General features: G+C 41.7%; 1 protein-coding gene across 9 annotated transcripts; it reads right to left on the bottom strand.

Moving 5' to 3' along the window:
• Positions 1-13,521: 13,521 nt before the first annotated feature.
• RGMB (repulsive guidance molecule BMP co-receptor b) lies at positions 13,522-40,360 on the bottom strand. Of its 9 annotated transcripts, XM_073344579.1 has the most exons (6): positions 40,245-40,360; positions 39,799-40,079; positions 38,785-38,876; positions 34,542-34,753; positions 28,923-29,431; positions 13,522-16,833 (listed from the first exon to the last, which is right to left on the bottom strand). In XM_073344579.1, the coding sequence occupies exons 3-6, from the start codon at positions 38,787-38,789 to the stop codon at positions 16,165-16,167; spliced, it is 1,395 nt and encodes a 464-aa protein (XP_073200680.1). In that variant the 5' UTR covers positions 38,790-38,876; positions 39,799-40,079; positions 40,245-40,360; the 3' UTR covers positions 13,522-16,164. The 9 variants fall into 9 exon arrangements, 6 of the variants coding, with proteins under 6 accessions (XP_073200680.1, XP_073200682.1, XP_073200679.1 ...); XM_073344581.1 differs by lacking the exon at positions 39,799-40,079; XM_073344578.1 differs by lacking the exon at positions 40,245-40,360 and having other exon boundaries at positions 39,799-40,237.
• Positions 40,361-72,089: the final 31,729 nt, after the last annotated feature.

Here is a 72,089-nt window from a genome sequence, read left to right as displayed (position 1 = left end):
GCCATTATTTGAACACAATGGAAATAGACACAAGGCTTTAAAGTAACAGTGCCCTTTTCCAGTGCTTAATTTGTAATGAGAGAGGTGCTGGGGCTCAAACAATTTTTTTACTTTCATAACTGATGCAGTAAATTCAGCTCTGGCACAAATTAGCCCTGCCCTTTTCCAACCATACTGGTGTATTATTTTCTGTTCTTTAATTGATTTTTAGCTGCTGTTTCAAGTGTAGTGTTTACAGTGTGTCCCTGTTTTTCTGAATACAGCATTAAGACATTAATATTTAAACTGATGGTAAAATTGTAATTTGAGAAGCACAGGTTTTTTTAAACTGTGTACCATAACTAGAAATGGAACAAAATTAGGACTATACACACACACACCCCGTCTTGTCATGGGCCAACAGTCAAACAATGCTGGCCTCGAGGACATCAGACCATCAATGGGCTGATACTGGACTCCTCCCTTTTGCTGGGCAGATTACAACAGTGGCAAGAAATGCCTTCTTCAATCTTCCATTGACCAGAAGACTGCATCCTTTGCTCTCAGACAAGGACCAACCCCCAGGGATCAATGCTTTCATCACTTTCAGGTTAGATTATTACAGTTTACTGTGTGGGACTGAACATAATTGCCATATAGAAGCTACATCTCAAGCAACACTTAGTAGCCTATTTCCTAAGCAACAACAGTGAATTTGAGTACTTCACACTATTGATTTTTGATCTCCCCTGATCCCCATTTGTTTCGGGAGCAAATTCCATAGGTGCCATTAGACTTGAGGATCAATAGCGGTTTACATTTCAAACCCAATTTTTCATGGAATTACATAATATGATCTGCCATTTTGGTTTGAGTCTGATTAAAACATGTTATGTGTTTTAGTTTGGATTGCATAACTTATATCCTTCCCAAAATAGCTTGAATCTGATAAGCAATTGAAGTATAGGATGTTGTTTTAAAATGATTAGTTCTAAATATTTTCTGTGATCCATTCTTTAAGTGAATTTTAAAAATTGCAATGTCATAGGCACCTAGAACTTCAGTGGAGTTTGGTGACCCTTTTGCATTAAAAAGCAACTTTAAAATGGTAACACCAAAGTACTTGCCTTCAAATGCAACTTGGGTGGCCAAATGCCTAATTTCCCCTGGTTCATGAGTGACTAGCAGAGCTAAGCTTATATGCTGCTTATTGCCCACAAACCTGCAGCCCAGACTTATATCTCTGTGACGGGGTAGAGCTTAGAACACGGCCCTCTGGTTGGCCTCTCCCATTGGAGAGCAGGTTGGCAGCTCCCCACCTAGTCTGATGGCTTTGTGTATCACATTCTAAGGTACCTATCTCTCTCCGTGCATTGTATAGGGAGTCCAGGTGCCCAACTCTGCTTTGTTATCAGTGTTGGTCCTGTGATTTTTCTAGGTGCCTAAAAGTTGGATGCTGTGATGCTCAGTATTGCAATGCCTAAGAACCTTCATGGATCTAGGTCCCAGTCCCCCTATTCAGCAGTTCCTTTTCAAACCATTTTACTGCTGCAAATGGGCCTAGATTTTGCCATTGATATTCAAGTGCACATCAGCTAACTTGTAAAATCAGTTACTGCACTTTTGGGTTAATTTTACAAGAACTGCATATTGGTAAGAAGAATTGAGTTTGAAATTGTTATATTGCCTAATCTTAATTAAATCAGATTGCAACCTTTTGGGTTCACAACCTCCTCTCTGAGCAGTGAGAAGCTACCACCAGGGGGAGGGATAGCTCAGTGGTTTGAGCATTGGCCTGCTAAACCCAGGGTTGTGAGCTCAATCCTTGAGGGGGCCATTTATGGGATCTGGGGCAAAAATTGGGGATTGGTCCTGCTTTGAGCAGGGGGTTGGACTAGATGACCTCCTGAGGTTCCTTCCAGCCCTGATATTGTATGATTCTCTGAACCTTTACATTATTGACAATGGAAGGATCATAAGGGCTCTTGTAATATTGTATCTGACCAAGTCCACCCTATATGAAGTCAAAGGAGGAGTATCATATAGTGAGTGAATCATAATTACTTCATCAGCTTCACTCTGGATCTGATTGAATCACAGGCTAAACAGGCTGTTCATTGAAGTGTTTTTTTTCCCTTCAACTGCCCATTCCAGTGTTAGGGGATTGTGAACCAGATCCCTAGTTGGTTTAAACCAGTCTTGCTTTATTTCTGGCTCTGTGTTTATATTTTTCTATTTAATTAACATTTTCTAATATTCAGTTTATTTATTTTGTTACCTTATTTCCCCCCAATGCCTCCAGTCTGTCTCTCCCCCTTTCCTGCCCCCCCCCCACCCCAGAAAAGCAAAGCAAAGCATTGTGGTAAGGAACACAATATGAGCACACAGAGATGCCAAGAAATTCAGGGCTAACTAGCTATTGTATTGCAGCACGCATTGAGACACAATACCAAAGCAAAACAAAGTGAGTTATAGACAAATTAGCAGCCATCTGCCTGAATTTCCTTGCCTTTGGTTTCTATTAGACCTATATGATGTGTGTTTGGCAGTATTCTACAGGCAAGCCCTGGACTAATAATGTCAATACATCTAGCTTTTAAAGTTGGATTTTGGGACCCAAAGCAAAACTCTACATGAAAATTCAGAGAAAGAAATATTCATTAATGCTGTGGAGTAATGCTAAGGCTTCAATCCTGCAAACACATGCTGAACACTACTACTGTCAGGAGGGCCATTTCAATCAATGGTGCCACTCACTGTAGCAAATTTAAGCATACTATTTTCAGGTGTCGGGCCAAGTACTGTACTTAGCAGGAACTTAAGAAAGCAGAAAGACACCTTCCAAAGAATACTTGTGCCATGTGTAATCATCATTATACTATCTGCTCTTTTTTTATGCTGTGCATTGTAGTCAGCAGATTAAACTAGAGTATTTCTCAAGGGTGTGTGTGTGTGTGTGATGTTTATTAATCCTTTGAAAATAACAAATCTGTTTTCTGCTTTAGTCACTGAAGATACCTTTGTTCCTGATGAACTCCCACATGCTCTTCCAAGGGATGGTGGCAAATAAGCTCTAATAAATGTATCCTGCCTGTGGCATAAATCTGACTTGATTAGGTTATTACCATGTCAGGCCTGATAATGTAATTTCTTTTAGGGTTGTGCAGAACTCACAACCATAAATACAAATGTTTAAATTGGGGTCATAAGTATCCAAAGGTTGTGACCTCATCAATGGAACCACCTGAGCCCAGCATTTCCCACCTCTTTCAACCCCTGTAGGAAATCGATTCAGACTGCTCCTCAGCAAACCACCCTACTGTAATTTTATCAGCATCGCTGTCATCTAGAGAGATCTGACAATTGGCATCAGTGGCACCAATCCATCCTCATCCTCTAGAGATGGCAACTTGGCATGAAATCCTGCTGGCAGGTGGGCTTAAAGCCCAGATTGCAGGGTTCCTCTGTGCCAACCAAATTAGCCTCAGCTGGGGCAGAAAATAAGTTATGCTATCATGCCTCTCTAGGGAGGCTTTCTGCCTGGCTAATTTAAACTGCTTTTAGTAGGACAAGCCTAAAGATAAAATTGAGTTTCTAAAAGTTTGGATCAATAATAGTGTATATTAATGAAAAGACCACTGTATGAATGGAACAGGCCATACGTTGAGAATGTCCAAGACAAAAATTTGTCCAGCTGCCAATCTTTTGCTTTAGAATCCCATCACTAGCAGGCTTGGTGCTTCCATCTTCCTCCCTTTGTTTGGCAAGATGATTATTTACATAACATGAATAATGGGTAGGCATTTTAGCTGTGTAGAAAGATATTGTCTGTGTTCTGATTTGCTTACTATCTATGTAGACCATATGCAGATGCGAGGAAGTGACAAAAAGCTGCCTCAATGAACAGTGAAGCGTGGCACATTTCTGGTGGGTTCATATTTGTTGTTGTTGGCTTAAATTATGTTTTAAATTGTGAGAAGGGGTAGAGGGAAGGAGATTGTGACCGCTTTCCTGAGTTGAGGGGTAGATAGCCACGCCAATTTCCAGAAGTTCCCTGAAATGATTGCTCAGGGTAAGGAAGGTACTAAGTTAGCATTTTGAATCTCTGAATGAAAATGTCATTCATGGTGTTTTGACAAGAAGCACTGTGATTGAGATGGAGGACAGGGAAAATATCCTATTTAGATTTAATAACTCAGAGCCAAGGTTTGATTTTGCCTGAACCTTCTCCTGGGGATACTTCAGTCAGCAAGGCTGCTTAGGTACCCCCCATACCATGGCTGCTGAAACTGTTTCTCTTTCACTCACACTCACCCTGTGTTTCAGCTCTCTTTTATGTGGGTGCTAAGCTGACAGCCCTCTTCAATGGCCTGCATCAGGCCCTCCTGAGGGGTTTGACAGGTATCAGCTCAGAGCACACACACAGTACCCGAGTACCGGGCCCTGCTGGTGAGATACTTTTTCTTCCATCTACTTTGAGAATCCCTCCTCAGAGCCCCTGGAGCTTCAGCCTGAGCTTGGGCTCTGAGCTGCTCCTTAGCTGTGGGGTAGTAGCAGGACTTAGGCAGCTTGTGAATGCCAACCACCAGAAATTTAGTTACCTAGCTGACTTAGGAGCAACCGAGTGGCAGTTTTTCAAATGTCAGTGGTGCCTAAATGATAGGAGTCAGGCACTTAAAGGGAGAGAGAGGGACCTAAAGACCTTTGAGGGTTTGAACCCCAGGTCCTTTTGAAAATTTTACCCTGAATCTAAAAATCAAGCAGCCACTCTATCCACTTTACATACTGATCCTTAACATTGAATTACTGAGAACTTGGCTGGAGGCTAAATGGCTCAAAATAAAACCTAAATTATTATCCAGGTAGGTTTCAGTGGTATATGTCTGTTTTGCCAAGTAGACAAGACAGACATTGGGTTGGAGTGGAAAAAGGCAAGCAGTGGTGAAGAGACTCACCCAAGGTCACAGCAGGTCAGGAGCAGTACTGAGAACACAATCCAAGTCTCCTGAGTCCTCATCTAGCTCTCTGTCATTTGGACCATAACATGAATGTTGTTATACTATGTTATGAATTCTCTTCTTGCTTGTTATAATTTTACTCACTGGTTCCCTTGCAAAACAAGTTGCTTGAGTAAGAAAACAAAGAGCTGTCACACAGCATGGGAATTTTTAAGTTATTGAATGAATCCTCTGTTCAGCATTGCCAGCCCAGCGGAGTTCTTCCAGCATTAAGAGGGTCAATAGCAGCACAGTTGAACAAAGGTCCATTCAGTTCTTGTTTTATAATTGTAAAATTAGATATTTTACCATATAACCTAAGTCCAGATGTAGAAAATGTCTTCACTTTTTAAAAGAGCTCTATTCCCTATGTGAAGTAGGAACACCAATAGTGTCAAGCTTGTCTATTTGGATCGAAATTAAATGATAAAGCCACAGTGAAAACCAAATGTTAAGCCACAATCCCACAATGGCAGTTTCATGCTCTTTTAACAGTTTCATCTTATATCTCTGAATATGCAAATTTTGTAGTAGGAATCTGTGACGTGGTTGGACTCACCACTCTGGCATCTCCTGCTGGCTGTCATGGGAATTAGGTCTGCTCACGGGGGCACCCTCCTCTGGTGGTGCCTCGTTGCCATCACTTTCGTTCCAGGACCTGCACCACTCCCAGGACTGCGGCATCCTCTTTAGGGACACTGCTCTCTAGCTGTGCCATAATCTGTGTTCTCCCCTTCGGAGGGGACCTACAATCTCCATCCAGCCACTTCATCAGTGGCAATTACAGTTCTTTGTCCTGGGACTACTTTCCATGTCACACCAGACTCCTTTTCTGCCCTTACCTCAGGGCCTCAGCCTTCAGGCCCTAGCAGCCAGCCACAAGCTCTCTCTAGCTCCCCAGTCCCTGCTTGCAGCACTGCTTTGTCCCAGGAGCTGGCGCTTCTTCCTCCTGCTAAGAGCCTAGTCTTCTCCAGTTAGCTAATGACCTCTGCTCTGCCCTGGAGCCCTTCTTATATGAGCCTGCCAGGTTGCCTTGCAAATCCAATCTAAGTTGGATTGGCTACTCGTCTCAGACCCTTTCTAATTGGCTGCCTCTGGCGCAGCCTCCCTAGGGCTGCTTTTAACCCCTTTTCTGCCAGTGAGGGGCAGCTGCCCCATCACAGAATCTTTTGATGATTTAAAATATTATTTAAATGATTTAAAATAACTCTGTAAAAAGGGGTATCAGTGATGGACACAATACAGCTTTACTGTGTGCTTCCTGAAAGAATTTGACCAGCCCAGCGTGCGTGGGTGTGTAATTACCAGTCACCTAAGGCATGGTGGACAACTTTAGTGTCCTGATATAGATATTTACTGATCTCTTTAAATACACACACATGCAGGCAGACTAAATTTCAAGAAGCGGTAATCCTTGCAGTGTTTTATATGCATAGGAAGTGATGGTCTTCTAGAAGATCCTATGCTTGGTACATGCAACCCACAATTTGATTGTCCAGTGTCTTGTTTTTTTGAGATATGATCTAAGTACTTTTTACAATATCTGTAACTGGACCAACTTCTTTTGGTGAGAGAGAAACTTTTGAGCTTACACAGAGCTCTTCTTTAGGTCAGGGAAACATACTCAGGGCAGATATATACTACAGACCTATGTGGGTATAACTACGTCACTCAGGGTCATGAAAAAACTCCTCACCCCTCCAGTCACAGCAGGGAAAAGAACAGAGAGCGGGGCAGAATGGAAGCTTGTAGAGGGGTATTGTTAGTGAGTTATAGATTGTTGTAATAAGCCATAAATCCAGTATCTCTATTCAGTTCATGATTTTTAGTATCTAGCAAAATTATGAATTTAAGCTCCCAGGCTCATCTTTTGAAGATGTTGTGTAAATTTCCTTTGAGAATGAGGACTGAGAGGTCAGATACAGAGGGATTACTTTGTGAAGACTGTTTACCCAAAGGTGATGTGGTGTTTTTGTCTTCTATCATTTTCCTGTATGAGTTCATTTGAAAACATAGTGATTGTCTCATTTCAACCCCATAGTAGTTGTTGGGGCATTTAGTGCACTGAATGAGGTACACCTCTTATTGTGATAGGCATGTGTAGGACCCATGGATCTTGACAGGTGTGTTGTGGGAAGTATCAATCATCATAGCAATGGAGACATGTCCACAGGTTTTGCATCAGTTGTTCTGGCAGGGACTGGTGCTGCTTTGGGTTTGTGTGTCCTGGTCTGTAGGGAGCCTGCTTCTAATGGTGAGCTTGGACAGGCTGAAGGGTTGTTTGAATTCCAAAAGAGGGGATTCAGGAAATATTTATTTCAGGGTGTGGTCCCCGTTGAGTATTGGTTGTAATTGTTTGATGATATCCCATGTGGGGTCCAGTGTGACAACCAGAGATGCATGATCAGAGAGGGTTTAATTTCCATACTGAAGCAGGTTCTCTTGGGGTATTTGGGTGAACCCAGGCAGACCCATCGTATCTGGACATAGAACTCTTAGTGAAGGAATATTGGGACTCATAGAAACCATCCTTAAACCACTCACCACACAAACGGCCAACTTACTCCAGAACACTACCAGCTTCCTCCAGAAAGTGTGCAACATTAACTATCTGCCTCGGAACACCATCCTTGTCATGGCTACCACACTGCATACAAATGTCTGGAATGGAATTTTAAAATCTGTTTCAGTTTATCAATACCTAGCATAATTCAGTATTGATTTATTACCGGAAGCTAACTTCAGCATCCTTTTGACAAGCATGCAGCACTGACTATTTTTAGCTCTTCATACGAAGTATTGTCTATCAATTTTATCCCTCTTTTGGCGGGGGAGGGAAGATGGGGGTGGAGACAGTTTGGAATTAGGTGAGGGAGCACCTCCCTTGGTGTCACACACATATTTGAGAATATTTATCCTTCAAGGTACAAAACATGTACTGGGATTCCTCTGCAGCAACAGTTTTCAAGGAAGGTATAAAGAGGAATTCTTCCTCTCAGAGTATTTTAATTTGTTCTTTCTTTTTCTTTTTCTTTCCTCACACCACTTTTATTTCCTTCCTGGGGTTGGTCTCTTTCTGAATCTGTTTTCTCTTAGACTGACTCCATGTATTATAACAGATAAACATAAACACCACAAAACCCAGCAAAGTTCATCCTCCCAGGACTATTCCTCTCCCCCCTCCCGTTTTACACATGCTTTTCTCTTCTGCTGCTCATGCACTCTTTATTATTAATTATTATTATTATTATTATTTTTCCCATATACCTCTGCCTCATTCAGTACACAGGCTGGATGCAGAAAAGGACAGAAGTAAAATGGCACAGGCGCTCCTGGCTGTTCCTAACTTGTGAGTGCTTAGCTTGCAATCTAAATAATCTTCTTTTAACACAGATGTAATTCCCTAGACTCCCTAAAAAGCTAAATGTGCAAATGTTATGCCACCCCCATCATTCAGCAGCAGCAGAAACCTGAACATTCACTATTGTAACACAGTCATCTACCCCTTGATTTACACAACTAACTACATCAGCTGTCACCAGGGCCGTCCCTAGGAGGTGTAGGGCCCAGGATGGAAGTGATGAATCCTTCATTTCCAGGACTAATCTGTCACTTCCAGGACTGACAACGCCCGGCTCTGGCCAATCACACCGGTGACCTGCAGGACCCTACTAAACTGCGGGGCCTGGAGCGGTGGCCTCAATTTCTCATACTCAAGGGACGGCTCTGGTTGTCACCAGTAGAAGGTTATTGGGCCCAGGTGCTGAGGGGAGCCCAGGCTGATTCTCTCCTACCTCCCTAGCCAGCTCCCGGATAATTTAGGAGCACTTCTGCCCAGTGTGGTAGCTCCCAGCACTGGGAATAGCCATATTTTGTACCACAGGTGCCAACTCCGTGGGTGCTCTGGGGCTCAAGCCACTGTGTGGCGGCTGGGGAAGAGTGGAGAGCAGTGGGTGGGTGAGACCTCGGGGGAGGGGTTGGAGCAGGGGGCTTTCTCCATGTTTAATTTTCAAAGGCCTGTTGCAAAAAGTGGAGGTTAGCACTTTTGAAAAAAGGTCACATCTTTTATAATGGAAGGTGGGAGACAGCCTAAGTAGGGCTGCATAGGCGCTGACTTCTACGGGCATCGGTGGGAGCTTGACCCCTGTCTGCCCTGGCCCCGCCCTGACTCACCCCTGCCCTGACCTCATTCCAACCCCTTCCCCAAAGTCCCTGCCCCAACTCCACCCCTTCCCTGTCCCTATTCTGACTCCTTCTCCCAATTCCCAGCCCAGGCCTGCCTCTTCCCCACCCTCCCCCTCCCTCCCTGAGTGTACTACAGCTGTTGGCGGCAGCAAGCGCTGGGAGGTAGGTGGAGTAGGCGGAGGGGAGGTGGGGTGGGGAGCTTAGCTGCTGTTGGGTGCAGAGGTGCTCCACCCCTGGAGCACCACAGAGTCAGCGCCTACGAGTATGGAGGAAACTGGTAGGAACCCCTCAAAATGTATACAAAAGCATGGGGCCCCCTCCTCCACAAAGGGAGTTAGGTGCCTAAAGCTGGGTTTCAGGTGCCCAAGCCCCAGGTTTTTGGTACCACAACCCCCGTGTGACTGTTGCTTAACCCTGTGGGTGCCTAAATTCACTTGGCACCTAAAATTTTGCTGTAAAAGGCTCCTAGGTGCTTGTGTCTGTCTCTGAGCATGTGCACTGCTGCCTCACTTCAGGCATCTGTAGGAGTAGCTCATGTCTAAAATGCAGGACAATCCACAAATGGGGAAGCTAGGAGTTCCTCTGCCTAGCTTGCCTGCAGCACTAGATCTGGTAGGTGGGGTCAGAGCCCTCCTCCTGCCTCAGGCCCCATTAAAAAAACCAGGCTCAGGAGGTGATGCCACCACTTTTATAACTTTTAGCCCAGAAACATAGGAGAATCCTCTTCAATTCCCACCTAGGTCTGAGGGGGGGCAAAAGGAGTTGAACAGGGGGCAGGTGTTAAACTTGCCTGCTTAACCACAGGACTCTCCTGTTTCACTTTGGATAAATACTTGAATAGTCATTTAAAAATGAGCATGAGAAAGACTCTACACCCTGGGAAGTAGGGCCTAGTTCCCTTGCAGATGGGGGACTTGAACCTGGGTCTCCCACATCCTGAGTGAGTGTTCTAACCCATGGATTAAAAGCTATGAGGGCAGTAGTACCACCTCTTCTGGCATTTCTCAAAGGAATGGCTTAGATGCCTAAACCACCCGACTCCAGGAGACCGTTCCTCGCTGTGGTTCACAAGCACAGACAGATGCCGTCCCTGCAGCTCAGATTAAGGTGTCTAACTCCATGAGAGGGGTGGGGCTTAGGATGTACTTCTCTTGTCAGCATCTTTTATTGGCTAGTTTAGGTGGCTCCTCACCAAGCAAGCTGTTTTTTTTTTTTTTTTGCAGGGATCCTATTCCTAGGCCTCCTATCTCTCCCCATGCATTGTACAGGGAGCCTAGGCACCTTTATGGAGCCCACTGTTGTTCCACTGATTTTCTTGGTGTCTAATAGTTAGGCATTGCACTGCCTATGTCTCTTTGTGCTTCCAGGCCATAAATTAACATGGTGCTTTACAAACCTAGGGCTAGTCTCCACTAGAAGAGCAACATAAGTGCACTGATGCAGCTATGTTGCATAATCTAAATCTAATGCAAGATGATGTAGGAATTAAGAGTGGAAAGAAGGGAGCAGGGGTGGATACAGTAGCTTGATTTGGAGGGATGGGTATTTGTTTCAAGGGCAGCATGATAGGTGACATTAGACAAACCTAATTGTAAAGTGCTGCAATACTTAGGTTTAATCCTATGTTGCAATTTATGCCTATTTTCTGTCTTACTTCTTCCCTCCATCTCTCACTTCCCATACAACCAACATTACTGTCTCATCTCACTTATTTTTCACCCCTTCCTCCCCCCATCTAGCTCACATTGCTCCCACAGGCCTAGGCTTCAGCCGAGGACTTTCTGTTCTATGTACATGGAGGCATACAGTATCCTCCCATTTTTTTGGTTTCTTCAACGATATCTGGGACAAGGAGGCCCTAATGCACTGTGTGCACATATTCCCAAGCCACTGCCTTTTCTCCTCTATTGAGAAACCTCCAGGATACATCTGAGCATTACCTAGATTAGTTGCAGTATTGTTGTAGCAATCAGTTCCAAGATAGTAGAGAAACAAGGTCAGTGAGGTAATATCTTCAACTTTCATTGGTGAAAGAAGATTTCAGGCTACACAGCACTCTTCAAGAGCTTGTGTCTCTCACCCACAGAAGTTAGTCCAATAAAACAGTGGTTCCCAACCTTTCCAGACGATTGTACCCCGTTCAGGAGTCAGATTTGTCTTGCATACTCAAGTTTCACCTCACTTAAACGACATGCTTACAAAATCAGACATAATATATGTGTCTAGTACACTTACTGAAAAATTGCTTACTGTGTCATTTTGTCTGTATGAAATTTTAATTTGTACTGACTCCACTAGTGCTTTTTATGTAGTCCGTTATAAAACTAGGCAAATGAGTTGATGTAGGCCCTGGAAGACTTATGTACGCCCCGGAGTACACATACCCCTGGTTGAGAACTGCTGCAATAGAAGATATTGCCACCTTGTCTCATTACATAGATGAGATTTTTTAATAGCCAGAGGTCTGGTGAGAGGGAAGGAAGTGCTATTTCTGAGTTGAAACATGAATACCTACCAAAAACATCCCAACGCACGAAAACAAAGAATTACAAAATGCATGTATGAAGACAGATGAGTAGCAGGCTGGATCACAAGATTGGAAACTGGTGAGAAAGGAGAGTATCAAAGAGTTGTGGCAAAATATTTCTGTAAGCCTGGCTGCTGATGGAACACCCACTGTTGCAAATGTCAATGATTAGTCTGGTGCAAGTCTCACTGATTAGTCTAGTAGTTTTTTTTTTAAAAAAAAAGCCACTTTCACTTCTCAGAAAGGTTACAATTCTTTCAGGCCTCAGAAGCTATGAAAAAATAAGCAATATACATCAACAACCTACACTGATTTAAATAACTTGGGCTCTATTAACTAACAAGATCATTGCACTCTTGTACAATGAGATGAACTAAGGTGCTCAAGCTAAAAAGTTTAACCACAAAGGGGCCACAGACAGTGTTTTCAGGGAAGTTACTTTCTCTCTTGCTCCACAAGAACCACAATCTGTTGAGAGTCTACACAGTGCAAGGCTTATTTATCTTACCAGGCTTTTTGGGAAGGGGAGATGGAAGATTCTTATTGCAGAAGCACCCAAAGGCCTCCACTCAAACTATTGCACCAGGTGCTGAATGTACAATTAAGGCACTGGAATAGGACTAAATCTTGGGTTCTCTGCCTGTGTGGCCTATGGCAAGTCACTCTGTGCCTCAGTTTCTCCATTTGTAAAATGGAGATATGCTTCTCTCACAAGGTTATGAGGATAAATCAGGATAGGTTTGGGAGATCTTATGGTGACAAGTATTACAGAAAACCCTATGCTTAACATTTAATTCTATGAATAAATAGCCTCCAAGACACCAAACATTTTGAAAAATCCAAGTAAGTGCAAAGGAAACACACTGCCTATCTTCAGTTTAATTAAGCTTTGTACAAAGTTAAACTGCTGATGTCTTATGTATGACCTTCTACAAATCTAGCAGTGCTGAATCATGCACATTTGCACTTATACTCTAGTGAAACCCCTGTCATCCTGCTGTACGCATTAGTGGCACTGTACATCTAAAGTCTCCTCCATCTACAGCTCTTCTAAATGGGACACCTGCCACTTATTAGACATTACCTTTCAGCCCTAGTGAGTAGTACCAGAAGGAGGCTATCCAAACTTGCATTTATCAGGCCTTCACTTTTTTTTAAAATGCATCAAATACAACCAAGCTTGGTGGGGGTGGGGACTTCATACAAGGCTAACAATATGTTGTATCTAAAATATGTTTCCATGAATGTTTAGTAAATCATATTTTCACAGAATACCATGAACTTTTGTAAAATCCAGAGTTGTACATTTTGTAAATGTCAACATCCACCTGCAGTTTGTGGTGGATTTTCTACATCTTTCAAAGGTTCTTCTGATTTGGGAGACATTGCATAGCTGCAGGATAGGAAACACTTATGGAATTGATAAATCTTTCTCACAACAGAAGCAACAAAAGGAGACCACTGGATTTACAATTAGCCAAATGTTCCCTGCACTGTGTGTGGAGAAGAGTATGTAAGCGAGATGTTAAGTGGATGTTTCCAGATATCAGCTGCCACACACTATCCACTCATTTAAATTGGCCCGTTTTGCCATTACTAATTATAAATTTCACTACACTTGCTAATTTATAACAGGCAAAGACATTTATTTGCCTCTTATAAATTAATTGGGTAAGTGAGCATGGAGGTTGTGTACAGCACAGTCTTGTACAGCAAATGACTAGCAGAAAATACATACAGGGCTCTGGTTTAAGGGTTACCAGATACTATAACTACATGTGCATAAGTTTCTCTGTCAAGCCACCAGGGGTCACTAATACCACATTACAAACATTCCACAGCATGGTATGTAACTTTATTCTTCTATCATAATAATTTAAAGTATTTACACACTGCACAGTCACTCTTTTACACAAACATATACTTACTGGTATATCCATGAACCACATCTAGGAAGTTTTGCAAAGACTGACACATTGTGGGGTTTCCAAGCATAAAAATAAAATCTGAAGCCTTCTAAAAAAGAGCCATTTGGAGTGTCTGTGAAAACCAGTGTTCCCTCTAAGCGTAAGCTCTCCCCAGAGACCATTCACTAAGCTTCAAAATATCCAGATGTTTGGCATTAAATAAAGCTCTTTTGGCTAGTGTGGACTTCAAGAACCAACATGTGCAAATAACATTTTCTCAAGAAATCCCACAGCAGGAACAAGAAAACGCTTTCAAGGAAGCACTACGTTTCTGAAATTTTACTTGTCTATGGGGCTCACAATTCACTACTAGTGTATATACACAAGTATTTGTGGGACTGGGGGTATGGGAAACTAGCTAGTAGACCTGCATCATTTACCATGTACTTGTACTGGGGTATCAACTCTAGGCTCAGCCACCACAATTTTCACAATACTTTTAAACTCAGTGTACCAAAGGGTCTCCCCCTCCCACACACACACACTATGTTAGAGCAGCAAAACAGGAAAGCTCCCCTCCTCTACCCAATTCTACAGTAGGCCAGAAACCACATTACCTAGAGCAGTTGGAAAACCATTTCCAGCTAACTCAGTCTAAACTGTGTGGGCAGGCAGAAAGGATGGGGCAAACTGTCTGAACAGATTAGACAGGGTTCTTGTCAAGTACACAGTTCTGTCTTCCACACTGGCCAGCCAAACCCAGCTAGCTTAACTGGTTTCAAAATAGCATTCCCAGCTCAATGTAAGCGGCATGTAAATCTTTCACCCATTCCAGTGTCAAGTTAAGTCTCTCTGCCAACAGAGAGTCCCAGCATATGCTAAAAGGAGACCATCCCTAATCTGTCTAGCCCTTCATCATTCCATGCAAAGAGAGGAGCGATTTAACTTCCAATTACCACCTCTCACACTACCCAACGAACAAGCACTTAGTTAAGTTTACTTGCTGAACTCAGAGTAATGAAAGCAAGACTATTCCAGTCTGTTATTCATGTATACACAGCACCCCTCCTCCCCCCCAAAAAAACAACCCACAACTACCCCCCACCAACCTGCAACAGCAAATTTCAGTGCCTGGGTCTACAGACTGGGGCTCACATTACAGAACTAAAAATAGCCACAAACATTCAGGCTTGGGTCTGGAGCTCAGGCTATGAAGCCTGGAGGTGAGTGGGTTTCAGAGCACTATGGTTTTTAGTGCCACGGAGTGAGCCCCCAAGCCCGAGTCTGTAGACCTGGGCTCTGAGACTCACGGCTGTAGGTTTTAAAATGCAGTGTAGACATACCCCTTGGAATGCTAGTGACTCACTAATCTACACTAAACTGTTTCCAAGGGAAAAACAGAATACAACACTTAGACCGATTAGCAATCATGACCGGGGGGGGGGGGGGGGGGAGAGAAGAGAGGGAGTGGCACATGTGTGTATTTTTACTCTTGAAAAATCTTTACTAAGTGAGATGTTACCTCTTTCTTGAAATAATTTAAGGCACTAGATTGATTCAGTGACCCAATGGTTGAACTTTATCCCTACCATGCATGAGGACTCTGCTAAAATCCCCCTCTCCCTATATTCTAACACATTTGGTCAAAGCACTGCTTATGGAAGGGAATTTCTTAGGTCACTTAGCACCCCTCCAGCTGATTAGATTCAAACTGCAAGCCCCCATTCAGCCCCAGAGAAGGTGGACAGCTGTGACAGGGACTGTTAAGGAAAAGTGTGCTTGTGTGGAGTGCGCGCATAGGCAAAATTTCCCAGCACGCTCCTTGACATCCTACAGTGACACAACCAATTTCACTTAACCTAGGCAAATTTAAAAGAATGTCAGGTGCTCTCCTTAAGCCTAGGCAACCAATTGATCCCTCAATTTCAACCCATTCACAGAACAAAACTAACAGTCTTGAGGGAAGGGCAATATTCAAATGCCATGCTATGCAATTAAAACATGTCAAATGAGCTAGAGAACACTTCAAACACCCAAGACTGTTCTACCTATGGCACATTGCTGTATAAATCATAAGCAGACTCTGTTCTGAACGATCCACTTAGAGAGAACAGCAAGTTAGTGTGTTGTATTCACAGTAGAATGACTGGTGGTCTTGGGAGGAAATTAAGGATCGAAAGAAGAGGAACACAGAAAAAGTACTTACATATAAAGTTTGTAAAACTATGTAATACTTAGAGGGAGCACTGGGTGGGGTGTATGTACATGTGTATTATACATATTACCCAGATACACACATAAATATTTGATATATAAAAAATAAAGTGCTTTCTATGAGGTCCCAATGCAGGGACATTATAAAACATTTCACCAACTGCAAAACAAATTGATACAATCAAAGAATATTACATCCAACATACATGTAAAACAGAAACATGATATGTACAATCTGGCGGGTGTCCCAAGACAAACATCCCTTCATATACATGGTATATACAGATATACTCTTAGCTTTACTCAATATATTATGACAATATATATTTTAAAACTTTGTTAGAGACAAAAAACCCTACAAAAACGCAACAAGGATTAAGCACACAAGTCCAAGACTAACGGACAATTTGCTATTCTTGCCCACGTCACCATTTCCACTGTGGGGGAAGATGTGCCAGCGCTCTTTCCTGGGGTGCAGTGCCTCTACGTCCTGCAAAGCACGGTGAGCTGCTGCGGTGAAGTTAGCATCACCAGTGGTGAGCAGATCAAACACACAAGAGTAAAAATAGATGTCCTTCACCAGCATCTTCTCATGGCATTTGGTAGTGGCACTCTCCAGTGTGTACACAGACTGGGGCTGAGCAGAGGCAGCATGTGGAAGAAGCTGCCCCATAACAGGCAAAGGTAAGTGACCACTATCATCAATGCGTTCACTCGAGGGGCAGCCGTTCACACACAGCTGCAGGTCCTGACTTTCTTCATAAGCCATGGCCAGCTCTTCTGGCATGCGAATGGCCAGCGTTAGGTAACGTCCAACTTGGCGCACAAACACAGTGGTCCCGATGTACCTGGCGTGCATCTCCATGTATCTGCCACTGACTCTCTCCACTATGCGCAAACTCTTGGTGTCACTGTCTCCTCCACTTGTTGTGCCATCTACAAAAGCCGCCGGTAGGTCATCAGTGACTGCCTGGTAAACCTTCTGCTCTGTGCAGTCCTGGTATGATTTAAAGATAATAGTTATCTGGAAGAAAACAAGGGAAATTAGAGGGGAAATTCATCTCAAAACCATTATCACCACTGTAGAATGACCAAGGGTTGAATAGCTGCCCATCAAGCCCATGCTGACCATCATTCGTTCCTACAGCAGAGTATATCTAACTGTGCACCCATTCCCAAAACCCTAATACATAGTCTAGCAGAGGGCAACTTAAAATGGAATTCTTAAATTAGCAGGAAATCCACAATAGAGGAGGACAGCAACCAGAAAGAGGCCAAAAAGGGAACAGGCTATATACATCACTGAGAGCCACAGCTCCCTCTCCTAATGCTCCCTTAACACTTTGGAACTCAGTCTCATGGAGCTGTATGTGCCAAATAATTCCCATGCCACTATCTTCTGTGGTACAACCAGTTTCTCTCCATTGAAAGAGGAGTGTACTCTAATGCAATTAGCAACCAGAGGGTAAGGGGTGCCACTGATTACGTGAACATGGACAGAATATTCACTGTACCCTCTCTAATATATAGCTAACCCTTGCAACAACCTGAAAATGCTGTAGAAAGAGCACAGTATTATTTCAGCCATCAATTCAGTAGGCATGCAGTGACTAGCTACTCTTCTGTAATTATTTGACAATCTGCTTTTTGTTATTCAGTGTTTGGATTTAGCCTTTATAAACTGGGAGATTTGACACCTCCAGTCCACTAGCAGCTACAGAACATATGTATTACAGGCAGAAGGGAAATAAAATAGGTGGGCTTATACAAAAATGCACCATTCTGAACAAGATAATAAAAGTGCAGAGCAAACTTTGCTTTATTTAAGAGGTGGCTTGCAAAGCGCACCCAGAAGTTTGTGCCTTTTTATTATGCAAACGAATGGCTTCTTAAATCTAAGACGTTTGTTATTTAAAAATCACACAATAGAAATCAGATCCTCCAGTCTTCACAGAGGGAAGCAAGCAGGTTATGTTATTACATTATTTGTTAGGGTCCCTAGAGCTCTGTAGAGGGCTCTTATTTTTATTTAAATAAATGGCATGTCTGCAGTTTCCTTCCAACAGTGAAGAGGAGAAAAATACTGACTTGAACAGTCTAAGGATTTTTTTAAATACAGAAATAAGCAGTATTTTAATATCTGTATGTTCACACTTGACAAACTATATACATCATAAAGCAGGAGAAAAATGACAAACTGCAAAGCAATTTTAAGTACATTGCCGAGAGATTCAAAGTACTCCAAAATGTGTTTGTGAACATTTTCCAGCACTATGAACGTGTTCAGTTTCTAGCAGCCTTTGAATGTTTTAGTTTCAGTTAGCCCCATACTAGTCCACATCAGCTTTTGTTTCTTACCTCTCAGCTTTGAAACACAAGAGTTAAGACTCAAACAGCTGGAGTACAGTCAATCGGAACACCACCTCTCCCTTCTAGGAGGAGGAAGATTAACTTTGTGCCCTTCTTCACTTTCATTTACTAACAGCAAGAAGATTTCCCTTACTATCACCTCCTCTCTCTAGTCCAAACCCTCTTCAAAATACAATATTTAGTTTTAATGTTTCAACTGCCCCAGTTAGTTAGCATTATATTCTCACACATACTGACAGAGCATTCACTATTTTAGTTCCACATGTTGCCACTGGTACTGTCTGACTGAAATTTTCCAATGATTTTTCTTTGCTTTAATCAAGTTATACAGCTGGTCCCAAGCTTGCTGTAGCCAAGCAATCTGTGACATTCATATGCCTGAGCCACAGCCGAGATTGAAGGATTTTGTTCAAAATCCAGACAATATATGAAGTATTTACTCCCCCTTAGAAAGTCACTGCTTTTGTCTAGTGTAGTGAGCCCACTATTCCACTTTACTTCCAATCTTTTATGTTTAGTTCAGTCCAGCAGCCCAGAAGGGAGATATCCTGGACACTGTCTCCTGAGTAATTTGCTGTGCATCGGATTCCCGTGCCTCAATAAATGAAGCTTCCAGAAAACTGCTTTAATACAATACTGCAAAAACAGTTTAATCTAAGGCCCTGGACACAAATGGCACAGCAATGGTAGTGTTCTTTAGGCACATTCTCAACACTCTGCAAGAGAAGAATGATTTATATCCCAGCTGAAGGAAAATTCTGTGCAAGACTGCCCAGCACCTGAGTGAGTCTGAGGTTAACAGCTCAAATGGCTTTAAAGACAACACAGAACTTGCTTTTCCATATAATCACCCACGCTAATTTCCTAACAATCATATCAATAGGCTCCATGACTGACTTAATGCTTCTCTAAGTGCTGAGTAATTTGTCTCTAGTTTCTCAAACCTAAATTTCAATCAGTTGGTCCTGCTTGTGCAGAGGGACACTTTTCCTCATGGTCTTCACCAAGCAGAGAATTTGGATGTGACAGAAGGAAACCAACATTTGTACTCTGCTTCTGGCAAGATACAACAGAAATAAGGAACAGTCCCCACCTGCTCTCATTAGGACTCTGCTTTCTTCATCAAGGGTAAAACTGATACACGGGGAGAGAAAGGCCTCCACACCACTCCAGTCCTGCAATGGTGTTGCACAAGGAGTACAAGCTGAATAGCTATGAAAGGGCAGGGTATATACTCTCTGAGGTCTCCACAATGTCCCCAAACTGGCTAGCAAAGAGATGGCCACTGAAATGTGCTAGGCTTCACACTTAGAGATACAGTGGGCTAGAAGCAGTGTTTAAATTGTGCCAGGGCTTGCCATGGCTGAGCCCTGGCATCTCTAGGCTTGGCAGTTCATAGCCCCAGCACCCCTGGGCTTCCTGCATCAGTTATGAATAAAAAAAATTGCTTGAGTCTCGGCACCTCTCATTACAAATTAAGCACTGGCTAGAATACCCACTTGTGATGGATTTAATACTCCTTACCCAACTTCCTTCCTCTTGATTCTCTGCACCCCACACCTGTAGAGTACTCCATTCCTGGACTTTTGGGGGGGTGGGGGGCAGAGGTGAACTTCACCCTAAATCCCTCCCTCTGCTGCATCAAACTGTATTTTAAAAACAGATGGATATTTAATCATCATTTCAAAATCTTTGCGTCTAAGTTTGCCTTTTGTTACTGTGTGCACATATAACACTTGATGCAAGCCAAGTAAACTCCCACACACAGCTGTTGCTCTATTACAGTGTTCAAAGATCAGAAAAAAAAAAAAGCCAGAAAGGAATTCCAACTGCGGGAAGTACCTTAATGTATTTGCATCTGTATGAAGGAAACACTTTCATAAAGCAAAGTCAGTCTGCCAACCAAGTGTTCTGGGCATGTGTGGTGCTCTCAAAAGTTACTGCAATTATTAGGATGAACCACCCCAAAACAACACTTCCCATTCCCACTCTAAACCAGCCTCAGTTACATAAAGGTTATGTACAAAAATCGTAAATTTCTACTCAATGTTTTGGGCTCAAACTTTCCACTGCTTGGTCTCATCTGAAAGAAAAATGTGTTTCTGGGATGAGCAAAATCCTCTCCACTTTCAGTTTGCTGAACACACAAAAAAGTTACTTTAAAAAACAGATTCTTCTTTTGCATAAAGACCTCATGAAGAGCCAAGTTTTTGAAGGTGAAACTTTCCCAAGCTGTTAGTAAATACAGGAAGATTCTATGGGTTCTCTCAAATACGGAGCAGCTACTGCTTCTCCATCCGTTTACTTATAAAACTATACACCTTTTTATCCATGTTAGCTACAACATTTCAGCCAACATGTTTTAAAAATACTTGCATTATGGGGCTCATCTGGACTAGGATTACAACTACGGTACTGGAGTCAGACTTTAGTTGGAGTGGTTTGGTGCTGCTATTTCACTGCAGCGTTCCACAGCTGTGTACACTTGAATTTTCCACAACTGGAACAAGGAGCTAACATTTTAATCTTTCCCCTTCAAGAGGGAGAGATTTTAATAAGATTACCAGTACTGCAACTCCTTATTAGGCTTTACTTTAACTCTCTTGCATTCAGCCATCAAAATGTTCTTAAGTACTCGTAACTGTGCAACACCACAGGGAAGCAAAAAGACTTTCACTCATATGACAAAAACCAGGGAAATTCAATGCAGTAACTAATTTTGTAGTTACATTTTCAGCCCAAAAGATAACTGAAGAGCTCCCCTTCCTTAAGAACCCAACTCAGCCATATTAAACATACTAAATTCTCTTCTCAGATTCATAAATTAAAATCACATTTATTTGAAAAGGGAGTGATGCACACAGCAGGGAGCAGAATTGGGGCAATTTTTTGGGGGGTGGGAAGGGAGGGCATGTTAATAGCAGATTGTAAAACAAACAGTATGTGCAACATGAGTGAGTTAGCATTGCTGCTAGAACCTTGGCTTTTTTTTTTTTTTTTTTTTTTTAAATTTTAGTGTAGTTAGCTCCTCAGCTTGCATTACCAAATGCAAAAATGTTATTTTATACATGAGGTTTTGCAGCTTGTATTGCATCACCTCCTCCATTGTGCATGAGACATGCAAGCTATTAGCCCAAACAAGTGTTAAGTCATTTTTTAAATCTATATGTAGTATTCACATGCTTACATTAATTCCTGTTTTTCCTCTTAAAAAGAGAACACTATCAAGACTGCAAGTACCAACATTTAAACACCCACCTCCTTCCTTTACTATGTCTGTTTACCACCTCCATGGAATTCCTAGTCATTTCCTCTCTCCCACAATGTCTGGTTTTCTATTCTATATAGATTCTTATACCTCTCTCATTACCGAAGTATCGGAACACCTTCCAGGAGTGCATTAAGCAATGTGACTAATATGGGTTACATATTTGCTATTTCCCCTTCACCTCCCCTCTTTATAGGAAATGTGCTGTTTCTGTAACTCCTACACACACACTCTTCTACCTGGTGTCCTTGGAAACATTTTAGTCTCTGAAAGAGTGAACCTCAACACAACATCTGTATTGCTTACTTGTTTCTATAAACTAATCCATATACTGCAATAACTCAATTTGGCACATTTGCACTATACCACCGCATTTATTATTGATGGATTGTATTGCTGTGCATTTAAAACATCAATGCCTTTGTTAAACATTTCTCCCTCCAAACTACTCTGGCTCTGTTCATTCACTTTCAGTATTTCATTCCCTGTGATTGTCCCCACCCACAAGAACAAGTAAGAGATATTAAGTACAACCCAGCTCACATATCAGAATGCAACATTAAGGGACCAATCTTTTATGGCTACTGCAGGCAAAACCCGCTACAAAAGTCAAAGTTTTTGCCTGCACAGGCTGTATGGGATTAGGCCAAAAAACCATCATTCTGAATTTAGATATTGCTATAGAATAGTCCAAACTAAGTATTATTTTACAGCATTAAAAATCACAGTGGGAGCCAGGAGGCCAAGTTCTATTGCCAGTTTTGCCACTGGCCTGCTGTGATTTGGACAAGTCACTTAATCTTTCTGTACGTGTTCCCTTCCCACCCTTTGCCTATTTAAACCATAAACTCTTTGAGGCAGGGATTGTATCTCACTACACCTTTGCATGCAGACTACTACTATTGGCTCGAAACTCAACTGAGGCCTCCAGATGCTACTGTAATACAAGGAATAATACAAGGAATTGCCTTGAAGAGCTTACATGTGGATTTCAGATCTGTAACAAGATAGCTACACATGTGGAAGAACAAAGTCTACAGCAATAAGAAACTTGTGCAATTATTCTAAGGTGCAGGCATTTTAAATTTATATTTAACATGAAAGTAGCATCACCCTTGTGCCACAAGAAATATTATATACTTTACCACAGAGTTTCCTTTGGTAAGTGATGGCTTGCAAATAAATGTGATCCAGAAACAGTTCTATCTACCTGAGGTATCTATATATCTTAGCAAAAGCTCTGTAGTCAAGCAGACTGCTGAGTATGCTGTTTGAATCAGCAGAAAACACTATTGTGCTTCTTGCATCTTGAAATTAAGATTTATCATTAGTGTTTAAATCTGCAGTTTGAAGTGCATGATCTATTGGCATCATTGGAAGGAAATGTAGTATCTTGATTTAGTATGGTTCTTTTCCAGTCCATGAAAAGAGACTGGGGTAGGAGCAACGTCTGAAGAGAAACGTAGTCCTACTAACGCACTGGGGTAATTCACCAAGCACTGGTTTAAGAAGTTACAGAACTAAAATTTCAGCAAAGGACCTCATGAAACTAGATAACCTTTAAGCCTGTTAACCCTTGAGCCTGTTAACCCAAGTTTTTATAGCTTCCATGTCTAGGGAGTTCTGACTACCAGAAGACAGGAGGCCAAGAAAGCTGCCCTGTTCTGTACACTCCCCCTGAAACTCTTGTAATAGACAATGTCGAGACAGGACATTGAATTAGATGAGCCATTGATCTAACCCAGAACAGCAGTTTTATGTTCTTAAGCAATATTAAGCAAATCAAGTAACATAGTCAAGGTTAGCAGGCTCCAAGTTAGACTAACCTAACTTTTCTACCTCCCCCCCACCCATGTCTTTGAAAAAAATATTGTTTTGTGCACTTTCCACACATACTCATCAACAAATACTTCACTTTTATCCCCTCAGAAATAGAAATGATGCAAGGAGCACAATCTTCATGAACATTTATAGAGCAGAGCGTGTGTGTGTGGGGGGGAGGGGGCAAAAAAACAAAAACAAGAAAAGCCATTTAGTAAGGGAAACCCTGAAGGCTGATAATGTTGACAGAAGTACTCAGTAAGTTTGGTGATGAGATCTCGACCTCACCGCTAACTCTAAGCATGAGATGTTCCTTTCTTGTGAAAGTCCATTTTTCTACGTTATATACAATTGGCAAGGAAACATGCAACTGCTCTTAGCACAGTGAAAGATTCTCTTTTGCTTCTTCCGCTGCTCACGAAACCAGTCTCAGTACCACATCTGACTGCTTCTCCCATAACTAACTTCCTGCTTTTGCCACACCCCCCACTTCTCAAACTGATCCTTAATATGTACTTCTGTGGGGCCTTCAAGAAGTTAAACATTCATTTTTAATGGCTTTCTTGCTCACACTCCATGCTGTGAGCTAGCAGTCGCTTCATTACCATAGCTGAAAGGAAAGATGGGGTCCCTCAAACAGGGCTCCAGGACAATACCCTTCCACTCCTAAGGAATCGACAGTGTGGGAGCTGGGAACTCACCAGTACATTTTCTCCCTAGATATCCATCCCTCCCTCCCTGCCCCGTGCACAAAGACAAATAACCAAAAAAAAAAAAAAAAAAAGACTGAATGAGCTGAGATTATTCAACACTAGAAGTGGCTCTTCTAGGTTCAGGTTGAAGCACATTTGGGAGGGTACTAGGAAGAAAGTACCTTTCACTGCCAAAGCTTGTGCTTTACCTGTTTGAAGGTAAACAGATGACTTCAGTCTCAAGCAAAGCTGCCAGTCTGACCTTTCACAAGCAATGATTCAGCTAGATTTTAAAGAGCCAGCATGCTCATTTTTAGCATAGACATACACGGGAACTTCTTTTCATTCAGGATGGAGCTCTTGATCTTAAGCTAATGAACAAAAACCTTTCCAGAAGTCAGAGGCCCAGGTCTACATGAAAGTTGCTCTGGTGACTACATGTGAGAGTTCATCAAAGTGCACACACAAATGGATATTTGGTGCCTAACAAGCCTTTTACCAAGGTTACTACCCAGTTTGCATGCCTGATTGCTCTAATTACTTGAACAGGCAGGATGCCTCAGACCCTTCCTTTGCACACTATTTTCCCTCTTGAAGGGATCTGCTTTGTTGGCAATTATACAAGATCAAGTTGGAGTTATCAGCTCATACAGTGGTTTTTTTTTTTTTTACACTTTACTCCTTTTAGTTATTTCACTCTACAGAGGCAAGTTTTGCCCTTTCTGAAAATAAAAACTGAGTTCATCCTGACTTCAGACACTAACACCACTGCAAGAAGCACAAAAAGGTCAATATTATTCTACATGGCTGACAATCTCATGGTCCTTCTTAGAATGACAATAGAATGATAATAATAATAATATGTTCTCATTCCAGTTAATTATTCAAAGGGGAGTAGCAGAGCAAGTTCAGTACAATGGAAGTTCTTCCTGCAAAACAGAAGCCAGACTGCAAAATATATGCAAGACAGACCGACCACTTAACCTATGTAGTGCCACAGATGGGACTGTGCTTCTACACCATTCTTTTCTGCTGCTCAGAGGGGCTTGGAGACAAAGTATTGGTGAGAGGAGAGGAGATGCATTACTGGCATCTAGGCCACTCGCTGAAAGGATGTGGTAAGTAAACCTTTCCTCCCCTAGAATAAAAAAAGTCACTATAAAAAGTAGAGTCTTCCTTTTAAGGTACTTATAAGGCTCCTGCAATCTTTAATATATTTATGCTCCTTGCCCTTTGTGAGGGAGGGAAGTACTATTTATACACATTTTACCAATGGGGAACAGAGATATAGAGAGGACAAGTGATGGGTCCAAGGCCACACAGAAGTCCATAGCGAAGCAGAGTCTTGGGCCCAAGTCTTTGAGTCCTATGCTAGTGCCCTAGCCCACTGGACTATCCTTCCTCCTCCATCTGAAAGACACTGGGTTCCCACACTGATGTGCACAGTATAAATCTAGACTAGGTATGAAAGAAAGCAAAATGACATGTCCCAACTATTCCCATCTTGGCTACAGACTACGCAATGCCTCTAATTTAATTAATTCTAAAGAAAAAGGTTCCCTTGCTGTCTGCATCATGAAAAGCAATAAAATAAAAACCTAAAAAACTGAAACTGCCAACAGCACCAAGTGTATAAGCACACTCCTTCCACCCTTAGGAAACAGCCTTCACGTAAGGAATGACAGGAACAGTGAGCCCCAGGCTCTTTTATTCCATGCCACAGAGAAGTGAGAGGCAAGAAAAGCAGGGGGAGCCCCTGCCCCCAATTAAAAATGGCATAAGGATGCCACCCCAGCAGGTTCTGTCTCCCTCTGTTGCCGTTAGGGTTCTGGAGTTTTTAGGGGTGGGAAAAGAGGAAGCAAAAGCATTATACATGCCATGATCTCCTAAACTGCAGAGAGATTTCCCCGAATAAGTCTGTAAGCTAGCTATGGCTTATCAAGCTACACATCTCTCTACCTGCCTGTCAAGGTGGAGGGAAAGTGGGGTAAGTGGACACAACCAATAGCAGTATGGCTCTTGAGGGAGCCATGCTACCAAGGGGGAGTCCAGGTAGAATCTATCAAATAGACCAATCATCGCCCTAGATCCACTGTAATCCTACGTAATGCCCCAAACCCTTCTCATCTCAAGAAAAGTACGCAGAGGAAACTACAAGGTGAGCATCCATTTCCTCCTTTCATTGGTTTCCCCCTGGAATGGGTCAAGCAGTTCATTATCAAGTAGCATTTGATCCAAAATTCAGAATGTTGTTGAAAACAAACTTCTGCAAAACTGAAAGCCGATAGGGAAAGAAAGATTCTTCTCCCCCCACCCCCGATCTCCCCTTCTTCTTCTTCTTTCTTTATTAAAAACCCACAACATTCCTCTGGACTGTTTGCAATCCAAAACACTGCATGACTGCTAGCATATGCAGTCCTGAAAGTAAGGTTGATGAGAAACTGACTAGCTTATTTTCATGCTCTAAGCTGAGAGAAATACAGCAAATAAACTGTAACTAGTGAAAGGTTAGATTCAAAGTGAATTTCTGAAACCTAAGTAATCAGCAACACCAGTAATTAGTTTTAAAATTCAACTAAGTAATACTCGCTATGAGGAGAGTCAAATTCTGCCACAAAGTGGTGGAAGCTCCTTGGAAACTAAATGGAACAAGACAATAGAAAATATATTGTAGGGATCAATCCTGCACTGACAAGATAACTTAAGAGGCCTTTTTCTCTCACTTATAGGAGTCTGTGCTTAGTAAATAAATCTAGGGCTCAGAAAGATGCATTAGTTCACAACATATATCTTGCAATGCTTTCAGTGCAGTAGATACACATCCTCCAGCTCCCACAAAACGGTGTTCTGATAAAAATGTGACTGCCTGGCAAAGAAAGAAAAACCTCAAGTATTGCACAGCATCTATCACTGGTGCCAATAAACCACTTTCAAACATTCTAAAATGAACGCCTTCTTGCAGGCTCCTTATTAACTACTTCTGCATATTAAACATCCCTGTGGATGCTGAGGTGAATTCTTAGGTCAGATTTTAACATTAACATACTTATTATAAAGAGAAAGTGTCAAACAGCACTCCTCCAGAGGGCTTGTGGGGCAGGAGGAGAATACTGCTTCCCTGGCTTTACACCGGAAGTAATACAAGAACTATATGCTTAGAAATGAACAAGTTCCTCCATCCCAGCAGGCTACTGAAATTTACCCTCTCACATTACTTTTACATGTTATTTTAACACATAGCTTCACCTGGGCTATACACACAGCTGTATACACGCCTAGGCATTCTCTCCTCCTTCCATCCCTACCAAGAGAACCTCCCTCTTGTTTTCTACAGCTGCCTAGCAAAACTTAGTATGAAAAAGTATTTTGTATTCTATTAAATATTTTCCCTTCTTGTATTCCTATGTTTAAGTGTCTTGAAGAATCAGCTTCAGTAAGCATTTTCTTTAAAAAAAAAAAAAGCTGCAAGTTTATCTTGAGAGGCAGATTATGGAAAGTATGTCTCTTTCAAGGCTTATTTGGGGATGCAGATTGTGCTTCGACATGAGGGTTCATTAAATGCATCCCAGGTTTTGAATTTTTAGTAGTCAGTCTAGCACTGGTTCTCTTACATAACTCCACTACTGTCCAACCCAGAGATTTCATCTCCCCGCAGTAGTGTCAGCATTAGATGCCATCACAGAACTGAACAGTGACCCAGGAATTGACAGCAAGGCTACTCTTCATTTATCATCTTTACAGCATAGTTGCCTTGGGGTTAAATTTGCAGATCCTGATATAGTTCTATACCTAGCGACTGCAATGAGAACACCCCAAGACTAGCCTATGGGTGGTGGTATCTGGGCAGGGTAAGCAGAGCTTAAATGTTAAGGTACTTTCCCCCAGCTTGTGCCTTAAATGGTTATCATACCACCACTGTATGTCATTTCCATGAGGAACCACTGTGCTAATAAAGGCAGTCACCTTGCTTTTTCTTTTTTTTTGATTTCTAAAGATAGCTTTTTTCTGATATCACCCACTTTTAAACAGTTTATTCTGTAGTTAAAAAAAATACAAAGATATTTTTGCTCCTATGCTGCCTTTAATGATCTAAGATCATCATCAAACATGCCCATGCCAATCCCTCTCTTGGCACACACCTGCTTTCAGCCTTTTCACTTGTTTCCCTTTCAGCTTTTCTGTTCTTGTTACTGGTAAGCACCCTTTGGGGTGGGGGTCAGGGCATGCACCAGCAACAACAGTGAAACTGACAATACAACATTTCAAATGCACAGATATTTCCCCATATCACACTGCCAGTTTTAGCAACAGCCACCTTAAGGGTCACTTGTAATAAAGTTCAGATAAGTGAGATTTTCAAAGTGCTGCGCTTTGAATTTTCATGAAATTCATCGGGCCATTTCAGTTACCATTTGGTCTCTCAAGACTGCTGCATTTTGCGCATCTTCCTCCTTTCACATGTACTCTATAGTTCTTTTCTCCTCTGTCTCAGCTCAGAGCTCTCTATTCCTACGTACCTTTCCATTTGCACCAGTCTTGAGGGTAGGGGTGGGACAGCACTGGAGGCTTGACTCTATTATATCTTGCAGTTTTGTAGATTAACGCAAAGCGGCTAGAACTATCACCCCCTGCCTACACCTCAAAGAATTGCAGTTTACATCCAGTTTCACCCATGGCTAATTTAAATGTTACTCTCTGATCTCAAACATTTTTGATGAGGCAAGGGTGGTTCCTTCATTAAAATTTTTTTTTAAAAAAGGTCCTTTTGTTTAGAGAGGCTTTCTGGAGCATCTATGCATCAAGAAACTACTGCCCAAAAGACCTCCACCCCAGAAGTCTAAAACTAGGAGTATTAAATGATTTAGTCTGTGTTGTATTTTTGTTCTTTGCTTCAAGCTTCAAATTCCACTCACAACACTGAGGGGGGGGCCAGCAAGAGAGAAAAGAGAGAACAATCCATACCTTATTTGTAGCAGTAGCACTGGATCCTGGCACCAGAGGCACATTTGTCACTTGCACTGATAAGTAGTTATTGTCTATGAGAGGCCAGGCACCTTCCACTTTGCATGTCTGAAAGTGATCCTTAAAAGTCCTAAGGTGAGGATCACCAAACAAACCACAAAAGAGGTAAGTAGGAGGAGTTTGCTCCCCTCCCCGAAGTTCTCTGGCTCCTCTGCGGCCACTGTAACTACAGGGGTCGTGGGTAACTTCAGGGTTAGTAGAAGATGTTGGCCCATCCTTGGAGCAGTTTCTCTGGCTCATGAGGTCGCTGATCCCTAGCACAGCAGAATGGTAAACTAGGTTTCCACGACAGACTTTGGAATTGCGATAGGTGCAGGCAGAATATGCCCGCAGGGCTTTGCAGAATTCCAAATCAAAACCATCAAGAGCAGAGTTTAGATGCGAAGTTAATGACACAAAGTCTGTGGTGCACTTTTGGATTCGACATGGTGTTTGCAGCTGGCAGTTACCTAAGCACAAGAATAAAAGGGAGAGAGATAGATCAAACATTTTAGAGCGCAATTCATTTTTCCCCCCTGAACACTACAGACAATAGCCTTTAGGTTACTCATCAGAGAATTTCTCTCATTGGGAAATTTTTTTGCCATATTGCTTAAAAGAAAAAAGTTTAGAAAACTAAGTAGCAGTATAGACTGCCTCTCTCAAAAGGCTGAGGTGACCTACAGGTGACTTAGTTTCCATGAAAACAATGGCAGGTAGCTGATTTAAAAACCATTATATCCTGCCAAATACAAACCCAGTGTTTCTTCTCCAGATTCTATCAAGATGATATTGCAAACCCATGCTTCAATTAATCACTTAGTTGATAATTATATCTCCATTAGTCTTCTAATGTTTTTCATGACAAAAAAGTTAAAGGTTTTAGTTTGTTGGTAAATCATATTCCTGACAAGAAAGGTGATTTTGCTATAAATTTAAACATACAGATTAAGTCTTCTACTGTAGCAAATGACCCACGTGGTGCAGAGATCACAGTTACACCCTCCTCAAGAAGGGAAAAAATGCAGGCCATAAACTCAGTTTACTTTCATTCTTGGGCACTGCCACAGCTAGTGCTTCAGTAGTCATTTTCTTTATACCAATGAAAAAACCCTTTACACTACACTTTAAAACTACAGTTAAGGTTTTGTCAACTGTGGAAACCAAGCATTGCAATAGCACCTTATAACTTGGGATACGGAGGGCGTGTGTGGGTGGAAACAGAAGTAGATCATGAAATACAGGTGGCAGACTTACATTTCAGTTCATATAAACAACCGACTAGTTTCACAGGGTGCCATGATCACCTGGCTTCTGAAGAGGAAGTATAACTACAATCCTGGCAAGTAACTGCTTCCCCTAACCCTCCGTTTCCCTGCCCATTCAGCCCTTAATGTCATGCTTTCAAATCCTCTAACCTTACTCTGCACACACTTACCACAGACCAACTCCTGGGGGAGTGGAAAACAAGACAAAGAACTGCATGTAGTACTGAAGGAGGTATGAATGCAGACAGATTTCATTGCAATTAGAAGCAGAAAACGTGGTTCTGTATATAATATACACCATACTGTACTGCAGAAAACATCCAACCACATTTATTTGAAGCAATAAAATTGGAACATTCTTACAATACCTATTTTTAAAATTGCACTGAGTGGGGAACTTAATCAGCTATTCAATGCCAGGTGAAGAGGACTTGGGCAAGAAAAACAAATAGGTATTCCATCTGAATGCCTTGTGTCCACTAACTGGAAACCAACTTTCAAGAGAGACATCTTTGGTGCAACACTTGCCTAGCTACACATAGATCTATTTAAAAAAATATTACTTTAGGTGCTTTACTTTAGTAATCTACATACCATTTTATTTTTATATTCTGGTGTCATCTATAGCATACTGAGCGCTGTGACCATAATCTCTGCCCTAAAGAATTCACAATCTAGGAAGAATCAAGGGTGATTTATACTATATGCAACACACTAGGATTTAGAAAAGACAAGTGAAAAAGTCTATTTACTTAACATCCGGGAGGAGGGAAGGGTGTAAAGAAGGGAAAAGATTAGGAAGGGGAAAGTTAGATTAATACTTATTGATATCGTATAGATTACCCAGTTTTGGTAATCTTTTACTGAATACTGTGTTATGAATCTTGTTAAAAAAACAAGAGCTATAGGCTTATATCCAGCATTTAGATACTCCTACCTACCACCAAATTTTAGCAGGAAGGTATAAGTGCTTTCAAGATGAAAATGCCTTTAATGAACACTCAAGCTTTTCATAAGCTAACATTCCTGTCTAGGGAAACTTAAGAAGAAACATCTGAAATATTATTTCACCTTCCTTACACCCAAAAATAAATTTCCTTCCAACTCTGAAGTGTGGAACTGGATAAATTTCCTATTAAAAAACAATGTTAGTTTAAATACCCTACACTCCAGTTATATTAAGCTTACCTCTAGCCTAGAGTATTAAAAGTTTTAAACAGTGAAAATAAAGTAAAAGGAATGTCTCTTCTAATTCAAACTAGAAAAATCCCTAAGTTGTCCCGCTACTACCCATGCACTACTTTAAACCCTACTCCAGAGAACAAGAGTTTTAGAAGTCATATTTACACTGGAAAGAAAGCAAAGAACTGAAGACAACCATTATGGCTAAAGGAACTTAGTAACATATAGTTTAGGACTTCACACAATAGCTAGTTGTCCAAGCATCAACAGCTTCCCATTAAAAACATGTTCTGGCTATTCGTTCTTTTTATGAGCAATAAAATTCAGCTGTGTATAAATTTGTTTGAAATTATAAAATATGAGGATTAAGGAGAGTGTGGAAATATTTATGAAAATAATATGTGCATGCTCAGGGGAGTGAGGGAGAAAAGGTATTGTATTTTTGCCATTTTAAATAGCCTTTCCACACCCACTGAACCTTCTTTATACCTATTCTCATTTTTTGCTTGTTCCCCTAGGTTTCAGAGTGAGCAGGGGTTGGTGGTCTTCAAAATTCTAATTAAAAAGTGTTCTTAAACCACATACAAGACACAAGGTGGTGAGGGAGAAAGCAAGCCCTTAAGTAATTTTAACTCTGTTTGTTATTTGATATTCTAAAGAGAGATGGGAGAGAAAATGGGATTATTAGTTTCATCACCTAACCTATGATGACCCTCCTTTAGAACGACTAACTCTCGTACACCCAGAAATATCCAGTCTTCATGAATTTATGACGACAGTGCACACTTCGCCTGTTATTGGTGAACCCTGTCATGATGCCAAGACAGTGCAGATTAAAAAAAGAGGCTCAATATACACATTTTATACATTCTTATTGTTATAAGAACATGGCTCACAAAAGTGTCATTAATGTAAGGTAAACTATCATGGTGATGAGGCAAGTGACATGGGAGCAATAATAAAAGCATGTCTGCCCACCCGCAAAACTACACTTGGCTAAGCAGTGTAAGCTTTTGAAATAAGCAGAAACCATTTCATTTCAAAAGCAGTGCTCTGAGAGGATCATCATTGCCAGGAGGTACAGTCAGAAAGTGACTTTATTAAATCTGAAGGATGCGGTCCTGCAAACACTTATGCATGTGAATAATTCAACTAAAATTATAGATATTTTGGAGGAATTACTACCTAAAGAGAACATTCTTTCACAGAAGAAAGCCATCACTCTAGCAAATTTCTGGTTGAAAACGATATAGACTTTAATGAGGATGCTTTTTGGAATGTTACATTTTCCAACTTTTCTTAAGATAGTTCTATTTTGTTAAAAGAACTACTTGCTTAACTTCTCAGCTAATTGCCACCAGTTAACCACTGGTGGACTAGTATATAGATTAATTTTATCACGGACTTCTACATAACCTCCAATCATTTGCCTGGGACTTTTGCTAAAATATTATTAGTAGAATATGGCTGGCTTTTCACTCTGTATTATTTAAGGGGCAGTTCAAATGAACAGGGCATATCACTTTTGCCCATCACTCTAGTATAGAATTATTTAGGTATCTAAAAATAAGTAATATAATTTTATCACAAATAATGAGAGATACAAGTGGTCAAAGACCTACTAAGATTTTTCTAGGAGACATTCCTGAAGAGATCTGATAAGTTTGCGCCTCGTTCTCTAAAATGATTTAAAAAATAACACTGAAACAATTTAAAAGCCACATGTGGCTTTCTATTTGTTCTGATTCTCATTAAAGCAGCCTCTCCACATGCACAGGGAAAAAAGATCAAGTTCTCATCTACATATGAATTCTAAAAACTTTTTAATCTAAAGAAGATTTCAAATACAGATCTCTGCTTCTTAAGGATTGTCACTCTAGGGCCTGCTTTATAGGGCTGATCTTTAATTTCTATGTTTTTCTAACTCTAATACAGTAATAAAGTAATTCTATGATTTCAATTCATTAATATGAATGTGTATTTTAGAGAACAAAGACAGATTCAGTGACGTTTACTTTTCTGACTTTCTTACACAATGTGCATTTTTCCATGTGACACCTTCTTGCAACGGGCTTCAGTTATCGTCTCTTAGCTATAGAGAATGTATAACTTTAAACCATATTTATTCCCATTAACAACTGAAAATCTTGTTTCTATATCTTCATCATCAATTTCAGATTTAGGAGATTAAAATGAGTTTTTAACAGGATAAACTTTACTCCACCTCCAGCCTGAAGAACTTTACTTTTCCTCCTCCCTTACTCCACACATCAGAACATTTCTCGGCAGAGGAATGTAACTCCCCTAAGAAATATTTTAGAAGAAACATAAACCCTGAAGGAAACTGTACATCACAAATGAGATGGATGGCACACAGCTGATGGGCATTATTAACCCTACAGACCCAAACAGACTAACCAGTCTGATCAAGTTTTACAACAGAAGGGCAAACCACCATGAAACTACCACTCAGTATTAAGGGGCGATTTTAGAAACTTTTTTTTTAAAAAAAAATCAATCTAGACCGGTAGAGAAAATTAAAGCCATTTCATTAAGAGCTTGTTTCCCCTCCCACCATCCCCCAATTCCAGCTGCAGGGAACAGAAGAAAAGCACAAGGTTCCCTCTCTCTCCCCACGGAGGAGGCGGTGGTGCAAAGAGAAACCTGATCTCAGCCCTGACTTTCAGTAAACATCACCGCAGTGAGCAATAAAGCCCCGTGGGTCTAAAGCTCACACAGCAGCACCCCCCTTCCCCAAACGGAGACAGCTCCCCTCCCTCCAGCGATCGCTAGGCAGGTTGGGGAGCGGGGGTTTCCCGGCGGTTTATGTCCTGGGGGGGAGCAGTCAGACTCCCCCAGACGCCGACCAAGCAGGGGCTTCGCTACCCTTTTAAGGCTACTCCCGCCCCCCAAACAAAGCGACTCCCCAGCCCAGCCACGACTGGTCACGAGAGACAGCAGCAGGCCGGGGGCACAGGTAACGTGCCAGCCAGACAACGGGCCCCCGCATGCGAGCTCCGCCCCGGCGAGGAGCTCTGGCGGGGCACGGGGCGTGCCGGCTGCCCGGCTGCTAGCCCCAGCCAGGCGGGGAGGGAGCGCTGCTGCCCACGGCAAGCAGCGGCGGCGGTACCTGTGCGCAGCAGCAGCCCGACGTTGAGGAGGAGAAACAGGGCGGCCGGCTGCGGCGGGTGCAGCCGGCGGCGGCGTTGCTCAGCCCCGGCGGCGGCGCAGGAAGGTGCTGCTCTCCCCATGCCCGTCCATGCAGGTCTGCGGGGCGACGGCGGCGGGACGGGGCTGCTGCATGGGCAGGCGAGCCGGCCTCCTGGCTTCCTCCTCTTCCTCCTTCAGCCCCACGGCGGGGAGAGGCCGTCAGCAGACCAGGCGGGAGCGGGCGCCGCCGGGCAACGCAGCATTGCGGGGAGAGACACAAACACAAAGAGTGAGGCTCGCCCCCCACCCCCGGGACGCGCGGAGCTCTCGGGCTCGGCCTGCGCCTCTCCCGCACCGCTCCCCCGCCCAGCCAATCAGTCTCTCTCAGCTCCGCACTCGCCCACCCCGCCTGCCCGGCTCCCATTGGCTCGCCGCGCCCGTCCAACAAGCCTGACGCGAGCCTCATAGGAGCCCCACCCTTCCTTCCTTCCTTCCTTCCTTCCCTCCCGCCCCGCCTCCGCCAAGCCCCCTCCTCCCCGAAGGGAGTTGGGTGGACTGCGGAGGAGGCTTGGAAGTGATTTGCTGACGGGTCTCCACCCTGCTTTCTCCGCCTCCTGGGCTTATCGTTTTCCTGCTGTGGATTCAAGAAGCGCACGGCAGCCCCCGTGGGAGCGAAAAGTGCGAAGAGAGCTTTTCTTCTGCCGGCTTCCCGCTCGGGGGCTGGGATCTCTCGCCTTGCCTGGGTCGCTTTCTTGTGCTGAGGCACCTCCCTTCCTTCCTGATGAGGGATCTGGCCCCCTAGCCACTCTAGTGCTCTGCCCCCTAAACCCTTTCGTGCTGGGAGCCCTGGCTCGCAAAATGCTGCTTTCTGACGCATGCAAATTCAGTCCAGTCTCTAAATGAGGAATCTCGCTGGCCCTGCGTTGTATCATCTAAGAAAGTGCCTTCCAAAACCATATGATTCTGATGTATTCATCTTCGCAGCAGCCAATCACATCCCCGGGACCGCTGCGCCAAGCATTCCGATTTGGAACGTTGGGTTTGCCAGCGTTCCTAATCGGAATGCAGGCGCAGCGGTGCCGGGGTTGTGATTGGCTGCGGAGGGTATCAATGGAGTCTTGGAGGACTCCGCCCGAGGGAATGACTTCACCTTCTTGACCATGGCTTTAGCTAGTTTCCGATGACTGTCTATCCTTAAATTAATATCGAAACACTTTATCAGCCTGGAGTGACAGACGCCTTGCATCCGCATGCTGTGGTTAAACAAGCAGGTCGGACTCGTGAACTTTGAGTTTACTCTAGACTGGGCGAATTTTAACATCTTGGTTATTTTAGGAGAACTTAGATTTTAGCGACATCGCTAAGAACTAAGTATAAGGAATTTCACAGTTGTAACGCTGCTAATTTGCGTGCAGTTGCTGTAGCCTGTAGGCGAACTGCTGACTGGCTCCCATGCGCTCAAGTAGGCCCCTTATTATGTAGAGGAAAGTCAGACAAGGAGACGGAAGAAGGGGAAATACACACAAACTACAGGGGGGAATTGTTGTTATTGGTAGGTGTGAAGTGAAATCTGATCTTCATGAATTGCTTTACCACGTGAATCCACTTTCTCTTCTTTCATTAGCACAAACATTTCTCCAAGAACTGCTTTGTGTTGAGGAGTTAGCATACCGAGCAAAATTTTGTAATTGCTGCTCGTGCTTATAATAATAATAATTAAGAAATTAAATAATGATTTTAAAAAAAATCCTAGCAGGCCTATCCATTAGGCTGCATATAATGAAGGATATTTGTATGGGTGCTGCAGCCTCTGTCTTGAAACAGTTTCCATTATATACAGGGTTTATAGTTTATTTCAGTGGCTCTCAGCACCCCCACTATAAAAATTGTTCCAGCACCCCTGGGTGTTTGGTCTGAAGTTTGCAGTGATCAGATCCACAGCAATTCCCTCACCTTTTCTTAAGTTGTACTGAAATTTGTTTGGCCATGGTGATACACTTTCCCGCTCCCCATATCTCCACCCCAACCAAAGGCACACAAAAATAAATTAACAAAAAAAAAAGTTTATAAACAGTCATTTCTTGGACTAATCCATTCATCTGTTTATACACACACACACACACAACTTACATGGTAGTTTGTAGGTCTGTACAAACTACTGTGTAAGTATAAAGAAAAGGAGGACTTGTGGCACCTGAGAGACTAACAAATTTATTTTGAGTATAAGCTTTCCTGAGCTACACCTCACTTCATCAGATGCTGTAGCTCACAAAAGCTTATGCTCAAATAAATTTGTTAGTCTCTCAGGTGCCACAAGTCCTTCTTTTCTTTTTGCGGATACAGACTAACACGGCTGCTACTCTGAAATGTGTAAATATAGTAACTTTTTCATGTCTATTTGCTATGAATTAGGAAGACTGCCATAGTTAACTTTTATCAAGCGAGCCTAATTATATATTAAACTACATTATGTTTACAGTGTCCTTTCCCACTGCTATGTCCTGTAGTTGTGCCCATTAAAAAGATCTGATTACCCTAAGGCACAATTCAAATTTTGCATTTTACATCCACAATATCATCATAAAAAGAAAAGGGGTACTTGTGGCACCTTAGAGACTAACCAATTTATCTGAGCATGAGCTTTCGTGAGCCACAGCTCACTTCATCAGATGTGGCTCACGAAAGCTCATGCTCAAATAAATTGGTTAGTCTCCAAGGTGCCACAAGTACTCCTTTTCTTTTTGCGAATATAGACTAACACGGCTGTTACTCTAAATATCATCATAATGGCACCAGTATTGCACATAGGAATGATTTGTTCTATAGACTAGTGGGACATTAACCATTGCCTTTGGAGCAATTTTGATATCAGATGTTGTACACAATTATGCTTTGCGATTTTCTTTTTAGTTAAAAAAAATCGACAAAACATACGACTTAAGTGGACAAAAATCAAAAATTTCAAAGGTAGATCTTTCACTCCATCCTTAACTTCTCCCATTTGGTGATCCATTAAAGAAACATAGAAGGCTAGTTCTGCAGATTTCTGCGCCAAGAAAACTCAAAGTGACTTGGTTTTCTTGCTTGTGTTGACTTTTTTGAGTTACCGTTTTAATGTACATTTTTTTCTTAAGTTATTTATCGGGCTTAAAATCAGATTCTGAAATCCCTATTGAAGCAACATTCTCATTGAAGTCAGTGAGAGGCTTTGCCTATGAGGACTTCTGGTTTGTTCCAATTCTTTTGCTGAGCTCGTATGTTCTGTTCTGTGAGCGGCTCTTTGACAATAGAGGGCGCTCTTGAGTTACTCCAAATATTTGAATCATGAAATGTAACTATGTTCATTGAAAGGAGAAACTACATTTTTGATCTGAGGTGCTTTATGTTCAACTGCAAATTTTGTCAAGCCTGAGATTCAGATACCTAGTATTTGCATTTTTAGTATTATAAAAATCTGTAGTCCTCCAGCGGAAGACGATGTTACTTTTTAAAGTTACACTGCAAGATTGTTCCCAGTCTGAAGTGTCAGGATATTAAATGAGCTGTGATATTGGCATGGAAAGGTCACCGTTAGTGTGCGCTGTGCTTCCGAATGAAAGTTAATTACTAATTAATTGAAATCCACACAAACTTTTTATTTTTATAAACAGTATCAGATTTGTCTGCATGGATTTTTGAGGTTTACATTTAATGTTATAACCCATGAAAGTAAAGATCACCAAAACGAGGGTCCCAGCTGTGAGCTGAAAATGTAAAACAAGAAAATAAATCAAGATTTTTAAAAGGCTCGGATGTTTCTTTCTCGCTTTCTTTTACCCCTAGGAAAAAAGGAAACAAATAGCAAAACAAGCAGTGACCCAGCAAAAAGAGAAATTAAATGAACGTGTAACTGGGTAAAAGTCAACCACATGCAAGAAGCATTACTGCATTTTAAACAAGCTGTGGTTTATTTTCCAAAAGGGAGGATATGTGTGATACCTTAACGGTTCCCCTGTTGATATAATCTCCGTTTCCAGAAATACAACACAAATATCCTCTTGGATATGCTGTTTATTACGTTGGTGTGTGTGTGGAGGAAGAATAGCTGGGAATCAAACCTGGGGTTTCAATTTGCAAAACACGTCATTATATTCCCCACTATTCTTTCTTTGCCCGTGTAAGGAAGGCAGAAGTATCAGCAATAAGTACTTAATAAATCGACTTCTAAATATTTTTGTACTTACATCATATTTATCCCTTAGGGTGTTGCGCGGATCGCTGGAGTCAACGCTGCATCCTGTTCTCCTAGAGGATGGGATACTTTGCAAATTAGGACCTGTATATTAGATCATTTAAAACGTTATGTCCGTCTTCTGAAGGCCTAGGAAGCGTTCATTTCTTGGACCTAGACACTATATTGACGTGGTCCTGGACTTTGCAGACACTGACTAAAGCCTGGAAGTAGCAGGTGCAGAAAGCATTTGGAAACCCCCTGCCAGAACCGGGGAGGTAATGCTCTTCCTGCCCATTTATATCAGGAAACCAGCACAAGCTTCCCTCCGAAACAAAATTAACCTCTCATTAGCCAGAAACTCCCAAGCAAGCTTTAAAACCTTTGCAATCTCCATCTAAAGTGTTTAGGACTCCCCCGCCCCCTTCCAGGCAATACAATTACTGCCATCGGTTACACTTTGGTTTTCCTAACGCAGCCTGAGTTTGCATTTAGCTGCCATGAGACTGACAAGCAGAGAAACTGTCAGTGCAAAAAAGGAAGCACACCAGCCACTTCTTCCTTCTTTAGGGCTCCTACAGAGCTTCCTGAAGTGAAGCCCAGCACTGTCTGGAAGACAGAAATACACTCTCTCACTCACGGACTAGCTTTTGGATCCTTTGGAGCAAGTTCCCATTAATGCCCCCTGGACCTTGTGCCCTTTCTTCCTCTAAATGCTAATAACTGACCCTTCGTTGTGCTCGTTGTCAGCTAAAAAGTGAAAACTACGTAGACCAGCGCTGCAGACCTATGCAGTATCCTTGAAACGCTCCAGGGTTACATCAGTTGAAAACAATGTAGAGCAAGAGGTGTTTATTTTATCGGATGCAATTTGTAATTTGCAAACACGTAAGTGATTTCAGATGTCCGGCGGGATTGTTTAGCGTGTTTTCCTTCCTTCCCACATACGGCTCCTTCGAAAACTAAAGACAGGTGGATTGACGACACACACAAAACCCCGAGCCCCGACTCCAGCAAAACAACTCACCACAAACATCCCCGTGCCTTCATCCCTGACGCTTGCCAGCTGGAACAATAGCAGCAAGAGCGCACCGAGCCATTCGGCTCTTTCGCAGAGCTAGAGGGCAGGGGCAAGGGCGCAGCCCCTTTCCCCTTGGAAGATGGGACTCGTAATGACACCTCCGCCAGCGATCGGCTTCATCGGGCGCGCGAGCGCACGCCCCCACCGCCGCGGAGTGACTGTCTGTCTCTGGCACCGGCACAAAGGGAGGGGATGTGCCTTTAATGACAGCGGGATCTTTCCGCCACCTATAGAAAACAAATGAGGGGGGAGGGGGAAGCGAGGGCGAGCGCACAATAATTCCCTTCTCCCGCCTGGGAAACGGCTCCCTCCCCAAGGAAGACAGCACAGTGTCTCCGCCTCCTCAAGTCCGCAGCCCCCTGCCAGGGGCTCCTGCAACCGCTGGGATGTACCTGCACATCTGGATGATCAGCTGGGCATGGCCGCGCCAGCCCTTCCCATTCGAGGCTTTGCACAAAGGAGCCTTTTACTGGCCCACGTAGCACTGCCTCAATGTACGCTGCCTGCCTCTTACAACCCCCTCACACTTGTTCACGACATGGTATCAGACTTCCTCCGCAAAAGCAGGCAGTGTGTTACAATATCAAAGCCCCCCCCCCCCCAGCCTCCAACAAACCCCTTATTTATTTGGGTATTAGCAGCCCCTTCATAACCTGAGCACGCAAAGCAGTTTCAACAGGTTCCCCCCTCCCCCGACCTCTGCCAGGTTTCTCCAGATGTTTTGCTGCCAGCTGACAATCTGTTTTCCTTCCCTCTCCCGATGGCGTTTTATTATTTACAATGTTGTCCAGTTCTTGGGCTAACATTGAATTTAAATGACAACAACAAAGAATCGGCACAGAACTTTTGGCTGAAAATCTGACCTAGCACAGAAGTGGCTACATTTATAACAGGAGGAATGTTTGGCCTTATGCTCATTGTTTTGAATTCTCAAAATTATTGGGGTTGGGGCGGATAATAAACGCTACTGTGTAGTTTCAGGATCCAGCCCTGAAAGTCTCCTTCGGACCCATCTCCTTTTCAACCAGAATATGGCTTTTTAAGTGCCACAGAATGGGTTGGAGGAGCTGGATGTGGCTTTCTTGTTTTCTGGACTGTGCGTTGCTTGCAAACACTGAGCAGATGCACTGCAAGATACACCGATAATGCTAGCAGCTTTTTTCCCCTTTCCTGTGTGACTTCCTGGTCCCTCATTTGCTAGCGATTGAAGAACTGACTAAAACCCCATTGAAATCTATGGAAACTTTCGTGGATTTCGGTGAGTTTTGGATTAGGTCCTAAAACAGCTTGATAAGAGAGAGCAACCAACCTTAGCCCAGCCCTTCCCTCCCCTTAGTTAATTTCACCTTCTCTGTCTCCGTTTGCTAGGTGTCCCTGGATATAGGATCTCTCTGGAACTTCTCGGCTAAGGCAAGAGAAACAATAGGAACATGCTCTTCTCGTTAAAGAACATTTCAAACAGCTCTGTTCCTAGCCCACAGGAACATGGGATTTTAATTTACCCACTTGCTTTGGCGTTTGAAAATCCACTGCAGCAATCAGGAGAGCAGTAGCTTTGATTAAAAATTCTACAGGCAACTCTCGTGTGTTATTCTTTCCCCCCTTCCACAAGCACAAAGAAGATTCGGCGCATGAAATAATGATGAGTGAAAGTTCAAAGCAATCCCAGAAAGATGGCTTAAGAGGATGTTTTCTAATGCAATCCCAGCCCTTTACTATTCTTTCTCTTTCGTGGGCGTTTGCCAGTGCAACAGAAATAATCGAGCAAGGCATGCTTCTTTTCTTCTCTTCAGAAACATTAATCAATATGTCTTCGAAATTACCTTAGAAGTCAAGTATAAAATAAATACAATTAAATAAATACCTTTTAATTTGGGCTATAATAGATCCCTTTAGCTCATTGCCAACCCAACTTGGCTAGGGCAGCTGCCCCTCCTATGATTTTTGTCTGATTTCCAGCACTTCTGACGCCGACCTAGGCAAATTATTCACAGGGGAGTTTCCTATACCCTCTCTTTCTTTAGGCTCTGGAGAACCAGAAAGGGCACACGCCCCACAATTACGTTTGCACTGTTAATAAACAGGCACCTGAAATGTTCTGTACCTTCACAATGATCTTTATTAGTCACAAATTGAAGTTTGCTCTTAACACTGTGATCCAGCATGAAGGGAGTTAATGTTTTACATTTATATCACAACTTCCATGGAAGAATCTGTGTGTGTTGCTTTCCAAACACTAATTATGCCTCACAACACCCCTAGGAGTCAGACAAGTGTATTTTCCCTTACACATTTGCATGTGGTAAAAGCACTGCTGCACCCACAGTATCGCAAAACACAAGACTGAAGAGAGATCATTAGATGCTGGGAAAGCATAAGGTCCACATTCAGTAGGCATTCCCACTCCCAGCTGACCTAGTAAACATTACCCATTTTACAGGTAGGAGCATTGAAGGAAGAATGACATGCCCTTGTCAGAAATGGTTTGCTTTTTTATTTGTTCTTTCAAAATTTTGTCAAACATTTTCATGAAAATTTTGAAAATTTTCTGCATTTTTGACCAAGAAACAAAAAACAAAACAATACCAAAGGTTTATTTTTCAGTTTCTCAGATCTTGTTCTTTCCTCCTTTCTTATGCCCCCCTCCACCCAAAAGGGGAAAGGAGGACACGTGGAGGAGGAAGGGGAAAAGGGGAAACAATACTGAAAAATAGAACATGGGATTTGGGGGGGTTAATTATTTTGATTAAAAAGTCTAAAAAATGTTGAAAAAAGTTTTCTAAAAAAGGCCACCTTTTACTTTAAAAACAGTTTCAGATAAAAAATTCCCACCAGCTCTTGTCTTGTCTCCCCACCCTCTGCCCTGGTAGAAAAGACTATCTTCGCCTACGTACAACAGGAGACCCAGACATGCTCAAGCCTAGGTGTTGGCTACTCATATGGAAACAGTGCATTTTGCAAGAGCCCCAGACCTGACCTACATTTAGGGAATTTGCACAGACCCCTCATGTTGATGTGCTGTGCTGGTACAAAACAAAGTTTAATCAGTGCAGCTTCCTTTGCCATGTTACCAGGATAAACTGCACAACTGTAACCCCCAATTTGTGCCAGTGCCTAACATCTACTTTAGGGGATATGTGATGGGGCAGTCCGGCCCTTAGGGGCAGTAGTTCCTAGTGATCAGCCCAGCCAGCTATATGACATGGCCTCCTAAGAGTTTTAAATAGATCTACATAGATCTACATAGATATAGATCACTATAACTGTAAGGACCTATGGGCTATAGATAGAGAGGAAGCAGTCCTGCAAATGAGTAGTGCTTGGAAGGAAATCCTGTTGCGATATCTTTAAGGGCCTGGGGCCAGTAGCATTACAGAGGGCAAGGATCCCCTCTCACATAACCAACTGGGAATGAACTTGGAGAAGAGGACCAATATAAAGCTTCCTTCCTTCCTCAGAGCTGGGTAGACACCAGAAGATAGCAGCAGGGAAAAGCTAGCTTGTTGAAGCCTGATGGCTAATTGAGGAAAAGGCTGGCTGAAGGAGAATCTGGCATGGCAAAGGCCCCACAGCTGGCTAACCCACAACTCAGCTCCAGAGAGGAGGCTCCTGCTTAGAAAGGACCAGAGGATCTGATTAACAAAACCCACTTTGGAGGGGATAATTCCTAGTTAAGAAGGGAGTGTGGGACTAACTAACTAATACAGCCCTGTTCCAAAGGCAAGAGCTGGAGATTCCTGGTTAAGGAAGGACTGAAAAGGAGTAACCCAGAGAAGGAACTGGACAGGGTCCCAGAAGGAAAGACTCTTTCCAGATGCAGAAAAAAAGAGTATCCTGAGACTGCTAGTTGGACTGAGCCTGAGATGATGAATATCCCTGGGTGTATCTGAGTAAGGTCCTACTTATGCTTATGACTGTTCTTAATAAAAGAGACCTTTGGAAACGGGTGGCCTTTGATGAAAAGGTTTGTCTAGATTTGCTTATAACCTATAGGGAAGGGAAACTGAAGCAGGGCCGAGATGACGTACATGCCACCACCACAGATTACATCAGTTACACCAATGCAAATTTCCTTACTGTAGACAGGGCCTCACATACTGCAGTGAAAGGTAGAGTGTGAATACCTAGCCTGATAGAATAAGGCTGGATAGCAACACTGTGACCATATTTGATTATGGAAATTATTGCTCTAAATAGAGCTGGACTGTGTCTTGTCTAAAACCAGATAATCAATATTCCAAGCAAGGTAACCCGTTCATAAAGTGTTTTCATTTTTTTCCTGCCAAACTTCCAAGGATTTTATACAGAAAAAATTGCTTAATATTTTTTTTGGCCACATAACATACTCCGTATTGTGACACATCAAGCTTCCTTTTGATATCCAAAAGAGCATGTGTGACTTCAAGAGAAAGGGCCTTCACTATTAACCTACATGCTATCCATTTCATATAGTGTTTGTTGTTACTCCATTCAGTTCATCATCACAAGCAAATATGCATCATTACCACAATTAGGGTGACGCCTCTAATTACAAATATACTCCCAATAAAATGTAATACATTTCTAAAATCTTTTACAAATATTGATTTTAGGAAAATACTATTTTTGTTTTAAATTCAAAATGAGGTGATGGAGGATGACAAAAGAAAGGGGGATAGTCTTAAAGTTAGAGGAGGAGGACAGGAATTCTTCATCCACACACAGTTAGAGTTATCAACATAACCACCACTGAATGCATCCGATGAAGTGAGCTGTAGCTCACGAAAGCTTATGCTCAAATAAATTTGTTAGTCTCTAAGGTGCCACAAGTACTCCTTTTCTTTTTACACACACTGTAATTTACCAAACTACCGGTGTTCAGTGATTTCAATGGGAGCTGCTGTGAGCTCAGATTTGCAAAAACAGGTGGCTCCTAGGTCCATAAGTAGGCATCATGCCATTTATTTAGAGGCCTACCTATGGACTAAGGAGCCATCCATTTCTGCAAATTTCTTCATTGGAGTTACTCCTGATGTATGCCGTGTTAAGTAAGAGGAGAATCAGGCCTTACATTTCCTGTTATGTCCTCTGAGCCTGATTCTGATCTCCCAATGGTGTAAATCAGGAATAACTATAGTCATAAAAGCAGTTACACTGGTGTAAAACCAATATAAAGTGAAATCAGAATCAGACCCTCAAAGTCAGTCTGTCCAGATAGGGCATAGGCTCAGACTCCCCAATGAGTTTGATTCTAATCTCTTTTTCAATTGATTTTTGCATTGGTGTAACTCCATATACTTCAGCTGAGTTACTCTCTGATTTACACTGTACGGTAAGAAACAGACCTTCCATTTGTCTTAGAATTGCCTCTGCCTTCAAAAATTATATCCATCCAGTCAAAACAAATATACTACATCCACCCACATCATAGAATGTCAAAGCTGTAGATCTCACATGCTTTTTAATAAAAACATTAGGATATTAGACTAGTAAACTTCAAAACTACTGACTCTAACTAGGCTTTGGGAGGAAAAGAGACTTTTCTGGTTTGAGGAGAGAAAGCAGTGTGAGGCATACATGGATAATTACTCACTACCTCACAGAATGAAACATTCTCAGCTGGCGGAAATCAATGTAATTCCACTGAGGTCAATGGAACTATGCCAATGTACAGCAGCTGAGAACCTGGCCTGCTATTTGCTACAAGGTATTTCCTGAGTCACATGACAGTACATTTATCATGAGATGACAGACATTTTTACCACTTAGCAGCTATATATTATAACACATTTGCAATCCATTGCATTACACGTAGATATACAATTTGTACACAGTTTGTTTGTTGTTGTTGGTTTGAATACGCATTCTAGTCCAGTGAAAAGTTCCCAAGTAAATGATACTTACAAGGGGTTGAGTGCCTCCTGCAGGATACAGCTATTGTGGAGTCATTCAAGCTGAGGGTACTCAACAAATCAAAGGACAAGTTTGTTTATCCATTCTACCAGCTAAGCCAAGCATATAGATTACTGCACTGCTGTGCCAAAGATTTACAAATCAGGATGTTGAAGAAGCCACTGCTTGAGCCACATTTACACCAGTTTTGTTTGTTTGTTTTTGCTTGTGGATAACTTGTTTTTCATGATGCCTTGGTTGTCAAAAAAGGAAGAAGGCAGTTGAAGCATTAGCCTTTTCCACATGCTGCTGTTATGCTAGAAGTTGGGTGGCTTCTTGCCATAACATCTTTGATCTATATGGGCAGTCACAGAACTCATTCAGCTGATGGGCATGTTAGCCACCTTCCATTCAGGTCAAATGAGAGCACAATGACCCTTTGTGGCTGAAACAATGGAAGTCACCACTACAAATGCAGGGGCTGGGAATTGTCTTGCTTGTATCTGTCTTTCTGTGTGTTGGTAAAAAAGAGGCAAGCAGAAACCAGGAGACAGCAAGAGAAGCATTTGTAATGTGGCCTTGAGAGAAAACCAGGAGAGAGCATTTTGGGCAGAGTTCTGGCTTGAAAGGCAAGTGTAGAACTGTGAGCAACCTGCCTCCTTTTGCTTGATCCTACTGTCTTCAGAGAAACAGGACTTTGTGTATATTCTTTGGAAATCAACAGAATTGCATCAGAAAAATATCTGACTATCATTGATTTATCCTCCTAATGAAAACAACCCACAAGACCCTGGATAGTGGCTAATTGCTCAGGCCAAAAGGGATAACACTCTTTTGAATCACAGTCCGGGTACATGGCAGTGCAGAAAACTCTAAGGCTGTCCAGAAAGGTACAGGAGTTGCATAACTGGAGGATAAACAATTCTGGCTTCTTCTATTTTGCCAGATGAGGTATTTCTAATAAGGATGGAAATAACTATCTCTTTTGGGGAGACATAAGTCTTGTGTCTCAAGCTGCTTGGTGACAGCTGACCTGGCAGGATGAATCACATACTGTGCAACTTCCATTTAGCACTTTCCACGCTTATTTTCTTTTTCTTCAAATTATATTACAGATGTTCTTTGTACTTCAGACACCTGAGCAGATTGATTGTCTGCTTGAAAGGAGAGTCTCTCTCTCTCTTTCTCTCTAGCTTGTGAATGTCAGATAAGCAATGAATATTAATACTCTCTGTGCAACAGTGTCAACATGTCATTAATTTTGGCTCAAATAGTTCACAGAATCCTTTTGGTAAGGAACAGATATCTAGTGGGACATCTAGTCCATCTCTCTGTGGCAGGATTAATTTAGTTGTTCTTAAACCTTTTTTAATTAATGGGTGTCAGGACTAACCTTGAATATGTGCATTGACAGCAATTCCACAGCCTCCTTTGGCAGCTGGCTCCATTACATAACTGTTCCTATTTTCATTGTTTCTCTCTCAATATTTACTCTAATCCCATAACTTCTGTCCTTATTGACTGAAAGAATAACTGATCCCTAGTTTCTTATTAGCATCCGTCAGGGTTCCCTCCCCACTCTGAACTCTAGGGTATAGATGTGGGGACCCACATGAAAGACCCCCTAAGCTTTTTTCTACCAGCTGAGGGTAAAACTTCCCGAAGACACAAACTCTTTGCCCTTGGAGGATACGCTGCCACCACCAAGTGATTTAACAAAGAATCAGGGAAAGGATTCACTTGGAGTTCCTATTCCCCCCAAATATCCCCCCAAGCCCTTACACCCCCTTTCCTGGGGAGGCTGGAGAATAATATCCTAACCAATTGGTTACAAAGTGATCACAGACCAAACCCCTGAGTCTTAGGACAATAGAGAAATCAGTCAGGCTCTTAAAAGAAACAGAACTTTATTAGAAAGGAAAAAGGTAAAAGAAGCACCTCTGTAAAATTAGAAGGGAAGCTAATCTCACAGGGCAATCAGTTTTAAAACACAGAGGATTTCCCTCTGGGCAAAAAACTTTAAAGTTGCAAAAAGAAAACCAGGAATACACCTTCCTCTCAGCACAGAGAAAATCACAAGCCAAAACAAAAGTAAACTAATTGCTAGTACTTAGTAATTCTAATGGAGTTGGATTGCTTGCTTTCTTGATCTCTCTCTGGCAAGCACACAGAACAGACAGACAAAAACCTCCCCCCAGATTTGAAAGTATCTTGTCCCCTTATTTGTCCTTTTGGTCAGGTGCCAGCCAGGTTACCTGAGCTTCTTAACCCTTTACAGGTAAAAGGATATTGTGCCTCTGGCCAGGAGGGATTTTATAATACTGTATTCAGGAAGGTTGTTACCCTTCCCTTTATATTTATGACAGCCTCTTTTGATGGATAGGTTGCTGATTAATGTATATTACCTAATTCCTCATCTTTTCTTTGGATTGATTATGCTCAGTGCCCAGAATAACCTTTCCTCACAACCAATGTTCCCTCTAATTTTTGACAGACCGTGTGCACAAAAAAATTCTTCTGTTCAAATTTGTTGTGCTTCTGTGCAAATTTTTCTGCACACGGTGTTTCGCCGTGTGCGTGGGGTTTAGGATCTGTGTGCACGTGCACACGTGCGCAGCTTAGAGGGAACAGTGCTCACAACTTTTATTTTCCAAAGCTTTGATCAGTTTTGTTGCTCTCTGAATTCTTTCCAATTTGTCTGTGTTTTTAAAAATGAGGTACCCACAACTAATTGTTCTGCTTCAAGTGATCTCGATGTACTAACGAGTAAAGCAAAATAATTACTCTTGTTTACCCCTGATTCTCCTGTTAAATGTCATATTGGGTTCTATTGCTTTCTTTTATGACCAAATCACATTGTTGACTCATGTTTATTTTATCATCCACACAAAACTCAGATCCTTCTTTGGTACTTCCTAGCCAGTACGGCCACTATTTGAACTACTTCCACCAACTTCCCAAGCCCCCTTAAACACCCTGGGAGAAATCCTGGCTCCACTGGAGCCAATAGCAAAACTCCCATTGATTGCAATGGGGGTAGGATTTCACCCTTTGCTTTAGGGAAGGAAAATTTGTCTGGTACATTATTAAAAGCTGAATGCAAAAGAAATCTTTCTTGAACATGTAGAAGGGATAAAGAATGTATTGTACATAAGCAGAAAATAAAGTCATTAATACAAAATAGACAAGGTGATTACATATCACACCTGATTCTGATTTCACTTGCACACAAATCATCAATGGTGTTAAATCTGTAGATAAGAGATCTGGCACCATGGATCAGATCATTCTCTCTATTACACTAGTTTTATCCTAGTATAATTTAATTGGCTTCATTGGAGTTACATTGATGCAATAGCACGTAGCATCAGTTTGGATGTGTTCACTTTTTAGTTTAGTGAGGTTATTGAAATGAATGCTTTAATTAATTAATTAATTTTTTTATATTGCTGTAGCACCTATGGGCCCCTTTGTGCTTTAGGTTAAGTAAAAGAGTAGCAAGAAGAATGAGAGGGGAGGTTTGGAAGAAGGGGCGGGAGTAGAAAAAAAGAGTGGAAAGGTAGAGCATGGCTGTCCCGGGAGAAATGATATAGATGATCCTCAGCAGGTGAGATTTATAGGCTAAGGTCTGAAATTTTGTAGAAGTTCCCGGGGGCAGGCAGGCGGGGAATATCATCAAGGTTCTTGCTTCTGGGCAGAATAATCTCCTCCGTAATAAGGTCGAGGAAATCTCCTGCTTACCTTGACTTTATCAATTTAAATCTTGTCTCCGGTTTCTCAAGACTATATTGTATGAATTGAATTGTAACCCCTCCTGGCTTCATAACAGCCCTAAATTTGATTAGTGCATTCTCCCCTTCAAGTTGTTTAAGTATCTGGGTACAGAATAATTACCTCTCCAATCTGACAATGAACCATTTGTACTGCAGTAGTGCTCAGAGCCCCCAAGGTCAGGACTCCATTCTGATAGACACTGTACAAACACATAGCAAGAAACCATCCCTGCCCCAGAGCTTACAATCTAAATAGACAAGACAAAGGGTGAGAAGGGAGACAGAGGCACAGACAGGTGAAGTGACCTACTCAAGGTCACAAAGCAGGGCAGTGGTAGAGCCAGGATCAGAAGGCAGGGCTCCTAATTTCCATCTACTGCCCTCTCCCCCAGACCACATTGCCATTAATAATTCTTCTCAGCATTTGGTTTTCAGTAGCTAATTGTATTCTCCTTTCATAGTAGATTCTTTTTGTTGTTGTAGTTTTCCTGTGAGACTGTGCAGTGGAACAATATTAAGTGTCCTGCTATCATTAAGATACACAAAATCTGCTACACTGATTTTCATTCACTAAAGCCCTGATGCTGCAAGCTACTTCAAGAGGAGTTGGTCCATGTGCCTATGTGGAGCCTCTCTCACTTTAAAGAAGCTCTGTGTGAGTATAAGGGTCTGTCTGTGTGGATCAGTTTGCAGGTCTGAGGGGCAACTTTCGTGCCAAAGCCTGACTATTGGGGGCGTGGAAGGGATGAACTCCTCATTGAAATTACAGTGCAACATACCAGCCTCTCCAAAGCTACTACTGCGTGAACTGTCCATCAAACAACAAACAAATGAATACATTTGTGTGTGTAAAGATAAAATAAAAATCAGCCTCTGCATAAAGGACTAAACTCACTGAATTATTACTTGAAAGCAAATTAGCCAAACAGTTGTAACTTTTAGTCTGTACCACTGCTCAGATGTATGGTAAAATGTTATACTTCTACTCTGTTCCTCCGCTTACAAACAACTGATCTGTAACTTTGCATACATTTTAAAACATTTTATTATTGTATTGTGTTGACAAACAGCAACACTACATGTCCTATTTGATCATTTGAACAGTAAATGCCTGTCTGACAAATGTGAAAACTAATGTGACATTGTTTATACATGTTAATATTGTCAATCTTACTTTTCTATTATACAAAAGGGCAGCATAAGGATTGTGAGGGTTTTTTTCCCCTCTCCTTTGTTCTGTGCTGCAGTGAATAGTAATTACAGCAATGTTAATTATTTCACAGGTAAGAGTTTTAAATACAATATTAAATTAATGTTGTTTGTGAACAATTTACCTTATAAACAAATTTCATATTGGGTAAATGAAAGCTAAAACTTGGACCAGGAGGTACATTGTGTTATCTCATTAGTGGGTGTGTTGTGTCATGATACTTATATAGGTCTGTTGCTAGAGCCAGCTTCACTAGTCACCATATGTGAGTGACTTCTGCTCACAATGATCATCACACCATTAGTCAGAGGACCAGGTTGTGGATGATGAGAAGGATTCCCAGCTGATTCTTTGGGACATATTCCAAATATACCTGAATGGTTTACATTTTTACGTTTCTCCTTGTATTCTCGCAGCCTCTTGGGGCATGTGCATAGCTGCAGTCAAATTTAAAAAATCTTTTGCTAGGGTTAATTATCTAAATAAAGTGGGACTTAGATGGCTTTAGTCCCCATTCTGTTCTCCACATTTCACTCCACACTCCCTCCACTGGAGGATTTTGTGTGGCATTCTAGTACATTTTAATACATACATTACTTCATCAATATTAAGTCCCTGATACTCAAAGGTATTCAGATGCTTAACTCTCATTCATTTCAATGGCAGTTAGGTACCTAATACCTTTTGAGGATCTGGGCCTAACTTCTTAATTGTCAAACTTTTGCGGCTGGAGAATCTGAAGCAGAAAAGTTCACTGATTTGATCAAGGGTACAGAGGGAGTCAGTATCAGCACTGGATTTAGAATGCAGGAACCCTTTGCTTTCAGTCACCTACCTGTGCTCCTAGTATTTCCTTCTCATGCTACTGATCTGTCCCTCCTGTGAGCAGAGGTTGTGCTGACTGCCCAGTAGAGTGGCTGAGCTAAAGGCAACAGATTATGAAGGAATATGTATCAGCCCCAGGGCCATCACCAGCAGTCTGAGCAGCACAGCCATTCCCCTCCCTGCCCCACTCACAGACTGATCTATGGTGCTTCCAGAAATCAAGGAACCTGTGTGGGCAGGATTTTCACAAGCATCAAAGGCTAGTCATACGTGGCTGTATGGAACACCAAATCTGTGATTTTTAAGAAAAATCAGTACCAAATTCATAAACTCAGCCATCAGTGATGTTTTCTGGGCTATTTGCATGAGGAAAAGGATGCCAATGATACTTAAAAATAACAAAACTGCAATTTGCCTTTACATTTTTAAGTCCAACTATTTATCAAAATCTTAGTTTAGACAAATAATTTGTGTATCTTAGTTTTTATACCAGACCCATCACTATTATCTGAATGCTCTATTCCAAGACTAGCTAAACTTGGATGCCAGGAAATTAAGAGAATGGTGTTTAAGATTGCCTTCTATATAACTTTTTTGAAAACCTTATATGTTTTTTTAAAAATGCAAACGTAAAAAAAATTTTTTTGTTTCATTTCCCCCAGAAAATGTTTTTCATCAGGAAAATTAAAAGCCTAAAGCAATCTTACACTTCGAAAGCAAGGGAAAAGTTGCTTCTATGTTACAGTCACGTTCCTTTTATTATTGGCCTTTGTTCCAAGAACAGCAGGCAGCTGATAAAATGCTTGGAGCTTCCAATCATCTTCCTGTTATTAGCTTGATGATGAGTGTTCCATTTTTATCTCTATATTGCAATTTAGTGTCACAGAATTTCTGATCTATTTTTTAGCTGAATTATGCCATAATTGTTAGGAGATACATAAAAAGGCTTTTGATTATACCATAACGTTATGAATTATTGTTTCATATAGCGACACACTGTGCTCAGTGTAGTGTGCATACCTGAGCTTTAGCAGACACTTTATCTTTGATTGCTTTGCACTGCTGTGCTGCCAAGAAACATTACATTAAAAATTAAAAAAGGAAAAAGGAAAATATAGTTCCTAGCCTATTATTCTAAAACAAACAGTTATTAATAAATCGACTTTATTAACTTCCGTTTCAGGCTATGATGGAAGAAAGTTATGTAATATTACAGCAGCTATCATAGAATCATAGAATCATAGAATATCAGGGTTGGAAGGGACCTCAGCAGGTCATCTAGTCCAACCCCCTGCTCAAAGCAGGACAAATCCCCAATTAAATCATCCCAGACAGGGCTTTGTCAAGCCTGACCTTAAAAACTTCTAAGGAAGGAGATTCTATCACCTCCCTAGGTAACGCATTCCAGTGTTTCACCACCCTCCTAGTGAAAAAGTTTTTTCCTAATATCCAACCTAAACCTCCCCCACTGCAACTTGAGACCATTACTCCTTGTCCTGTCCTCTTCTACCACTGAGAATAGTCTAGAACCATCCTCTCTGGAACCACCTCTCAGGTAGTTGAAAGCAGCTATCAAATCCCCCCTCATTCTTCTCTTCTGCAGACTAAACAATCCCAGTTCCCTCAGCCTCTCCTCATAAGTCATGTGTTCCAGACCCCTAATCATTTTTGTTGCCCTTCGCTGGACTCTCTCCAATTTATCCACATCCTTCTTGTAGTGTGGGGCCCAAAACTGGACACAGTACTCCAGATGAGGCCTCACCAATGTCGAATAGAGGGGGACGATCACGTCCCTCGATCTGCTCGCTATGCCCCTACTTATACATCCCAAAATGCCATTGGCCTTCTTGGTAACAAGGGCACACTGCTGACTCATATCCAGCTTCTTGTCCACTGTCACCCCTAGGTCCTTTTCTGCAGAACTGCTGCCTAGCCATTCAGTTCCTAGTCTGTAGCTGTGCAGTGGGTTCTTCCCTCCTAAGTGCAGGACCCTGCACTTATCCTTATTGAACCTCATCAGATTTCTTTTGGCCCAATCCTCCAATTTGTCTAGGTCCCTCTGTATCCTATCCCTGCCCTCCAGTGTATCTACCACTCCTCCCAGTTTAGTATCATCCGCAAATTTGCTGAGAGTGCAATCCACACCATCCTCCAGATCATTTATGAAGATATTGAACAAAACCGGCCACAGGACCGACCCCTGGGACACTCCACTTGACACGGGCTGCCAACTAGACATGGAGCCATTGATCACTACCCGTTGAGCCCGACAATCTAGCCAACTTTCTACCCACCTTATAGTGCATTCATCCAGCCCATACTTCTTTAACTTGCTGACAAGAATACTGTGGGAGACCGTGTCAAAAGCTTTGCTAAAGTCAAGAAACAATACATCCACTGCTTTCCCTTCATCCACAGAACCAGTAATCTCATCATAGAAAGCGATTAGATTAGTCAGGCATGACCTTCCCTTGGTGAATTCATGCTGACAGTTCCTGATCACTTTCCTCTCATGTAAGTGCTTCAGGATTGATTCCTTGAGGACCTGCTCCATGATTTTTCCAGGGACTGAGGTGAGGCTGACTGGCCTGTAGTTCCCAGGATCCTCCTTCTTCCCTTTTTTAAAGATTGGCACTACATTAGCCTTTTTCTAGTCATCTGGGACTTCCCCCGTTCGCCACGAGTTTTCAAAGATAATGGCCAATGGCTCTGCAATCACAGCTGCCAATTCCTTATGCACTCTCGGATGCAACTTGTCCGGCCCCATGGACTTGTGCATGTCCAGCTTTTCTAAATAGTCCCTAACCACCTCTTTCTCCACAGAGGGCTGGCCATCTACTGCCCATGTTGTGATGCCCAGCGCAGCAGTCTGGGAGCTGTCCTTGTTAGTGAAGACAGAGGCAAAAAAAGCATTTAGCACATTAGCTTTTTCCACATCCTCTGTCACTAGGTTGCCTCCCTCATTCAGTAAGGGGCCCACACTTTCCTTGGCTTTCTTCTTGTTGCCAACATACCTGAAGAAACCCTTCTTGTTACTCTTGACATCTCTTGCTAGCTGCAGCTCCAGGTGCGATTTGGCCCTCCTGATTTCATTCCTACATGCCCGAGCAATATTTTTATACTCTTCCCTGGTCATATGTCCAACCTTCCACTTCTTGTAAGCTTCTTTTTTATGTTTAAGATCCGCTAGGATTTCACCGTTAAGCCAAGCTGGTCGCCTGCCATATTTACTATTCTTTTGACTCATCGGGATGGTTTGTCCCTGTAACCTCAACAGGGATTCCTTGAAATACAGCCAGCTCTCCTGGACTCCTTTCCCCTTCATGTTAGTCCCCCAGGGGATCCTACCCATCTGTTCCCTGAGGAAGTCTGCTTTCCTGAAGTCCAGGGTCCGTATCCTGCTGCTTACCTTTCTTCCCTGTGTCAGGATCCTGAACTCAACCAACTCATGGTCACTGCCTCCCAGATTCCCGTCCACTTTTGCTTCCCCCACTAATTCTTCCCTGTTTGTGAGCAGCAGGTCAAGAAAAGCTCCCCCCCTAGTTGGCTCGTCTAGCACTTGCACCAGGAAATTGTCCCCTACGCTTTCCAAAAACTTCCTGGATTGTCTATGCACCGCTGTATTGCTCTCCCAGCAGATATCAGGAAAATTAAAGTCACCCATGAGAACCAGGGCGTGCGATCTAGTAGCTTCTGCGAGTTGCTATGTAGAGCAAGTGAATGGCATATGAAGGACTGACATGCTAATCAGCATTGTTGTAATGTAGAAACACTCTTCAGGAGCAGGAATGAGTGAACCTTTCCATCTAAGAGTTCCAGGCTGCAGGAGATGGGTGAACCTCAAGATTTCCTGTTTTGGGGGTGTTTTGAACCTTAGGTTATTGTTTTTTATCTTTGTCTACCTGTCATATAAAGCCATATTTTCATTATTTCTGAAGGATGATTCTATTTTAAAAAAAATGTTTTTACAGCTAAAGTCAAGTCTTTGTCTTTGAGAGAGAGAGAGAGAGAAATTTTCTAAGGCACACAGAGCAGATGTGTCTAACTTCCATCAACTTTCAGTGGGAGTTAGGCACCTTTAGAAACTCCAGTCAAAACTAGAATGTTCTCTGACTTTCTCTGCCCTGTGAGGACTGGCTGTTTGCTGCAACCCCCCCTTCTCCCTCAAGCTCTTTACACTAGCTTCTTGCCTCATCTGCCCACCTTACCCTCTCCTCTCATGCTCCACCTCCCTTCCTATGTAGCTGATCTAAGTAAATCTGCCCTAAATAAATAAATTTAAAAAAAAATGGCACTAACATGGCGTTTCCCACCATTCACTCTACTGGTGTGTTATATAGCCTTTCCCTGTTCTGTTTTGTCTATTTATACAATGTTGTCTCAGTTTTTCCTTGTACTCCCCAATCTGTTAACATCCATTCTCATCTTATACTTAGACTATAAACTCTTTGGGGCAGGAATTGTCTTTTTTATTGGGATCCTGGTCCACAACTGGGGCTCCTAGGTGCTATGATAATACAAATAATAACGGCCACTGATGCCATTGAAAATCTCCCCTGGAGAGATTAACTTCCCACTCTGAAAGCTAGGCTGCTGAGAACTGGGTGCCCTCTCCAAACTCTGATGCTTTCTTCACAGTCATTCTGAATCACATCATCCCCTATGTGACTATGCCATGAAGTTCCCCTTGTGGTGTTTTGCACATATTTTAAAGGGACCATTAGACCAAACAGTCTGACCTCCTGCATAATACAGACCATTAAATTTCACCCAGTTACTCTGTAGTGAGTCTGACCCGCAGTAACTTGTGTTTGACTAAAGAGTATCTTCTTTCAGGAAGGCACCCAGTTTTGATTTGTTTCCTTTGTGTTTTCCCTTTGAGTGAGGGTTTGCTTCTTCGGGGGGAAAAGTAGGAGTTTCAGCTCCCGCAGTCAATGGGTCACATGAGAGCTGCATAAATCCCCTGGGATCTACAGAGAATTTTGACTTCTATGGTCATTTAAAATAAAGTATTCTTGTTAGATTGCTTGTAATCAATAGGTTCAACACGCACAGTGATTCAAACAATATAACCAAAGAAGAGCCTGGGGATGATCAGCACCATTCTAAGATAGAATCAGCGGAGACTGACTGGTCTAAACCCTCAGCCCTGCAAGGTGCTGAACACTCTGGCTCTGATCCAAGAAAGCACTTAAGCACACGTGTACAGTTAAGCATGTGAGCAGTACCATTGTGGTCAGTGGGACTATTAATGTTTAACGTTACTTAAGTATCTATTTAGGACTGAGGCCTAAATAGACCAGAAAAGGATTAAAATCTTTGTTATCCCCACACCCTCTTTGTAAAGTATAGAGAAGACCTGAGAAGTTGTGTTGTTTGTTTGTTTTTTTCCTTCTTGTTTAATGCCTTGGTAATATGAGGAATGTGAAGTCTGATCTTTGATTTTGCTGGATATCTCAGGTATGTGTTTTGATTAACTGCATCTTAATTGCAGGTGTGAGGGTGCTATGTCTTTAGTGAAAATATCTTTTCTCCAAAATGTTCATTAGTCACTGAAGTAAACTAAGTATTAAAACAAAACCACACAAAAAACAATGAGTTTTAAACAGTCAACTTTCAATTTCTTGATTCTTGTGATATCAGCATTTCAGCATGAGACTATCTCCCAAGCTAGCCAAACCCTGAGTTTCTAATGTAAAAAATAAACACACACACACACACAAAAGCCCCATCACACTTTCTATCAGATAAAGAAGCACAAAAGGTGGCACAAACCCATTTTTTCCTTTTACAGGCCACCTTTAAGCCTCAAACTGGCCTCACTTTTCAAGCAAGTTGTCAAGTTTCCTTCCCCACTCTGAACTCTAGGGTACAGATGTGGGGACCTGCATGAAAACCCCCCTAAGCTTATTTTTGCCAGCTTAGGTGAAAACTTCCCCAAGGTACAAACTATTTTACCTTTTGCCCCTGGACTTTATTGCTGCCACCACCAAGCGTCTAACAAATATATAACAGGGAAAGAGCCCTCTTGGAAATGTCTTTCCCCCCAAAATCCTCCCTAACCCTACACCCCCTTTCCTGGGGAAGGCTTGATAAAAATCCTCACCAATTTGCATAGGTGAACACAGACCCAAACCCTTAGATCTTAAGAACAAGGAAAAAGCAATCAGGTTCTTAAAAGAAGAATTTTAATTGAAGAAAAAGTAAAAGAATCATCTCTGTAAAATCAGGATGGTAAATACCTTACAGGGTAATCAGATTCAAAACATAGAGAATCCCTCTAGGCAAAACCTTAAGTTACAAAAAGACACAAAAACAGGAATATACATTCCATTCAGCACAACTTATTTTATCAGCCATTTAAACAAAACAGCATCTAACGCATATCTAACTAGATTGCTTATTAGCCCTTTACAGGAGTTCTGACCTCCATTCCTGCTCTGGTCCTGGCAAAAGCATCACACAGACAGAGAGAACCTTTGTTTCTCCCCCCTCCAGCTTTGAAAGTATCTTGTCTCCTCATTGGTCATTTTGGTCAGGTGCCAGCAAGGTTATCCTAGCTTCTTAACCCTTTACAGATGAAAGGGTTTTTTCCTCTGGCCAGGAGGGATTTAAAGGTGGTTAGCCTTCCCTTTATATTTATGTTAAGTTGCTTTTGCTAAATGTTACCCTTAGGCATACTGACCATGAATATGTCACATTATAAACATATGTTGCCAAACTTGTGAGTTTTTGCAGAGACGGTCTTTAATATCTGAACCCTACTTTTGAAAAACACTTCAAGAAAAACCTCCATTAGTAATTTACGAGTAAATAACGTATGTTCTCTGATCCTGTTCAGTGCACACACAGATGTGCTAGATGCACCCTGTCAAGCTGTCTGAAGTGGTTCACGACCGTGAGTGCCAACCTCAGGGCAGACTGTCAAGAAGAAGGGCAGAGACCCCAAACTGACTGTGTGTTCTATCATTAGATTTCACCAACCCAGTAATAAGTGTGAACTCCTAAAGCACTATAACAGTCTTACCATGGAGTCACAGACAGTCCTCTTGGGCATTCCAGTCTATCTTGCCACCCAGGCAAGCTGGACTTAGTGATAGGTTGTTGCTATACACCACAGATCACAAAAAGATACAGGTTGCTTCCAGTCCCACAGGACTTATCCTAGGTCAATTTGTACCTTAGATCTCTCACCAGAGACAATGCTTGTAGCCAATCCTGTAATAAACTAACTAAAGATTTATTAATTAGGAAAAAGAAATGAGAGTTATTACAAGGTTAAAGCAAAAAAACATATACACACAAATTACTTGCAGTCTATGGTTTTAAAGGGTGATAGAGTTGTAATAATCTCAGCTGTGAATGGCTTTTAGGGCTAACCCATGCAGACCCTGGGGATCTCTGCTTCTGTTTCGTAGCTCCAGCCCTATGGGAGTCCAAACAGCAAAAGAGAGAGAAGAAAAATTTTCTCGTCAGTTGTTTTTATTTCCTTCTTCCAGAATTCAAGCTGATGGTACAAGCCTTTTTGCACATAGCCTCCTCATGGATGAGAAGGGGGGCAATTAACAAGTATTGTGATGACCTACAGTGGCCCATTTAGTTTTGATGGGCCTTCTTGATGGTTAGAAGACCATCCCTCCTGTCTGGTTCACAATTTCAGAGCAAACATTTTTTACAGTCATAAAGCAAAAACTTAATTATTACCTTATAGCATGTGATAAAGACACTATAAGGGAGCTTAATGCATACAGCAACTTACAAGCATTTCATTGTTATAACCATACTAACACACAGGGGAAACAGACTGGTTTTCAGCAACGAATTTTTGTCAATGCTCGGCTGGTATCTGCCAGCGTCACACACCTCTAGCCCCAAACTTTCACACATACGCCTGTCATGTCTTACAGAGCAAAACACCAGCTGCTACGCTAATTTGGTGTGCAGCTCGGATTTTTACTTGATTTTTTTTTTAAAGTCAGGAATAAAAGGTACATTAATTATTTCTGCTCTCATATGGCTCATGAAATCTAGCTGTCTTCAGAAAGTGAAATAAAACTGGACTCTTCATCCGCTGGTGTTTCTTTAATTTATAACATGACAACCAAAGAAAGGTTAGCAAACTACAGTGGCCTCGTTTCTTTACTGCAAGGCTTAATTTACTGTTCATAAGCACACAATGAAGGGAAGAATGCAAAAAGGCACAAGTTAACTGTAAATAAATACGATTCCCCCCCCCCTAAAAATAATGCTTTATCATGCTAAATGGGGTGGGGCTTTCGTAGCACTGCAGGCAGCGGAGCTACTCTTCGGGAAAGCGATCTTGATGGGGAACAGTTGATGCAGTGTTCAATATGGCCCCTTTCCTTTCTGTGTACGGGGGCTAGTCTTCTCTCGACCCTTCCCCCACCTGGATTTTTTCAGCTCCCAACTGGCATCCAGGAAGTTTGATTTTAGAGGATTAAGTTACAATGGTCACAAATGTGGTGGGTTCCATTGTGGTTGGGGCATTAGAAAGTGTCTGACTGAGGTCCCTGAACCCAGTGGGCTGCCTCGAAACTGGCCCTGGGCATGACCCTGCATGGTGAGGGTGGGGAACATCTCTGCTTCTCATGCAACTTGTAGCATCCCTTAGCTCCCCTACCTCTGGCACGGAAGGGGGGAGTTGAGTAGGACTCTGGCTTCCAATCAGGGTTCCTTGGCCAGGCCTGTAGAGGGGGTGTGACTGTCACATCCCTCCTCAGGTTTATAGTCCACTGAGGCTATTAGTGAACATTGAGAACAGCACTGGAACAACCCTGCTGGATAGTTTTGGATGGCTACATCAGCTAAAGTTTTAAATCAAGTTGTAGCCTGTGCATTTAACCATGTTATGTGCCTGTGCCTCATTGTTTTCATGTCAGCATTAGGGGTTTGGGGTTGTTGTTTTTTTAATGGTTAATAGGAAAAGTTCCAGGTAAGTAACCAGGTGTGATTTTATATGTAGCTAAGAAAACAGACTCCTAAGACTTGACACATTGTTATTGTAAACATTATTGTAAACTGTAAGCAGTAAAGGTGGTTGAAGGGGAAAAAAAACAGTAACAAAGTTCTGTGGGAATTTTCTCTTTCTTTTTGAAATTTCAAAAAGTATTGAAGTGGCCCTATTTTGTCTACTCGCCATATACATTTAACCTTCAAATTTCCTCTTCAAATCCTTGTTTCCCCAGATGTTTTCCCTCTCTTTTGTTATGGTCTCCATTCAATTTTTGCTTTGCATTTCTTTACTGTTTCTTCCATTTCTGTCCCTGTCTCTCTCTCATTGTGTCCATTTCACCCCATTTTCTGTATCCTCTCTTTTCTTTTCTCTGTTTCTTGCATACTCCTTTTGCCTTTCTCAAGTGTCCTTTGATTACTCTATTTCCTACTCTCTTCCTTTCAGCAGTTTTCTCTCTGTTTTCCTCTGAACTACTCCTCTGTCTCTGTGGTCTCCCTTTCCCAGTTGTGTTATCCCACACATAAACCAGATGTACCCGATCACAGCACAATAGCTGAACTGGCTGGAAATTGACAAGCCTCTACACTGTGATCTCAGAGAAGCAGCGGGTGCTTGGAATCATCTCAGTTTCAAATTCCTTCAGCTGTGATGCTGCTGTGACTGGAAACTGGGATGCCAGGTGCATCTGGTGAGGCATGTGCAGCTGTCATGCACACGGCATACCAGTTGCCCCTTCCTCATGCATTTTACCACTGGCTGAGAGCAGTTTTATATTGCTTTCGCATGCTGGGCACTAAATTTTTCTCCCTAGTTTGCTTTCTAGTGTGTTATAAGTCATTACTCCCCCAGAAGCCAGTCAGAGTTCAGGATCTCTAATGTTCTGAAGCATTCTTATTTTTCTAAGAGTGAACTATATGCTCCCTTCCTTTGGCCATGTGCATTGTTGACAAAAGGGTCATACATGAGTACTGCAAGGATATGACAATCATTATTAGTTTCTGTTACAGACGTGACTAGAGGCCCCAATCAAGATTGGAGCCCCATTGTGCTAAGCATTTTACAAACCCATCCTAAGAGACAGATGCTTCCCCAAAGATCTTCAATCTAAATAGACAAGACGGACAAAGGATGGGAGCAGGGGTTAGCACACAGGGAATTTTTAAATGAGTTCTTAATCATCCTTGCAGTTCCTTGCATTTAAACCTTAAATAATGAATCTGCAAATCTTACACAACTCCGGTGGCAGCCTCACACGTTTGCTTTTATGGAAGCCTCTCAGCAAATATCCACATGGCTCACCCACCACAGGAAATGGAGTAGAGCTAGGCTGGGGAGGCGGTGAGTAAGAGCCACTTTCCTTGGAATGATCTCCTTCCTCTGTGGCCTCACATCTGCAGTCCTAAAAGGGATTTGTTAATGGTGCTTGCAGAAGAATTAGCTAATCTCTTCAGGTGGGATTTTCAAGGCCATTCATTCAGAATGAGCCTAACTCTGTTCCCATTGAAGTCAACCTTTGAGGAGTTACAGTGTGCTAGGTGTATTGCCATTGTGGAGTGGAAGAAGGAGCAAGGTAAAAGGGCAGTCCAGAACCAGTGACTACCTTTGCCCCTTGGCCTGCAGATTCACAGTGCTAGGGTCACATTTGGTCTCATCCACACCCCTACAAATTTTTGGCCTACACTAGTGGCCTGACTCCACCCTGCATACATTCTGTCACTGCCAAACCCATTCAGGAATGGGAATGCTGTGTTGGAAATGCAGCTCCTCAAGTTCTATGGATAATCTGAGGTAAGTGTTTTCCTCCTATGCCTGGAAGAGAAAACAGCAATCTTGCGCAGATCTCGGAACAATGGGAAATTGTGACTGGCTGACTAGTGAAGAGGCAAGCTGTTTGCCTTCTGGTGTAATATAAATTAACTCATAAAAGAACTGGATGGTTTGTAATAAGTTAATACTCACTGCTGGGAGTTATTTCTTAGAGAGCCACATCCTCAGTTGTATAATCATTTACATGAGCTGAGGGTCTAGCCTAAAATTGCCTTCCTTTTATAGGTATGGCTACTGGAAGAACTCTGCTTGGTTTGGTGTTCCTCACATGTGCATCACTGATGTCACAACACTACAATTTATTAAAAATAGCCCCCACAGGGATTAATTTATATTAAAATAAGAAAAAGTGGGCCAGGCAGGGCCTTAGCAGTGTAAATCAGCATAGCTGCCTTGACTTGAGTAGAGCTATGTCATTTGCGTAGGTGGCTCAATGAGCTTATCTTTCAGTATTTTAATTTAAAATTGAGATAATATAAACAAAGAAAAAACCAAATATGATACTTACTGTAGGTCCTACACCTAAATAAAGTTGGATAGCCAAGATAGCATATGGTATTCATGCATAATTCAGTATTAGTTCCAAACATGAACAGATAGTTGCACAGTACTTCCTTTAAAAAAAAATCAGAATCTATATTTGCTCATTCCTTTACATTTTTTCCTGTGGCCTTAATTGTTAGTCTCCTTATTGGTTTATTAATAAACTGCATTCGTGCGTGTTACTATTGTAATGTTTATTCTTCCAGTATCTACAATGCAAACAGTAGACAGCAAACAGTGTTTATCGTTATTATAGACGTAGGAATAAAACAGTTTTAAGTAAAGAAAATAAAATTCCATCTAAGTCCTAATTGCTCCCAGACTTTTTAAATACTGTGGCGCTGTAACTGTAACCACATTTTTGGGAATGAGAAGCTCCTTGCATTTTAAATCATCCTGTCTCTCACATAATTTTAGATCTTTCTGCCATGGGCAAGCCCAGAGGATCCTCATCACTTCCTAACCAAAGAACTGATAAAAAGCTGAAGCAGTACCTCAGTACATTTAACTCAATCTATGGTACATCCCCAGATCTCCTATGCTTTTCAGAGTCAAACACTTACAAGCATCTGAAGAACTCCAGTAATCACTAAGCATAGCAGAGAGATATTTCAAGCCACTGGAGTGTCCTATTTTTTTTCAGATCTAAATGTCAGTTTGCAACTAAATCAAACAGCGATCTAGCTCAGCAATTTGGGAGACGCTGAAAAATGCAACACTGAAAAAATATTTTTAAAATGTTCTTGTTTAAAAAAAAAAAAGTGTTAAAAAGATCAAGTCTGGCCGACCATTTAAAGACCACAGGGGAGCAAACAGAGAACAAGCACACCAGTTTGTGTTGGAATCTGAGGGCAAATTCAGTTTTGGTGTAATGCCACTGATCCCAACTCAGGCTTACTTTTAATCAGTCAGCTTAGCCTTCCTTTTGATATCAGGAGGCCAAAATTCAATCTTCACGTACATCTGCCTGTCTTAGGTTCCTCTTCACTGTTGTATCTGAGCATCTCACAATAGGTTTAATATATTTTGCCTCACAACACTCCTATTATCCCCATTTGGGGAACTTAAGAACAGAGGTCATGTGTGGGAAGTTTTTGGCAGAACAAGGAATTAAACCTAGGTCTGCCAAGTCCAAGGCTAGTTCCCTAACCATTCAACAATCCTTCCTCCTATCTGCACAGCTTGAATGCACATATGCCTGAAGTCTATATGATATTTATCCATCTAATAATGAGAAGAAGCTTTTCAATCCCCTCCCTCTTCCTCTTTCCCTGTAGGGAAACCTCAGACAAGCATTTTGGAAAGCAGTGCACAGTCTGAACTGGCAAGGTTCTCCTCTGGGAAAGCGGAGGATAAAACAATCTCCTTCCCTGAGTAGTGGAGCGTTTCTGGAGCCCTCCACAGTTGCACTGCAGTCCTGAGGTTGCAGTAATTTCTAAGGTTACTACACCTCTGCTCCTTGGAGGCCACAGCCAGTGGAGTCATGTTATCATGCCTCTAACTCTCTGCCAACCCTTGACCTTCAGCCAATATCCCATACATGATAGCATGCAGGGAGCTCTCCTAGAAGAGTGATCCATGCTGCACAAGGGTGTGTGAGGCCTTAAGAGCCTCTCCAAATCCCATTTCTTTCATTTTAATGGTCATCCAACTGTCAATAAAAACATGTCTTGATTTACCTTATATCACTGTCTCCTCCATGATGGGCCCAAGTCTGCAGTCCCTACCATGACAAAATTCCCACTGAAGTCAACAGGAGATTTTCTGGAATAAGGAATGTAGTCATGGTCCCATAGGCACAAGCTTAACTTTATGCACTTGTGAGTAGTCCCATTGAAATCAATGTGTATCAAAATCAAAGCACATGCATAAGTCTCTGCAGGATAGGGGCTTTAATATATAAGGCACCCAGTTCAGGAAGGTATTTAAGCACGTGCCCTCCTTTAACCATGGGAGTAGGTTCCTGGGAGCCAATGGGACTACTTCACATACTTGGTTAGGCACAAGCTTAAGTACCTTGCTGAACCAGGGTCTAAATTTTCTACAGCTTAATTGTCTGGCAAAGACAATATAGTGGAAAATTTAGCAGGTCAGGTAATATGTATCTTAACCTATAGCCATGCAGTCAAATGCTATACTGTTGCAGACAGTAGCTACCACTTGTGTTACGATAGGTTAGTTGATCACACCTCATTTTTATTGATCACTACTTCATATTAGCTCCTACACATCTAGGAATCTACCTCATTTAAGCATTTTACTCCTCACGGTTCACAGCTGCCAAACAATGGGTGTTGACCTACAAAAAATGGCTGTCATCCATATTTCCTCCACCACATCCTTAGGTCAGAGCTACTGAAGAAAAAATTGGGCAGACTGCCTTTTTGTAGGCTTGTATATCACCTAGTACAGTGGAATCTCAATCTTGATGGGAAACTTCCAGGCACTGCTGTAACACAAATAAATAGCAGAAATGGCTAAAAAAAAAAAGACAAAATAAAAATACTGAATTTTAATGAAAAACAAAAATAAAGAATATTCTGTTTTTCACCTTGCTCTAATAATGTTGATGATGTCAAGAAATCCCTGAGTTAAAGAGGTAAACCAATGTATATGGTTTAATTGCTGAAAGCCCTCACCTTACTCGCTCAATACGACTAATAACCCGCTTTAAGGTCATTTTTTTTCTTCAGTTACATCTGTGTAAGCTCACAGTAACTCCCATAAAGTCAATGGAGTAACTCTTGGCTGAAATCCTGATCCCACTGAAGTCAATGGGAATTTTGCCATTGACTTTACTGAAGCCAGAATTTCACTCTTTGAATTTACACTCATGTAACTTCAAGCCAGATTTGGTCTCTGGCTAGTAAATTTATAGCATTTAATGGTATTTTATATTCATTCTTTCTCTTTTACTGTGATTTATCAAGTTTCACTAATGATAGCACTTATCAGCTATTCAATAGTTAATCTGCCAGAAATGTACATGTGCAACAGAACAAGTTCTGCTTTCATTATGAAAGAATTCCAGAATAATATTTGGGATTTTAAATGTTTGACAGGAGCTATTGCCATATACTGAAGCTTCTTTTATGTGTACAACATGAATGCACAATATGCAAATAAACAAAAACAATTTTCATTTTAAAACTGAGATCACTGGAATTGTAAAGTACTGTACTTCTATGTGACACATAGCCTGACTTGAAAGAAACAAGATCCAATTTTTTTCTTCATAAAACAGTCAGTAAATAACACTTTGAAATGGTCTAAGCTGATCAATTAACATTGCTGCTCAGTAAAATAATGTAGTGAAGGAAATTGAAATGCTCCTCTTCGAATAGGTCATTTTTACATTTGAAGCCCTATCGTGCCTTTGTTGAGTGTGCATGCTGAAAAATATTGTCTTTTATATTTTCCCCTGAAATTCCCTTTGGCAAACACTCACAACTGGCTCTTTGAGGATTTTCCATTTTGAATAATTTGGTTTAATGGGGATTTGAAAGCACATGGATATTGTGTGATCTGGAAAATTTCAGAACCTTCTGGAACTGAGGGTATGCTTAACTCATCCCTGGAGGAATAGTATTAAGAAGACTGTCTGCAAGGTAAGATCACTTCTGTCATGTCAGGGAATTTGTTGAGTTTCCAAAGGCAAATTTTCCCAAGAATCCACCTGTCATTGAGATGCTTCCAGAAGGAATTCATAGCCCATCTGCCCATCTCAAATTTGGGTAAAAATACTGTATTGGGCTAATGCTTGCTTGTTTCTCATGTTGCTCCCCTAATAGACATTTATGTAAGTTCTCATTCTCGGGGGGAGGGGGGGGAGAAAGCTCTGTGAAGAGAGTGAAAGTCAACAGCTGGTATCATGTGGAAAGTAAACCCCACCCCCCATTTACTTTAAGGGAAAAAAAACTCTGGGTTGGAAGACTATGAATTTCCGTGCAGGAGTTAAGTACCCTGCCTCCAGGCAAAGAAAACCTGCAATTCACAAAGATAATCCCCCGATGAAGTGAGCTGTAGCTCACGAAAGCTCATGCTCAAATAAATTGGTTTATATAAGGTGCTTACTTAAAGTCTCTAAGGTGCCACAAGTACTCCTTTTTGCGAATACAGACTAACACGGCTGTTATTCTGAATCCCCTTTTGTCTCTGCTTGGCCACAAAGCAGAGAAAAAACAAGCTGCTTTCAGTTTCAGCTGCTTTCTGGACTTCCTTTCCCAAGGGAAAAAAAATTTCCTTTTTAAAATCTGTATTTCTAGTTCAAAAAATCTCAACTGGATCTCAAAATGATTTCAGGTTAATCCCACCACTATGCCACCATGTCAAGGTTCCTTCCCCACTCTGAACACTAGGGTACAGATGTGGGGACCTGCATGAAAAACCTCCTAAGCTTCTCTTTACCAGCTTAGGTCAAAACTTCCCCAAGGTACAAAATATTCCACCCTTTGTCCTTGGATTGGCCGCTACCACCACCAAACAAATACTGGTTACTGGGAAAGAGCTGTTTGGAGACATCTTTCCCCCCAAATTACTTCCCAAAACCTTGCACCCCACTTTCTGGACAAGGTTTGGTCAAAAGCCTCACCAATTTGCCTAGGTGACTACAGACCCAGACCCTTGGATCTTAAGAACAATGAACAATCCTCCCAACACTTGCACTCCCCCTTTCCTGGGAAATGTTGGATAAAAAGCCTCACCAATTTGCATTGGTGACCACAGACCCAAACCCTTGGATCTGAGAACAATGAAAAAGCATTCAGTTTTCTTACAAGAAGACTTTTAATAGAAATAGAAGTAAATAGAAGTAAAGAAATCACCTCTGTAAAATCAGGATGGTAGATACCTTACAGAGTAATTAGATTCAAAACATAGAGAATTTCTCTAGGCAAAAACTTAAGTTACAAAAAAGGTACACAGACAGAAATAGTTATTCTATTCAGCACAATTCTTTTCTGTGCCATTTAAAGAAATCATAATCTAACACATACCTAGCTAGATTACTTACTAAAAGTTTTAAGACTCCATTCCTGGTCTATCCCCGGCAGAAACAGCATATAGACAGACAGAGACCCCCTGTTTCTCTCCCTCCTCCCAGCTTTTGAAAGTATCTTGTCTCCTCATTGGTCATTTTGGTCAGATGCCAGCGAGGTTACCTTTAGCTTCTTAACCCTTTACAGGTGAGAGGAGCTTTCCCCTGGCCAGGAGGGATTTCAAAGGGGTTTACCCTTCCCTTTATATTTATGACATCCACCGAAAATTGTTTGGGGGAAGTGTGAATGTGGGGCAATTTTCTATGTATACTGGAAATGCCTAAATAATGAATATGGATGGATAATACTTTCATGACAGAAAAGTAATACAGTGTGCCCTTCCTATACCTTGACACAATGATAAAGTAGGATTAAAATGATTTTATTACCAATATGTAGAGGCAGAACTCTGTGTGTGTGTGTGTGCGTGAGCGTAAAAGATTTTGACAGAGGTGGGGAGGTGGGAGACTTTGACAACTGCTATTGCAACTCCTAGTGAAAATGTTAAAAATAACTTTTAATTTGATATAGACATAGTGAACTTTGATGGGTCTCCCTTCCGCCCCCCCAAAGGAAATGCACTAGCAAACATACTTCATGTTGCTGGGATCAGACAAGATTGTCAGACCGCTCAGACATGAGTGTTATCTTTGCTGCCTTCCATTAGATCAGCTTAGCAATTTTCTGATCCTATCTTTATATATGGATATGCCTGGAAGTCTGCCCAGCTTCTATCCACTCATCATTTTGAGCTTTCTCTTTACCTACCCTCCCCACAATGTTTTGTTTGTAGTGGGTAATTGACCAAAACTTCTGAAAATAAACTCCTATTTAAAAGGTTAAAGTACTACAGATAACATGATCATATTAATGGAAAAGAACAAATATCAGAGATAACAAGAAAAGTAAATACCTGAGACTCTTGCTTGATTTGGGATTTCTATAGATTTCATTAAAATCACAAATGGAATAAATCTGATGGATTATATTTTTGCAGTGATTGTGTGTGACATAAAGCAGAGAGCATCACTCACTGCAAGTAGCGACTGGGAAGCTACCTCATACTCTTTTAGGGTAAGACTCATGTTATTGTAGAGAGCCCTATGTATCATTTAAACCCCATTTATGCTCTGAAATCAGGATTAAGTGCTTGTGTAAAGCACTGGGGTAAATTACACCCTTAATGCTTATTCTATATTTGATTCATCCTACAGAGACATTTGTGAGAATGTTTGGAGGTTCATGAAGTTTTTCCCAGGGACCCAAAGTGGCAAGAAACATTAATCCAGCTGACTTTCCTCTACAATCCAGTGGCTTGTCTCCTGTGCCAGGAAAGCCAAACAGAAACATATTATATTGAAAAAAGGATCATCGTTTATCAACCTGCTGTTGTGCTTGTTTCATAGTCGCATTTACTGGAAGTGTTACATACACAGTCAAAACTGTCTTGTGTGCCACTAAAATAAAAAAAAAACAAGCTTTAATATGATTTTGAATAAATGTAAATTGCAATGACACAGTCGAGAAAATATTTGGCTTTCTTCATGAGGCAGCACTCTGTAGTCCTGACAACGTATCCTGGTCCTTGCCTTTTGTTGCTCTTAAAAAAAGAGTGCATTAACACTTCAAGCATTTCTCTGTTGTAAGGCAGCTCTTGCCTTCATTTATGTTTGTACAGTTCCTAACATGTTGTGGGTGCTACTAGAGACTACTACTAATCAATAATCCTGTGGTGCTTCTCACCTTAATTAAACTCCACTTTGTTAGAAAGCTCCAACTATTATGGGTGACACACAATAAGAAAGGATCAGACTTCAGTTTATATTTTCACCAGTTTACTCCATAAATATCATTTATCCATTTCTCTGGAGGGGTCTCTACTTTTTCTTAGGAGCTGTTTCTGCTGCCCTTTTACTGGGTTCTCCCACTGAAGGAAGTGAGAGGACTCAGGGAGCAAGGTACTAAGGATCCAGTTCTACCCTTTTTATTAATACTAAATAGTAATTTACTCTACAAGTATTGCCATCAGTTTGAAAGGGCAAGTTTATGTCACTCTTATGCATGATGGTGGTTACAAAATGTGTGTGATGGGAATCATAGAATCATAGAATATCAGGGTTGGAAGGGACCCCAGAAGGTCATCTAGTCCAACCCCCTGCTCAAAGCAGGACCAATTCCCAGTTAAATCATCCCAGCCAGGGCTTTGTCAAGCCTGACCTTAAAAACCTCTAAGGAAGGAGATTCTACCACCTCCCTAGGTAACGCATTCCAGTGTTTCACCACCCTCTTAGTGAAAAAGTTTTTCCTAATATCCAATCTAAACCTCCCCCACTGCAACTTGAGACCATTACTCCTCGTTCTGTCATCTGCTACCATTGAGAACAGTCTAGAGCCATCCTCTTTGGAACCCCCTTTCAGGTAGTTGAAAGCAGCTATCAAATCCCCCCTCATTCTTCTCTTCTGCAGGCTAAACAATCCCAGCTCCCTCAGCCTCTCCTCATGGAGATGGATCCCCAATGGAGGGGATGTTCCAAGCAATGGCATCCATTGCATTAGCAAGATTATATTCACCATGTTCCCTTAAATGTCCTAATATGAGAGTCCGTAAGGGGAGTTGATACATGAGGAAAATATTTTATGAAGTATGAAAAAGTTTTCAAACTGCTGCTTAAGGTCATATTTTGAAATACATATCTCAGACATTACTCATCCCCTCCCCTCAACAGTGATGCTGGAACAATTTTTATAGTGGGGGTGCTGAGAGTCACTGAACCAAACTGTAAGCCCGGTATATGATGGAAACCCCACTTCAAGGCACGGGGTGTGACAGCACCCCTACTTCCAGCACCTAGGCCCCCAATGTCTTGTTTGGGGTAGATAATTGACCAAAACATTTGAAATAGTTTATTTTCAAGTTTGAATTACTAAAAATAATGAGAACTAACTTATGGAAAAGAATATACTTTGGAGGTAGCGGACTGTTGCCTTCTCCAATGCCATAACTATCCGTTACAATGCAGGAATCTGGACGCCTGTACTGAGTTTCTCAGAGATGATGGGATTGCACATGGTACTGGATTATGTTTGCTCCACCAGCCTAATACTTCCAGGCTCTTCTGCTCAGCAAAACCCAGAGCTGTCGTAAGTGATTTATCAGTATATTGGCAAACACTTGATTTACTGCAGTTAGGAGACTGACCTGCTGTTCTCAGCTGTTTGTGTCAACTTTCTTGAATGGGGAAAAAAAAGAGAAACTTTGTGTTTCTTAGTACAACTAGCACATGAGTAAGTACAAATATCTCCATTTAATAATATCAATAGTTTAATGTAAAGTTAGAATTACACATTAGTGTAGAATGACAAAGGCAAAGATTGCCACAGTCAAGGATGAACTTCTATTCTTGACTCACCTATGACCTTATCTACTGCAGGGGTTTCCAAAAATAAGAGTGGTCTTCCAATTTAGAGTTAATAATTTTTCCAGTGCTACTGAGGGAGTCAGTATCAGAGCTGGGATTAGAATGCAAGTTGCTTCTGACTCTCAGCCTTGCTCCCATTGACTTAAGCTTTCCCATCATACTAGCAGTATGCGTGTACAGTGGAAATTCAACCACAATAAAATATATTGCCAATCACTAGCTATAATATTCATTCAGGAAATTCTGGGCATGCTCTGCCTTTTCTGGCTGTATCTGCAAGAGGATGTGAATATAAATGAATTATATCAAAGACATAATTGCTTATGAACGTTTGTTAGACAAACATTGAAGTGCCAAACCAGTGACAAGCCTGTGGCTTGCTGCACAGCAACAGCAAGCTACAGACACAGTGAAATCCTGCTTATTTGCTATTACCAGCAGGATCATCATTGGTCAATCCTTAGGAAAAAAACCCCGAAGGCCGTTCTTTGTTGCTTACAATACAGTGTGGATATAGCTAAAAGGTTAGTACTGCTACGAATGTGAAGCTATGCTTTTCATCAGTAAGTATTCATACTGGAATGGTCCTTGGGTACTGAAGAATTGCTTCAGAAACTTTTTTTTAGCAACTCATTGTCTGAGAAAGAAGAGATTTTTTAGAAATGGGAGATTCAAAATGCATTGTCCAGATTGAAATTAAATATAACTCAAGATGCTCATCAAGGTCCAAAGTTCAATTATTCTAAGGCAGGTCAGTAG

This window comes from Lepidochelys kempii, chromosome 5 (genome assembly GCF_965140265.1).
Source record: "Lepidochelys kempii isolate rLepKem1 chromosome 5, rLepKem1.hap2, whole genome shotgun sequence".
NCBI lineage: Eukaryota > Metazoa > Chordata > Testudines > Cheloniidae > Lepidochelys > Lepidochelys kempii.
This window is presented reverse-complemented; position numbering and strand designations above follow the sequence as displayed.

What these genes read in the sequence shown, in the direction of transcription:
- RGMB (XM_073344579.1), bottom strand. An exon ending in CGGGCTGCTGCTGCGCACAG is followed by an intron (nt 29,432 to 34,541) that starts GTACCGCCGCCG and finishes TCTTGTGCTTAG; the next exon opens with GTAACTGCCAGCTGCAAACA. An exon ending in GTGCTACTGCTACAAATAAG is followed by an intron (nt 16,834 to 28,922) that starts GTATGGATTGTT and finishes GTTTTCTTCCAG; the next exon opens with ATAACTATTATCTTTAAATC.